The sequence below is a fragment of the Talpa europaea genome, assembly GCF_964194135.1.
Source record: "Talpa europaea genome assembly, chromosome: 12".
In the NCBI taxonomy this organism is placed as follows: Eukaryota; Metazoa; Chordata; class Mammalia; order Eulipotyphla; family Talpidae; genus Talpa; species Talpa europaea.
Window position 1 is genome coordinate 38,912,397 of NC_140079.1, and position 69,109 is coordinate 38,981,505.

At 51.6% G+C, this 69,109-nt stretch overlaps 6 protein-coding genes across 18 annotated transcripts in view; 1 reads left to right on the top strand and 5 right to left on the bottom strand.

Moving 5' to 3' along the window:
* The window catches only part of ICAM5 (intercellular adhesion molecule 5), a gene marked incomplete at both ends in the record, with an annotated part of 6,374 nt that extends 1,146 nt beyond the window's left edge, over nt 1-5,228 (top strand). Inside the window, 10 exons of the mRNA XM_084250453.1 lie at nt 1-142; nt 341-661; nt 874-1,161; nt 1,524-1,778; nt 1,904-2,152; nt 2,648-2,884; nt 2,975-3,253; nt 3,336-3,575; nt 3,981-4,247; nt 4,954-5,228. The exon at nt 1-142 is cut by the window's left edge and continues 128 nt beyond it. Of these exons, the coding sequence (XP_084106579.1) occupies nt 1-142; nt 341-661; nt 874-1,161; nt 1,524-1,778; nt 1,904-2,152; nt 2,648-2,884; nt 2,975-3,253; nt 3,336-3,575; nt 3,981-4,247; nt 4,954-5,228 (2,553 nt within the window). The remainder of the gene's footprint in view (nt 143-340; nt 662-873; nt 1,162-1,523; nt 1,779-1,903; nt 2,153-2,647; nt 2,885-2,974; nt 3,254-3,335; nt 3,576-3,980; nt 4,248-4,953) is intronic.
* Nucleotides 5,229-8,211: 2,983 nt separating this feature from the next.
* On the bottom strand, nt 8,212-10,731 carry ZGLP1 (zinc finger GATA like protein 1; the record flags this gene model as incomplete). Its single annotated transcript, XM_084249960.1, has 5 exons — nt 10,477-10,731; nt 9,869-10,234; nt 8,910-8,995; nt 8,512-8,605; nt 8,212-8,341 (listed from the first exon to the last, which is right to left on the bottom strand). Exons 1-5 carry the CDS (start codon nt 10,608-10,610, stop codon nt 8,212-8,214), a joined length of 810 nt encoding a protein of 269 aa, XP_084106086.1. The 5' UTR covers nt 10,611-10,731.
* Nucleotides 10,732-11,247: 516 nt separating this feature from the next.
* FDX2 (ferredoxin 2) lies at nt 11,248-15,473 on the bottom strand (the record flags this gene model as incomplete). Its single annotated transcript, XM_084251281.1, has 5 exons — nt 11,248-11,531; nt 11,707-11,794; nt 14,893-14,999; nt 15,192-15,246; nt 15,332-15,473. 5 exons carry the CDS (start codon nt 15,471-15,473, stop codon nt 11,375-11,377), a joined length of 549 nt encoding a protein of 182 aa, XP_084107407.1. The 3' UTR covers nt 11,248-11,374.
* Nucleotides 15,474-16,915: 1,442 nt separating this feature from the next.
* RAVER1 (ribonucleoprotein, PTB binding 1) lies at nt 16,916-29,180 on the bottom strand (the record flags this gene model as incomplete). 3 transcript variants are annotated; one of them, XM_084250327.1, is made up of 14 exons in its annotated part: nt 16,916-17,062; nt 17,165-17,248; nt 17,581-17,721; nt 18,155-18,229; nt 18,924-19,048; nt 19,124-19,217; nt 19,314-19,525; nt 19,825-19,912; nt 20,381-20,475; nt 20,804-20,933; nt 21,119-21,310; nt 25,829-26,298; nt 27,082-27,148; nt 28,947-29,165. In XM_084250327.1, the coding sequence occupies 14 exons, from the start codon at nt 29,163-29,165 to the stop codon at nt 16,916-16,918; spliced, it is 2,139 nt and encodes a 712-aa protein (XP_084106453.1). The 3 variants fall into 3 exon arrangements, with proteins under 3 accessions (XP_084106453.1, XP_084106451.1, XP_084106452.1); XM_084250325.1 differs by having other exon boundaries at nt 18,924-19,217; nt 28,947-29,180; XM_084250326.1 differs by having other exon boundaries at nt 18,924-19,217; nt 20,360-20,475.
* Nucleotides 29,181-29,308: 128 nt separating this feature from the next.
* On the bottom strand, nt 29,309-30,443 carry ICAM3 (intercellular adhesion molecule 3; the record flags this gene model as incomplete). The annotated part of the gene is given in 5 exon segments (XM_084249961.1): nt 29,309-29,703; nt 29,790-29,834; nt 29,837-29,878; nt 29,881-30,030; nt 30,152-30,443. Coding segments are annotated over 5 exon segments (723 nt in total). The 3' UTR covers nt 29,309-29,509.
* A 12,007-nt stretch (nt 30,444-42,450) lies between these two features.
* On the bottom strand, nt 42,451-60,420 carry TYK2 (tyrosine kinase 2; the record flags this gene model as incomplete). 11 transcript variants are annotated; one of them, XM_084248708.1, is made up of 23 exons in its annotated part: nt 42,451-42,585; nt 42,668-42,778; nt 43,602-43,719; nt 43,946-44,118; nt 44,480-44,598; nt 44,949-45,141; nt 45,414-45,508; nt 45,922-46,072; nt 46,742-46,896; nt 46,979-47,114; nt 47,966-48,093; nt 49,147-49,234; nt 49,317-49,478; nt 49,575-49,678; nt 49,765-49,954; nt 50,045-50,153; nt 52,109-52,266; nt 52,345-52,554; nt 52,967-53,330; nt 56,083-56,246; nt 56,594-56,741; nt 56,875-56,998; nt 60,222-60,420. In XM_084248708.1, the coding sequence occupies 23 exons, from the start codon at nt 60,418-60,420 to the stop codon at nt 42,451-42,453; spliced, it is 3,534 nt and encodes a 1,177-aa protein (XP_084104834.1). The 11 variants fall into 11 exon arrangements, with proteins under 11 accessions (XP_084104834.1, XP_084104836.1, XP_084104838.1 ...); XM_084248710.1 differs by having other exon boundaries at nt 52,345-52,536; nt 52,964-53,330; XM_084248712.1 differs by having other exon boundaries at nt 49,765-49,831; nt 52,345-52,536; nt 52,940-53,330.
* Between the last annotated feature and the right edge of the window lie 8,689 nt (nt 60,421-69,109).

Sequence of the window (69,109 nt, forward strand, 5' to 3'; positions counted from 1 at the left end):
CTGCGCCGGAATGGAACACAGAGGGGTTTGCGCTGGCTGGCACGGCAGCTGGTGGACATCCGCGAGCCAGAGACCCAGCCCGTCTGCTTCTTCCGCTGCGCGCGGCGAACACTGCAGGCGCGTGGGCTCATCCGCACTTTTCGTGAGTTCTCTGAGGCCACGCTCATAGTCCACTATTTTCCCTCCCTTCCAGACACCGCCCCCTGGGTGACAGTCCACCTCTTCAAAGCCCACCCTCTGAATCCCCACATCCTTTCCCCTTGACCCCTGGAGTCCACACCACATCCCCCTGAATCCGGTAGTTTCCAAGAGCCATGGTACCTCCCTCACTCCCTTGCAGAGCGTCCGGATCGCGTAGAGCTGATGCCGCTGCCTACCTGGCAGCCTGTGGGCGAGAACTTCACCCTCAGTTGTAGGGTACCTGGCGCTGGGCCTCGTGGGAGCCTCACACTGACCTTACTTCGGGGGGGCCAGGAGCTGATCCGCCGCAGCTTTGCAGGAGAGCCACCCCGAGCGCGGGGCGCAGTGCTCACAGCCACGGTATTGGCGCGGAGGGAGGATCATAAGGCCAATTTCTCATGCCGCGCGGAGCTGGACCTGCGGCCTCATGGTCTGGGACTGTTTGAAAATAGCTCGGCTCCCAGAGAGCTCCGAACCTTCGGTAAGTGGGTGCGGGGGAAGAGGATCAAGAAAGGTCGGGTTGGTGTTTAAGAAGTTTGGAGGCAGAGAAATCCGAATTCGAATCCTTCCTCCAATGGTCACCAGCTGAAATTTGTTTTCCTCTCTGCCTTTCGGAGATAAGATGTTGCATGTAAAGTGCGCAGTACACATTGAGTGTTCAATAAATCAACTCAAGCTCTGTGCAACTCCCAGCCCTGTCTCCGGATCCTCCGCGCCTCTCGGTCCCCCGGCTCTTGGAAGTGGACCTCGAGAGACCCGTGAGCTGCACTCTGGATGGGCTGTTTCCAGCCTCGGAGGCTCAGGTCTACCTGGCGCTGGGGGGCCAGAGGTTGCGTCCCGATGTCACCGTCGATGGGGATGTCTTGACGGCCACGGCCACAGCGAGGGCGAGCGCAGCGCAAGAGGGCCCCAGGGACCTGGTCTGCAGCGTGACCCTGGGGGGCAAGAGCCGCGAGGCCCGAGAGAACCTGACTGTCTATAGTAAGAAGGAGCGAAGCGGGACCGCCGCGGCTCGGGGCCCGGGGCGGCGGCGCGCGGGGGCGGGGCAGGTGGCGGGCGGGGCCTCGGAAGGAACAGGCGTGGCCCGCGAGGCCTGAAGGACTGGGACGGAGCACCTGGAGGGGCAGAGTCTGAGACTCCCTAAGGGAAAGAGTCACAGACCCAGAGGACCCCTAGAGACGACCGCCGTGGAGGGCGGGACTAGCAGGGCGGGGCTGAGGGACTGGAGGAGCGGCGTGCAGAGCCCCGTTGGGCGGCGGCCTGAGGGTTCGAGCCGTAGAGGGCAGGCTTGACTCGCAGGAGGGGCGCGGTCAGTGGACTCCTGGCCAATGCCCCACCCCCAGGCTTTCCAGCCCCGTACTTGACCCTGAGCGACCCCAGCGTCCCCGAGGGGAAAACGGTGACAGTAACGTGCGCAGCAGGGGCTGAAGCCCTGGTCACACTGGACGGAGTTCCAGCCGCGGCCCTCGGGCAGCCCGTCCAGCTCCAGCTAAACGCCACAGAGCACGACGACAGGCGCAGCTTCTTCTGTGATGCCACCCTCGAGGTGGACGGGGAGACCCTGAGCAAGAATAAGAGTGCCGAGCTGCACGTGCTGTGTGAGTTGACCTTTAACCTTTCTCGTGAATTCCAGGACTTATTCTGTTGCTGGCATGTCGTGGAGGTAGGGCCTTTCCTTCCAGTTCACGTTTACCCTCTCTTTATCCTATACCTCTATCCGTAGACGCCCCTCGGCTGGACGATTCGGATTGTCCCAGGAGCTGGACATGGCCAGAGGGCCCAGAGCAGACGCTGCACTGTGAGGCCCGCGGAAACCCAGCGCCGTCGGTGCACTGCGCTCGGCCTGACGGCGGGGCTGTGCTGGCGCTGGGCCTGCTGGGCCCGGTTACTCGCGCGCTTGCTGGCACTTACCAGTGCACAGCCGCCAACATCCAGGGCGAAACTGTAAAGGAGGTGACGCTTACGGTGGAATGTGAGTGGATTGCGCCCGGCGCATCTGTTTGGGTCTTAGGGTCTAGGAGTGGTTAGCTTCGTGGGGAGAGTAGGAACTGGGTCTGAGGTGTCTCTTTTGGAGGGATTTTGGGAAAGGGAAGAGCCCCGGTGAGCGGGATTCCGAGAGCTTGGAGAAGGCGGGGAAGAGGTAGGCGTTTCCATATGGGTCGGGGGCGTGGCTTTGGGCGGGGAATTCTAAGTCATCTAATAATTTTCAGGTCAGACTGGGAAGGGACCTGTGGACGCTTAGTAGGAATCAAGAAAAAAAAAAGCGTCCTTCGGGGCTTATAAAGCCCCAAACAATGCCCACGGCTTGACTGCATGAAACATCTTTGGTTTCACGTCCCACTGCTGGGCAGAGCCTGTCCCCTTCCCGGGGAAACTTTTTTTTTTTTTTCCCCTGGGACTGAAAAACGGATTTAGGGACATTAGACCAGCCCCCAAGTCCTGAACCCAACAACACTCTCCCCTCCAGACGCGCCAGCGCTGGACAGCGTGGGCTGCCCAGAACGCATTACGTGGCTGGAAGGAACAGAGGCCTCGCTGAGCTGTGTAGCGCAGGGCTTCCCGCCGCCCAATGTGAGCTGTACGCGCTCTGGGGAGGTCATCGAGGGTCTGCTGCGTGTGGCCCGACAGCACGCGGGCATTTACCGCTGCGAAGCGACCAATGCTCAAGGCTCTGCAGTCAAAAATGTAGCTGTCACAGTGGAATGTGAGTGGGGAAAATACGGGGCAAGATGCAATATATCAGAACCCTAGACTGACTTCCAATCCCTGTGTGACCCCCCCCCCTGCTTCCCAGATGGACCCAGTTTTGAGGAACCGAGTTGCCCCAGCAATTGGACATGGGTAGAAGGGTCTGGACAGCTGTTTTCCTGTGAGGTGGATGGGAAACCGGAACCAATTGTGGAGTGCATCGGCTCTGGGGGCATCAGTGAGGGGGTGCTCCTGCCACTTGCATCCCCAGACCCTAGTTCCAGAGCCCCCAGCATCTCTAGTGATCTGGCACCTGGTATCTACATCTGCAACGCCACCAATCTGCATGGCTCCATGGTCAAGATGGTAGCCGTGAGCTCGGAGTGTGAGCGGGGCCCAGGCGGGTGCGGAGTAGGGGGTTCGGGTTCCAGGTCTCTCCCTGACCTCTTCCCATGGCTGCTTTGCAGCGCCACCGCAAATGGATGAGTCCACTTGCCCAAGTCACCAGACGTGGCTAGAAGGAACCGAGTCTGCAAGGCTGACCTGCACAGCCCGGGGTCGCCCCTCCCCACAAGTGCTCTGCTCCCGAGAGGGAGCATCCGGGCCTCAGCAACTGCGAGTGTCCCGAGAGGATGCGGGCACCTACCGCTGCTTGGCCACCAATGCCCATGGCACAGACGCCCGGACCGTCACCGTGGGCGTGGAATGTGAGTGGGAGCAGTACCAGATTGAGGGCACTTAGTCCCCAAAACAGTGACTTCAGCGGTGGGATTGTCCGCGGGAGTTCGAGGGCACCTCCCTCAGTCCAATTCTGGGGCTAGGGAATTCCAGCCTAAACCTGAGGACGATGGAAACTCTAGGAAACAGAATTCACGCCCCCCTCAAATGCGGGGTCAGAAGGGCATTGCTACAGATGCCTACATCCCATTCAGGGAGCAGAGCTCAGGGTTTAGTCCCTAGACACAGGTTGCAGGGGGTACTGGTCCTGATGGGGAGCGGGGAGAATCCTCACCTACCCTTCTGAGAGGAGGGACAGCCTCAGCTTGTTGTGGGCAGAAGGAGGACACTTGGTCAGCGGTTGGGCGCACTCCTCCAATTTCCTATCCCTGCAGACCGGCCTGTGGTGGCTGAGCTGGCCGCCTCTCCCCCGGGAGGAGTGCGGCCAGGAGGGAACTTCACGTTAACCTGCCGTGCAGAGGCATGGCCCCCAGCCCAGATCAGCTGGCGCGCCCCCCCGGGGGCACCCAACATCGGCCTGTCCAGCAACAATAGCACGCTGAGCGTGGCGGGAGCCCTGGGCAGCCATGGCGGCGAGTATGAGTGCGCAGCCACCAACGCACACGGGCGCCATGCGCGGCGCATAACCGTACGCGTGGCTGGTAAGTGGCAGCCAGAGGAGGGCGGGGCGAGGGATCTGTAGAGGGGCGTGACCTTGACGCTTGGGGGCTTGACCCGCCCCCTACCTCCTTCTCAGCCCCCACCCAAGAGACTGAGGTAGGTCAGGGTAGAATCCAGGGAGCCTTGACTTGGGGGCAGGGGTGTATGGCTGTTGCTGGGAGGTTGGGGGTAGGAGGTGCAGGGAGATGTCTGGAACTCAAGGGGCGGGGCCCTTCAGGGCTGTGACTGCTGCGGGGAGGACATACTTGGAGTGGGCGCTGCATGATGGAGACTTGAACCAGTTCACCTTCTGTGTCGCCATAGGAAAGGGGGGTTGGCGAGGGACCAGGGAAGAGCATGCGGGTCTACTTCGCGTAGAAGGTTGGAGTATTTCCGGGGTAGAGGAATGATCCATTCCTCCAACACTCTTCCTTTTGGGGTTGCCTTGTTTGACTTGTGGGCTTATATCCGCATGTGCTGAGGTGACATGTAAAGCATGTCTGGAGTCGCATCAGCATGGGCAGGCTTTACTGGGATTTCTCCTGTCCCCTAAAGTGGGGCTGTGAGTTCCCTTGGGGCTTCCAGCCAGGCAGGGCAGACGGACCTCATGCTTATGGGAGGGGTACGGAAATGGCTCAGGTGTGGCATCATCAATCGGGATTAGGGGAACCCTGAGCTCCAACTTTTTTGAGGGTCTCCACCCCGCAGGTCCGTGGCTGTGGGTCGCAGTGGGCGGCGCGGCAGGGGGCGCTGTGCTGCTGGCCGCGGGGGCCGGCCTGGCCTTCTACGTGCAGTCTACAGCCTGCAAGAAGGGCGAGTATAACGTGCAGGAGGCCGAGAGCTCCGGCGAAGCCGTGTGTCTCAATGGCGCGGGGGGTGGCGCCGGCGGGGGCACAGGAACCGAAAGTGTAACCGAGGCAGCCGGCAACACAGAGGCGCCTTCAGGGGGCGAGGTCTTCACCATCCAGCTGACATCCGCGTGAGCCCAATCCCCTCTCCCCGCAGGCCGGGGCATGCCCCCAAGACGCACATGGGGGCTTATTGTTTATTTATTCATTTATTTATTCAACTCCAGGGGCTCACCCCAATTTTCTACCCACCCCAATAAAATTTTTATAAAGGACTCAGGGTCTGTCTGCTTCAGCCTGTGCTATGTGGAAGAAGTCCAGGAATCAAATCCCATTGCCACCGGTCATTCATTTAAAATTTGTTTTATTTTTGAGGGCCTACTGTGTGTCAGCCAGTCTGTCTGAACTATCTTTTCACTGGAGCATGTCTCTGTGCCAGGCTAGGTTTCCTGCTCTCACCGGGCCTTGAGCTGGGTGTGGGGACAATTGGATTCTTCCTCCCTCTCCCTGCCCTTTATCTCTTCCGCCCAGCACTGCACTCAGGCTAACATTGTGGGTGGGAGCTCTGTGTTTTCCTCAGTTCCTGATTCCTGGAAGAGCTGAAGCTGTTTTCCCAGGAAGGGAGGAACTCTGGGTCTTGGGCTCCTCCCCTAAAGCCTCCCCTAAGATGGATACACCAAGGCAGTGGCTGCAGCTTTGGGTATCAGCCTCCAGCATATTCCTATTAAAGGTTGCACCCCTGTCCCACTCTCAATGTCTCCTCCAACCTGTGTCCATCATTGTGTCTGTTTACCCACAACCTGCCATTCGACTTAGTGTGTCATGATTCAGAACAGCCACAACCCCTTGCACACCCCCGTCCCCCTCATCCCCTTCTCACAGCATATAGAGCATAAGGAGAGAACAGCTGGGCCTCCTATCTCCATCCCCACCCCCTCAAAATCAGGAACACAGAGCCCAGGAAAGAGGAAGCCACCTGGACAGCTCAAGCACCATCAGCCACCTACGCAAACATCAGGAGGAAAGGGCAAGCCAGTGAGGGCCTCCAGGTACTCAAGACAAGTCACAAGCTTGGGGCAACCCCTGCTGTCCCACCTCTAATCACCTCCCTCCACTCCCCCCAGCCTCCTCCAGGTTTTCTGAACTCCACAAAGTCCTGCCTGCCACATGGTCTTTACTCTTCCCACTGTGTCTACCTGGAGTGTCCTCACCTCAAATAGTCCGTGTTAGTCCCTTATCCTCAGGTCTATGCAAACATTACCTCCTCAGAGAAGCATCCCTGAGAACCGTGGCCAAGGTTGCTTCCCAGTTTTTCCTTATAATAATACTTTTCCTTATAGTAGTTATATTATAACATATTATATATTACATGTATATATTATACTACATTATATATAAATATATAGTTATTTGTTATATATTACCACATATATATGTATGTGGTTGGTACATATATATGTAGGTGTATATATATTATAATACAGTTTCCTTATTAATACTTTATTTTCTCTGTAGTACCAATCACCACTTGACATTCTATTGGAAATTTAATTGAATATTTCTTTACTGTCACTCTGGAATACTATCTCTGAAAGAATGGGTGTCTTTGTTCTGTTTTCCACCCAGTGGCCCCACTGGAGTGTGGTGTATAGTTCTTGCTTAATAGATGCTGACTTGGTGGATAAAAGCAGCTATGCATTTGCAGACACACTGTCTCAACCTTTGTGTATCCCTAAGGAGCTTCTGGTTAGGCCTGTCATGACACTGTGGTGACCTTGGACCTCCAAAGTCATCATTTAGTGGGGGAGAAGCATGTGAATTAAATTAACCCTGGACCAGTAAATCACTGAAAATTCTGATAGGTTCTAAGAGAGAGACCTAATTCTCAGCAAGGAACTGAACTAGTGCCTCACGTGGGGTGAAAGCAGTGCGTGTGGGGGAATGTCTATTTTAGACTGGGTGGTCAAGGAAGGCTTCTCTGAAGACTGGAAATTGGGCTAAGCTTCTCTCCCCAGCAAGTGATGAGGAAGCAGCAGCTATGGGGAGATGCGGGGGAAAGGTGTTCTGAGCTGAGGAAGGGTGAGACCCAATGAGTCAGGAATCTGAGGGCTGAGGAATCTGGGTGAAAGCTCACCCAGGAAGGATAAAGAGGGGCTCCCAAGACTTGCATTCTCTGGACCTGTGGTCAGGCGATCTCCATCACCCCTATAGGAGGGACCACCCCCACCCTCACTGCATCCTGTCCATCCTCAAATGCCCCCCTAGTGAGCACTGGTAGCCTGTGTGTCCCAGTGACAGTGGCAGGGCTGAGCTCTGCTCAGAGCCTGCTGCTCACATGTGGCTTTTGGCTTAGGCTCAGGACACACTTTTCCAGGGTTAGGAAGAGCCTGGAAAGGCAAGGAGGGAGGGAGGAGACACAGCAGGGCCTGGTGTGTGTGTATGAGAATGCAGGAAGGTGACATTCTGCACACAGGGGTGGAGCTGACAGGTCAATGGCCCACTTGTCTATGTATCACTGTGTGCCAGTGTGTGACATCTGAGTTTCACATGTGTCTCCACTGACAATAGTGTCTGTCAACATGTGTTATCTCTCTGTGTGTGGTGACTGTTTCCCTGTAGGAGACATTGTGGTGAATGTGGCTAGTTCCCTGTGGGGTGCTGGTACCTGTACATGACTATGTCTACTGTCTGTGTATGTGTGTGTCCCCTTCAGAACCCCAATGAGAAAGCACCTGCTTCCACATTCCCAGGTTCAGGGAGAGGCGGGTGAGAGTGCATGAGGTAGGATCCCCAAGTCACACTGCTCTTTCTGAGTAGTTCTGCTCTTTATTGTGATTGCTATTAACACTGGATATCACTGCGGAGAGCATTTCGTGAGGGGGGTGCTCATCCAAGCCTACAGGAGAAGGGGCCAAGTTGAGGAGCAGTGACCACCTGAGGCATGGGCTCTGGAGCCTGAGGCCTTGGTCTTCACCTGGGATCCCTGAATAGGGGAGAGAGGCAGAGAAGAGGTAGACTAGATCCCTTAAGACCCAAGTTCTTTTCCCTTTCCTCCTAGAAGAAAGTTTCTCCTCTGGAGAAACTGAGGCAGGAAAGGTTTGGCTGGGTGAGGAAAGACTTACCCTTCCTGAGTTGAGCCTTGGTGAGGGCCCAGGGACATCCCGCATCTGCCACATAGCCTCTTGGACTGGACATTTTTCCGGGGCACCAGCCAGCAGCTGGAACATCGGGTGCCATATTTCTTGTACCTGGGGTGGGGGTATAAGAAACCAACATTCAGGATGTAGCAAGAACCCAGAAACCACCAGGAGGGATCCACTTTCCCCAAGAGATGGGCAATTTCTCTTCCCACTACCCCACACTGGCTAAGCAGACTGATTTGGAAACCCACCCCAACTCCCTCCTCCATTCTGAGGACCTGATACCACAGGCATTGCAGAGAGGAGTCCCATCTTCTGCATCTCTCCAGAGAGGGGTCCTCTGGGTCCTACAGGAAGCACAGCGCCGGGGCCCTGAAGAAGCAGAGGCCAAAAGATAGGATCTTGTGGAGGGTCTCTGCAAAGGCCCACCCTCTGAGTCTGGGCCAGCACTGGATATTGCCAGATTTAAGATAGAGGGAAAGCCAGGAGGGGAGACAGATGGCAAAGCTCAGCAGAGAAGGAAGCTGGGGGTGGGGGTGACTCAGCCTGAGTGGAGGGGGGCACCCCCATTCCTCCTGGATAGGTCTAAATGGGGAAACAGGATGGGGAAGAAGAGAAGAAAGAAAAAAAATTTCCCCCACCCCACTATTTATAGCTCTACAGTCTCCAGACTCACCCAGGGCTTCACTGCCTCCTGGGCTGGCCTCAGGGCTCCCAGGGGCCACTGCAGGTGGACCCTGAGAGCGGGTGCTGCAGGCCAGGCTAGGGAATAGACAAGGCGTTAGCATTGAGGGATCTGCATCCAGTCCAGACAGCGCCCTTAAAGTGAACATTAACTATGAAGGTAACAGGCATCCCCCAAGGAAGCATCTGACGTCTGAAAGGTCTAGCGTGGTCGCTCATTACAGTCAGCATCATTGCCACTTTCCATACAATGAAACACTACTCCGAATGGAAAGCAAGGAGCTACCGATACATGCTACCACCTGGGTCAATCTCAAAACAATTCAACTGCGTGAAAGAAGCCAGACACAAAAAGTACATACTTTATGATTTGATTTATATAAAACTCAAAAAATTCAATTCTAAACTATAATGACATAACAAGTATAGAGATACATAATTAAAATATACATTTGACTATACGTGGCTTGTCTTCAACTATACCTCAATTTAAAAAAATGATTACTATTAAAGAGATGGTAAGCCTGCGGCCAGCTTGCCAGGATGAAGTCCAAGTTCATCCACATCCTCACCATGCGACCCTGAACAAGTGATTGCACCCTCTGTACCTCAGTTTCCACATCTGTAAAATGGGTTTCAATGAGCCCATGTATATCAAGTGCTAACTGTTACCTCATATTTTTGTTTTTTTCATGGGACAGTAACTATTATCATTATCAGAGACAACATCTCATGAAAAGGAGATCCTGGCTCAAACCTGGGTGTGACTGGTCATGGCAATGGGGCTGGGTCTGAAATCAGCCCGAGGTCTTGTTGGCACTGTGCCATCTGTAATGCAGGGCTGGCGCTAGGGGAGTCCATGACAGATGCCTGGGGGTGCCTGCCCCCAGGCCTCAGCCCTCACCATTACCATTTGCATAAACGACACCACTTGCCCCAACCAGCCCATACCTGTAGCTGGGTATGATCTGTAGGCTGGAATCCGGCTTTATCTGAAACCTCAGGGTCACCCCCTCGAACTGGGGGTCCACTTTCTCAGTTCCCCTTTGGGGGCTGGACTGCTTCCGGGGCTTCCTCTGGGGTGGAGCTGAAGAGATGATGGGAGATCCTGGGGGCCCCAGGCTGCAGCACTGCTGGTTGATGGGGGTCCACATATTCTTGGCATCCCTGGCCAGGGGCAGTGGTCCCAGTGTTCCCAGGGTCTTCGGCTCCCAGCAGGACTCCAGAGCCTGCTTGTCCCGCGCCAGGGACAACTCTGGCGTCTCTTGGAGGAAGCACAGGGTGGTGACCGAGTCCTGGCGTGCAGGCCAGAAGGACCTGGAAATGGGGCAGTGTGGTCACCTCCCTCACTGGGTAGCACCTGCACTAGCCTGAGAGACACTGGCAGGAGAAACTGTGTGGCCTTTGACCTTCTTATAACCCCAAGTATCCCCCGGGACCAGAACTTCATCTTTGTAAGTACCGGTAACTAACATCGTGACCTCTAGATAACCCCGGGAACCAGAGGTCACGACCGCCTGACCACTGGGCCAGGTTGGGGGAGGGGCTCCTCAACGCACCTGCCATTGGGTCTGCGGAATCCCGAGGTTCTTGATGTCTGCTGGGCCCGGGGCTCCGGGGATGACTTAGGGTCCAGGCAGGGCGGCGCCTGTAGCTCTCGCAGCATGAAGTCTGGGGCTGGTTCGGCCTCCATGGTGCCCCAGCCTAGCTCCCCCTTCCCTAATTTCGCCTGGCCCCACCCCCACCAGGCCCACCCGATGGGTCCCACCTGGGTGGGGCAGGGCCTGCGGTGGGGGGCGCTTCTGGTGGAGGGTGCAATGAACTCCACCTGCGTGGGGCGGGGCGGGCGCCTTAGCAGGAGGGGCTGGAATCCACCTCCAAGCCCCCACCCACAGGTCAGCCTTGGTCCCGGTCCCCTTCCCCTTCCCCTTCCGGCTTGCACACCTCTCCTGGATAAGGACCGCTAGAGCCCCTCCAAATCCCTCCGCGGCTGTGGGGGCGGGGCCTTGCCACGCTGACCCACGTGGGTCCTCCCCTCCCGGAAGGGGGGGATCCCAAGCGGAGGCCTTGGCTTCACCATAGGGTCCCATCACTGCCATGGGAGCAAAGAGTTGAGGGCCTAGAAGATGCAATTGTAGGCCAGGAGATCAAGGCGGGAGTGGAGTTGCCCCCAACAAAAACTCAAAATACTGGAGGCCTGTAAGACAGTTTTATTGTAGTTTCAATTAGATTCCACCACTCTCCACACCCCGATTCTCTGGGGGTCTAGGAGCGCCCGCTCCACCTGGCGTCCACCAGAGCCTGGACATGGGATCTCTGACGTAGGGGCTTTCGCCTTCTGGGTCCTTCCGACATTACTCTCGGGCTTGTCTATGCTCTGGGCGGGGCTGGCAGCTTGGCGATTCCTCCAATCCTGGCTCCGAAGCCACGGATTTCGGGATGGTCTGGTTGCCGGTGTCAGTGGGGCTTGGGAACATGGCCATCCACGTAGAAGTTCCTGGTGATCTTGGGCAGGGTGAATTCAGCCCCTTCCAGCTCAGGGGTCAGCACGATCTGGCAGCCCAGCCTGGAGTTCTCCTGGAGGAGGGGGGCCATATCTAGCATGTCGTCTTCTCTGGAGTAAGGAGGACAGCGGTTAGCGGTCAGATGGGCAGTGCCCTGCTAGCAACAGAGGTTGGAGGGGGAGAAAAGCTGGAGCTGCCCCCCACTGCTTCTCAGGTGGCCCACTGGACATAGTGGTTTGGTGGCAAGTCTTGCAGCTGGGAGCTGGGAGGGGCTGCTCTGCTCACCTCTCATCAGGAGGCGGCAGAAGGTCCAGGTGCTTCTCACTCACATACACATGGCAGGTGGAGCAGGCCAGGGAGGCTTCACAGGCCCCTGAGGGCATTAAGTGAGGAGGGTGTCAGTGAGGGACAGGGTCAGACAGGTGCCATTCCGTGACCAGTATAAGGGAGAAGCCCCTTGTTTCACCACATGCCCTCATTTGTCCCTCCCCGGCTTGCACACCCACTTGTGTGCCCCCTCCACCCTGTCATTTACTCAACTAGCTGTTTATTCAGCAAGCTGCATATAAGTTTGATAAAGGGATGTCTGGGGTGTTTCATTTCCCAAGGGCTCCCCAGCAGGCTAAGAACCAAATTGCCTATATACAGAACCGTTAATGAGCATGGACTTGACTTCAGTATAACAAAGGGTAAAGGCCATACAGGTTCCCTGTAGTCTGTGAGCCCTTGCTGCAATCCTGTCACTGCTGGGCAAATGTATTCCTGTCTCCCGAAGGAGGGGCAGGCTTACCGAGCATCCAATGCAGCAGAAGAAGGGGTCATGAAATAGGATTGAAAGATGCAGAACCTGGGTTTTTCTGTTTGCCCTTGGACATGCTCCCAACCTTCTGTGTGATCATCGACAACTATGCATGGGGATAATGTCCTTCCTGGCCTAAAACCTCCCAAAGGGTTTTCATACTAGAACAAAATCCAAATCAGTCCTTGAGATCCACCAACCCCCTCACTCACTTCACTTCAGCCACACTGGCCCCCTTGCTCAACTCCAACAAACCAAGCTCATCCTCACCACAGGACCTTTGCGCTTTCAGTACTCTCAGCCTGGAATGATCTCTCCACTCTTTCCATGGCTAGATTCTTCTTGTCTTTGGGAATTCAACTCGCTTGTCCTCCAATGGGCTATCTCCTGCTTCTTGTTCTGCCCCTCTCTCGTTAGTTCTCTTTAATTTCTGTAAAGCCATTGCTTTCTTAATCTCCAGGTTTACCTGTGCCAGACCAATTTTCCTTCTCCTCTCTACACTTGGCATTGAACGAGGCATGTTTTAAGATTTACTTACTTATGCATTCAAGAGCTGGGGTATAGGCAGGAGATGGCGGGGGAGGGAGAGGATTCACCAGAGATGGAGTGGGGAGCAGAACAGGCAGATTGACTGAAAGAAGCAGCAGGTGAGGCAGAGAGGTCTGCTGTGCCATGTGGATCAGCTCCCTGGAAGGGATTGAACTCGTGCTGCCCATAGCTTCATGGCGTTGAGACTTAACCCCTTGCGCCACCAGGGAGGCCCTGAATCTGGCATGTTTTATTTTTTATTTTTTTAATGGATTTTTTTTAAGAGATTTATTTACTTATACAAGCACTGGGTACAGTCAGAAGCATAGGAGGGTGAGAGAATTCACCACAGCCAGAGTGGGGAACAGAACAGGCGGACCGATGAAATACACTTCTAAGGGGAGCAGGGGGCAAGACAGGAGAGGTCTGTTGCGCCATGTGGGACCCTTGCACTGGCGGCCGGGGATCGAATTGGCACTGCAGAGGCTGCGGGCAGCTTCCCAGCCCAGCGCTCAACCACTGCGCCACCAGGGGAGGCCCTGAATCTGGCATGTTTTAGATGCTCAAAAACATTTGTTATAAGTGAGCTGGAAAAACTTCTTTCTCTTGTCGACAGGTCTGTTAGTGAGGATGGAGCTGCAAAGCAGTCTCCTGACCCAGGAGACCCTCCCTGAGGGATTCGGTGCACCCGTCCTATCTCCTGTGGAGAAACTTGTAGTATTCCCTGAACATCTCTTTCTCAGCCCTGTTTTCCACTTTGTTAGCATCCTAATCACAGGAGATGGAGATTGTACAATATAATTGTCCTAATTATTCACTGCACATTAAACATGTACAGGTATTAAGCTCTATACATAAGACAAATTTAACCCTCCATAGCAAATCATGAGAGAGGAATTAAATTATTCCATTCTATAGATGAGAAAACAGAGGCCCAGAGAAACTAAGCACCTTGCTCAGGGTCACACAGATGGGAAGAGGCAACATTTGAACACGGTATTTATTTGCCTTTAAAATGTATGCTTTTATCTCTTTTCTGGATGGCTGGCGACTGGATTCCATAACAGAACTTGCGGTAGGCCTACCCTAATTCTCCCCTCCCTCTACCAACACACAACTCACCCATGTTAAGAGTAAATCAGGGTCTTTATTACACCCACCCACAAATGAACTCATTATTTTTCAGAACACACTTTCCAGTTGCTCACAATATCATTACATGTTTACTCATGGAATTACTATAACTATTAGGATGAAAGTTTTGTGACGTGACAGGAGTCTTATCTGTTTTTGTACACTGCTGCCTGGCACAATTTTCGTAGGTGAGTAGCAGATAAAACAGATAAAACAGTAGCAGATAAAACAGAATCTAGCGTTGCCACTGATAGGACCTTGCACCAGGTCTACTTAACCTGGGGCCCAGCTTCACAAGGCATAAAATGAGATACAGTAATCTCCCCTATTGCATAAAGTTGTCATGAATATTCAGTCAGCTAATACATATTAACACGATTAATGTCTGTTATTCTCTTTTCTTCAAATACAGGTTTAATAACTCTTACATCTAAATACCATGATAGGCAACAAGGGTGAAAAAGTAAACATTCTCGGGAGATGACACAGAAGGGAACAAAACACAGAGGGCTAAGAGGACAATAAAACACTGATATGATGGTGTGGCTGGGGCATGGGCAATTTAGCTGGGCTGAGAGGGGATGAGATCATTAGGAAGAGGACATTTACACTGAGACCTGAAGGATGAGAAGGAAACAGAAGATCTGGTGGGAGAATACTTCAGATGGAAAGAGCAGCAGATGCGAAGGCCCTGAGGCAGAAATAAACCTGGCTGTTTGGGGACCAGCAAGAAAACCAGTGTGGCTAGAAAAGAGGGAAGGAGGAAGAGAATAAGAGCTCCCCAGAGGGTAGTGGTTTTAGTAATTTCTAATGTAAACTCAATAAACAAGTGTTGACTGAACAAAGGTTAAGAGGTGAGTAGGGGCTGAGAAGTCTGGATTTGGTGGCAAACCATGGAAGTGTTCTGTTCTCCACTGCGTGGTGAAATCATATCTAACTTGTGAAATTTTTTTTTTTTTTTTTGAACGCATGAACGAAGGCCTCCCCAATTCCCCGAGCCGGGTTCCCACCTTCCAGGTCCACCCCATGGCGCTGGGCCAGGTGGAGAACATTGTCCCCGACTCTGCCGCTCACCGGAATCCGCTGGCCTGATCGGTCTACGAATACCACGTTCACCCTAAGGACAGATGGGAGTGAGGATGCCCAACTGGAAGATGGGCCCAAGGGACAGATGGAACCTAGGGTTAGGTTAGGGTTTGAAGGGCAGGGAAATGGGGCGAAGTAAAGAGGGGCACAGGAATGCGGTTGTAGGGCAAGAGCTGTAGAGGAACTTAGTGGGATGAGAAACAAATTTGGCCCCCACACTCACACGTCCCCGGGGCGCTCCAGGGCGCCGGCTTCCTCCTTCCCCGCCTGGCGCGAGCCTGGAAAACACGGTTGGGTGAGTGGCCGCGCCACACCCTGCGGTGCTCAACGGGTTAACGCTGCCTGCCCGAGATAACCAGGTACCTGTCGCCCGTAATCTCCTGGTTGTCGCCGCCGCTGCCTCCCCGGACCCCCAAAAGCCCCCGGGTCTGTTACACCAGGTGCCTCTAGCAGCCCGCAGCAGGAAACCAGCATTCACACCTCCGCGGGCCACGGAGGCGGCCATGACAGGCGTCACGTGACAGAACGCTGAGCATGCGCCGTGATAGTTACGCGGGCAAAGCGCCCATAATCACCACAATATAAGCGCCTATCTTTGGATCCAGCCCGGGAGGAGTCCAAGCAGCGATCACCATAGGCGAGTAGGGTCGGGTCGCGAAGATCTGCAGGGCCCTCTCAGACCACCCACCCAGGCCCACTGTGTGTTCCAAGAACCAGCCAGCAGTTTTAAAACCATTTACTTACAAACTTTAATTCAGCAAAGGTCTGTGTGAGAGGATTGGGGGTGGACACCCTCCCACCTCCTGGAGTGGACAAGGACCCCCATTATCAGGGGAGGGAAGCTGGTGACCCAGCTGGCTTGGCACAGGACCCAGGGTCACCACAGGTGTATAGGTCCTGCTGGTGGGCAGGGACAGAGCTGATCTGCCTGGAGTTGTTGGTTGCCGGCACTGGACCAAAGGGAGGCCAGCTCCAGATGATATGGCCTAGGAATGATGAGGTGGAGATAATCTTCAACATGGGGGAAAGAGCAGAGGCTCAGTGAGATGCATGACTACCAGACAGACAGCAGAGGACTAGTTTAAGCTGGTAGAGAAAAGCACCCAAACCTGCAGGGGGGGCGGGGTGAGGAAGGGAGGAGGAGGGTAAGGAGTGGTAGGGTTGCTGGGCCAAGACCAAGGCTTTGGCCTTCTGTCCCTAGGGTGGGGACCCTTGGTAGAAAGGTCCTAGGCCAGAGCTATTTGGTCCTGAGTCAAGCTTCCAGAGCTTGGCATCTGAGAGGCTCTGGCCAGCAGGGCCTGGGGCCCAGCTTTAAGGCATCAGAAGGCCAGGGGACTGTGGCAGGGAGCCAGGAACCCGGAGGTGAAGCACAAGTTAGAGTAGGCCGGCAGGAGCTGGAGAGACCCATGCCTGCAGCAGACATGGGAGAAAGAGAAAAGGGCTGAGCTGTCTCAAACTGAAAAGTATGGAATGGAGACCCAGCCACACTGGATCTTGAAGGATTCAGAGCTGGGGAACATCCTGGATTGTTAAAAAAATAAAAATTAGAAAAGGAAACAAAAAAAAGTCAATTGTCAAAGTTAAAAAAGGGGGTCAGTCTCTGATCCTCACGGGAGGTCAGGGAAACCTCCAAGGCACTCGAAAGGCCAAGATACAGGAGTGATGAGGCAGGAGAGGACTCCCAAAAAGGTGGACACAGGCAGACACAGGGAGGGGAGAGCAGGCCAGGGCCTCTCTCTTAAGGCTGCAGGGTTTCCAGGCCAGGAGCAGGCCAGAGGTGCAGAGTGGCCCCAGACTCCCCCACATGCCTCGGGCTCCGGCTGGTTGGTCAGCGAAGTCTTTCAGAGATTTTCCTATTATCAAAGAGGGGGGGACCCACAAAACAAAACACCAGAAAACCCAAAAGCGATTTGGTGCAGGCCCTTGAGAATCTCTGGCACTGGCCCCTTAGAAAATCCTCTTGCGCTTCAGGTAGGAATCCGCATAGTGGCCGCCCAGGCCCTGTGAGTGCTGGCCCACGTAGCTGCCTTCTGGGCTGGGCTCAGGTGAAGGCAGTAGGTGAGCGAAGTTGCGCTTCTGGCCACTCAGTGGGGTCTGGAGACAAAGGGGAGAGGATGGTGCTGTGTAAAGGATAGTGCCTTACCACCCAGGGTCCACCACTCCCCAGCCCTGTGTGTCCCCAGCCCTCGCTTGTACCTTCAGCAGATGGCTGTGGCCGTTGGGCCCAGGGCTGAGGCCCAGGAGGCCTTCTCCAGAGCCCAGTGGGGAGGAGCCAACCACCTGGGAGAATTGAGAAAGGTGGGTAGAGGGGAAGCAGCCTCAAGCCAAGGAGAAGGGTTTCAGATATAAATCCTGCCCCTGCCACTTAAGGCCAGCTTCTTCATTTGTCAACTGGGGTGAATATCACCTACACCCTGGGCTCTTGTGGGAGGAAGTGAGGGCACCTGGAAGGCTGGGCAGTAATGAGTGTTGCACACACAGAGACAGGGAAGATGATCCACTTCAGCTTGATCCAAATAAGCCTTATCCCTGCCACCACCCAACCTTGGTTTAGGCACAAAGGGTCACAAGGGCCCCCTGCGGACCTGTCCTTGGCCAGGGAGCCACCTCACCTTGTTCAGGTGACTCTGCTTGAGGCCAGCTTGTAGGCCACTGGTGAAGTAGGAAGTGGGTGAGCCCGAATAGAAGTGGGAGAGGTGACCTCCACTGCCCCCGCCACTCCGCTCACTGAAGCCACTGGGTGGGGGGGACATCTGCAGAGAGGGGAACAGCTGAGTGAGGCAGATTACTGAAGTATTCACCTGCCTTTGCAGACCCACCCTCCATGTCTGGGCTTTGCCACATCACTAAGATTTGGCCAATGAGAACAGCAAGATGACAGAAGCAGAGCTTCCTGCCCCCTCCTCTTCCTCTGAGCTCTGGGACTAGCACCACAAGCATGGGTACATGCTGTCTGCTAGGAGATGAGCTCCATGTGGAGCAGAGACCACCATGGCAATGCAAGTACCTCTACCAGTCTGCTGACTGTAGAGAACCAGCATCCACAACCCCGCACTTGCACACACACACGATAAGGAGAAATAAGTGACATTTGCTAGTCTAAGCTATGAAACATTAGGCCTGTTTGCAGTGCAGCAAGAGCTAACTGATGCACCCAGAAGGGAGAGCAAAACAGGCATCTCTTACTCTGTGTCGGCTAGGTCCGTGAGGCCCGAGCGCTGGCTCTCGAGGGTGGGACAAGAGCCGCCGAGGTCCCACATCCTGAAGTAGAAGAAAAGCAATTTGGGTTGGGGTCTATATGGATATCACTCCTGGCTGAATTCATAGCACCATTTTATCAAGGAAGATGACAGTTTCATTAAAGAAAAGCAAAAGAGCCTACAGGGTGGGCTGAGACAGAATGTGTGCCTGACCCAGAGGGTGGCTGCACCAGGGCTTGGGAGACAGTTGTGATGAAGGTGGGTGGCCTAATGGGACAGGTGTTCAGAGTTTTCAAGGCAAGCTGGGCATCCAGGTTGTGTGAACTCTCATCAATTCTCAGATGTTAGTGTTGGCATTTCAGTTTTGGTTGTTTTTTTTTAAACCCAGCATGCACCAAACACAACACAGATGGCCTGGGCAGCCCCTTTGCAACATCTGACCCAGAGGAGCTTAGAACCGTATTAGGAATAGCTCCTCAGGGACAGAAACAGGCATCAAAAGGGAGAGAAGGACAGACAGGATGCTGGGTCCTATTTCTAAGAAGTAGAAGCATGGCCAAGGCCTGCAGGAGAGACACAAATAGACACACAGACACGATGCTGCGTCTAATATGCAGACAGACAGACAGACTTGAAGGCAGGGCCCATGTCTTACATATTCCCCACTGTCTCCCCAACACCTGGCCTGGCATGGTCAGAACTAGAGAATGATTTGTGCTCAGGAGACAAATGCCACAGGACAGCCAGATACTCACCGAGGGGTAATCGAAACCATAGCTGTCAGGCAGCCCTGGGTCAGAGGGCAAGCGAGCACTGGTGAGGGGGCTGAGTAGGCGGGACTTGAGCTGGAAGGCTTTGTTGCTGCTACCACCTCCGGGGGCTGGAGGGTTAGGCAGGGGGCCCTCAGCTGGGCGGCGGCTTCTCCCAGCGCCTCCCCAGGCCCGGGCCTCCTTACCCGCCAGGTTGCTGGCTGGAAGCAGGCTGTGTAGGTTCAGGTAAGGATTAAGGGGGATCCGGAAGTCCTTGGGGGGCTCCCCCAGCAGTGAGACCTATGGTAGAAGGGCCTGATTCATGAGGGCCCCTGGCAAGGGGATCCTCACGGGGCAGGAGGTGGGGATGGTGCTGTGTAAAGGATAGTGCCTTACCCCAGGGGGTGTAGGTAGAGGCCCACTGTCTTTCTGGAGGCCTCTGAGGCCGGTGCCTCGGAGCCCCATAGGGGCAGGGGGTGGAGTGAGCTGGGCAGCTGGGGGACCCAGACCCATGGCTTCCCGGTCACCCCCAGAAGGGCCAAGCAGTGGTGGCAGCAGGGGTGGTGGTTTCCCTCGCCGGGGCGGCAACTCCGGGGGCAGTCCTCCTGCTATAGAGAGAAGGAGGGTGTCAACAGCCCAGCCACATAAAGACCCCCTCCTCCTGGGGCTTTACAACCTCCAGTTGGATCAGGGCTAACAGCTTAGGGGCAACTATGTGCTGGGTACTGAGAACCCAGCATCAACCCCAGGCGGTTCATCTCACCATGGGAACTAACAAGGACCTGAGACCCAGAGAGATTAGGTCACTTGCCCAAGGCCACACAGCTGGGAATTTACATTCCCAGTGAGGAAAAGGGCTTGGTAAGAGGAAGCAGGGAAGGGGGGATGTAGAGAGATGGGAAGTTACCTGCAGAAAGCTCCCCAAGGAGTGGGTTGGCTGGCTGGGCCCCAGGCTGGTGGGTGCCCAGGGGAGAGTCTCCCAGGATCCCAGGTTTCTAGGGACAGATCAGTCAGCTGGAGATGGGGTGGGATGGCCTGGGCAGGTGTTGCCCAAGGTCTAGGCTATCACCACACCTAGTCTACCCAAACCCAAGCCTGCAGCCAGTCACAGGCAGACATGCAGTGTCCCCTCAATGGGCTATTACCCATCCAACTAGTCAGTGATGACCAAGGGCATCCTGTTTGCCAAGGCCCATTGGAGGCCCCGGGGAACCCAGACCATACACTCACCATGTCAGGCCTGTCACCCCACAGTCACACATACCCACACCCAGCCCCCTTGCTGATTATCATGAAAGCAGTGTCTACCACACAGTGCTGGGTCAGTCACAGGGAGGCTCCAGAGACCGTCAAATGGCTCAAGAGCCCACTGACAGCAATTCGTTGGCAGGCACAAGTCGTGTTTGAAACCGAAAGGGCTGAGGCTGTGGGACAGCATGCACTGGGGTCCCAAGCACAGTTACCTTTTGGCTCTGGGTCTGCAGGGCAAGCTGCAGCAGTGCCGTGGACAGGGCAGGTCCATTGAGCAGTGGCATGGTGGGGGGTGCGCCCAGGAGGCCTGGGGAGAGAATCATGAAATGGGTGGCAGCCTTGAGTAGCAGACCCACTTCCCAATTAAACATAACCCTGGGAAACTGAAGCTTTGAGAAGCCAATGAACGTGCTCAAGGAACGCTCCAGAAGGAGAGAATCCACCCCAGGGGAGGACAGTTCCTCTTTCCACCACCCGGCTTAGTTTCAGGCTGCAAAGCTTCTCCGCAAGAGGCCCCAGCTAGCTTCACCAGCCACAAGTCTCATTCCAGTCCCTGCTCATGGATATGGATTATTCAAAGCTCAAATGAGCAAGTCTCAGGAAGGTGCCCAGTTCTCAGGGGAGACCCGCCTTACCCTGCTTGCCTCCCGCATTGCCATGGAGCAGGGGGTTAAGCAGCAGCTGGAGGGAGGCAGAGGACCCAAGGTTGTTGAGCAGCTGCAAGATGTTGGGCTCAGGCAGAAGCCCTTTGCCCCGATTGAGGGCCTGCAGAAAAGAGCAGAAGGGAGACTCAGCCTATCTGCCACAGTCCCTGGGGCCTCAGTGCTCCCTGACATCCGCAGAACTGAGCAGGTGTCCCCTCAAGGGCCCTGATTTCTTGAGAGGAAGGCCTGGTCCCCTTGATCTCTATCCACACCCCACTCCAGCAGCCTCCTCCAGCATGCACTCACTGTGGCCTGGGCAGCAATGAGTGCAGCCAACATGCTACGACCAGGAGGCCCTGGGGCGCAGAAGGAGACACGCAGATGGCTGCCCGCCAGAGCCAAGCCATCTGCCCGCTGTTGCGCCTCTTCAGCCATTTCTGCCGTCTCATATTCCAACACTGCAAAGCCTTTCAGCTGTCCATCCTGACCATACGCCAGCTGCAGAGGAAAAGACAGATGTGAAAGCGCAGGAGACGAGGAGGGAAAAGCAGTGACAACAGTGACCAGATAAGAATCCCAGTAATGACAATATACCCCCTTCCCCCAGAGGATGGATTCTGGAAGAGCTCTGTCCCAAGTCCAGTTCTCTGTGTTAGCGCATCAGATATTCTCAATGGCCTTAAGACTGTATCCTACCCACCTTTTAGAGAGGACAACTGAGGCTCAGAGAGTCAGTGCCCAAGGTGGTGGGAGGGCGCAGCAGGGATGCTACTCACACAAGTAAACCTCCCTGTTTTCACGCCAATGCCACTTTGCGACTCTGATAAAGCATCAAGGCACAGATCGAGAACAGTATCCTCATGTGGCGTGGCTCAGACCAGGAGGGGCAGGCAGAAAAGTGGCTCCAGACCACCACAGACCACTAGCCTCAGACTGAGGCTGCAGCTGGGGCCAGCAAGGGCATACAGCCTGGGGGTCAGGCAGGTGGCCTGAGCTTGGGTTCAGGGCTAGAGATAGACGGTCTTAAATTTAAAAAAAAAAAAAGCAAGCAAAGGCCACTGTCAGTGAGAGGTGGGAACAGGCAGGCCACAGAAGCCCCTCTATCCCCCTCTGACTGCAGCAATTTGGTATTTCAGGCCTATGGCCCCTCATCTAGACCCAGGGGCCAGATGTGTCCCAGGACTGAGAATTTTTCAAAGATGAGAAAGAGAAGGAGTCGCACATCCTTTATACTGTCTATGAGTCACCCCCAGGGGCCTATAATCAAACCCATAAATAGCTCTGCAGTAAGAAGCAAAGGCCGGGAGCAATCCCTCTGCCCACCTGTGCCTATGCAGGTGCTTCTTTTCAACAACTCTCTCCTCTGCAGGGCAGCAGCTTTCCTGGCTGCCTGTGACCTGTACCATGCCCAGGCTTCTCTTCACTGACTTCCCTTAGCGAAGGCCACTCTCAAGGCCACCCACCTGCAACCATGCAGACCTCTCTTAGCAAACCTGTTCCTTTGGGGAGCTCTTCCTGCCCGCTTGTGTCTATGCAAGTGTCTTTTATTCTTCTGTTCCTTTCCCTAATAAACCTGTTCTTTAAATTTAAAAAAAAAAAAAAAAAAAGCAGCAGCAGCAAAGGCTACAGACAGCCCCACAGCAGTTCAGGTCTGACTCTGGTAACAGGTGAGTCTGCCACAAACTCATGGAGTAAGCTTCTTGGTTTTCAGGGCACCCACGGTACTGGAACTGTGGACAGGGCTGTCCCAGGGCAGCAGACATGGTGGAAACACACAGCTGGGCCCTGTACTCTCTGGGTTTGCAGGCACTGTTTCACTGGTCACAGAGGCAGGTGCTGTTACCATGCTTGTTTTGCATGAGGAAACTGAGGCCTGGAGAGACTCCACCCTGGCTGCAGAGATGCAGCTGGGTGCCCAAAGCCAGGTAGATGTCTTAAAGCAACTGGCCACCTTGGTGTCAGAGAGGTGAAAGAGGGAGCAATGACTGTCCTCATGTGAAGTGACAACAGTGATCAAGAATTCTGATTATGGGGCCTCCCCGGTGGCACAGCGGTTGAGCGCTGGGTTGCGAAGCTGCCCGCGGCCTCTGCGGCGCCGGTTCAATCCCCAGCTGCTCCCCGGCCACCTCTCCTGCCACCCGCTGCTCCCCTCAGCAGTGTACCTCGGTCCTTCTGCCTGCTCTGCTCCCCGCTCTGGCTCTGGTGAATTCTCTCACCCTCCCGCGCTTCTGACTGTACCCAGTGCATGTATAAACAAAACAAACAAACAAACAAAGAAAACATGCCCCTAAAAAAAAAAAATAATAATTCTGATTATGGGGCCTCCTTGGTGGCTCAAGGGGTTAAGACACAACCTATGAAGCTATCCGCAGCCACTGCTGTAAGAGTTCGATCCCCGGCCAGGGAGCTACCCACATGGCGCAGCAGACCTCTTCTGCCTCACCCGCTGCTCCCCTCAGCAGTGCTTCAGTCAATCTGCCTGTTCTGTTCCCTACTCTGTCTCTGGTGAATCCTCTCACCCCCCCACAACTCTGGTCTGTACCCCACTTCTTGTATGAAAATAAATAAATCTTAAAAAAAGAATCCTGGGCCTCCCCTGGTGGCGCAGGCGGTTGAGTGTCACGCTGTGAAGCTGTCCGCAGCCTCTACAGTGCCAGTTCGATCCCGGCCAGCTGGCGAGAATCCCACATGGTGCAGCAGACCTCTCCTGTTGCGCCTGCTGCTCCCCTCAGCAGTGTATTTCGTCAGTCTGCCTGTTCTGTTCCCCGCTCTGTCTCTGGTGAATCCTCTCACCCTCCCGCACATCTGGCCTGTACCCCAATTCTTGTATAAATAAATAAATCTTAAAAAAAAAAAAAAAGAATCCTCATTATGATAACCTCCCTCCCCCAGTCGCTGAGAAGGTGGACCCTGGGCACTGTCTCAAGCCCAGTTCACACTCCTCCTGGCCCTGAGTGATGCTCACACAGCTACGGTGTGGTGTGCAATGTGCTCCATCAGGGATGACATGGAGTTCATAAAGTGGAATACAGCAGTCACAAAAGGAAGGCAAAAGCTCTTTTGTCTGAATGTGGAAAGCTGCCCAAGACAAAATGGAAAAACCAAACAAATGCAGGCATGGCAACAGTTAGGTCAAAAAAAAAAAAAAAAAAGGTGAGTGCATAAGCACATGTGCATTGTTTGAAATGCTAATAAAACGTTGGTGGAGAAGACAAAATATTTGTGCAGGGACTGCAGGCAAAGGTGCTGGGGTGCTGGAAGGATCCTTCATGCTGACCCTTCTGAACATGCTGAAGTTTTAAATAAAACTTTTTGACTTTTTTACAACACCCGTGGTCTTATGATAGCTGCTTTTATACATGGCTATAGCACTAAAATATTTTAAAGCAACTTTGTGATGAAGCAATGAGGATCCGTAAATTGGCCTGTAAGTGGCAATCGAATGGGTTGCTATGGGATTCCTCTGGTGTTCTCATCTAGGTTATGTTGAAAATAAACACCTCCCACCAAGGACAGCAAACTCCCAGCTTGGCATCAGGCCTTCCTGGGAGGTGAGGGCTCCCAGTTAGGACCACCAGCCCCAGGGTGAGCTGCCTGACCATGACTCCCAGACTCTGACAGGTCATGCATATGCCTATGTTCTGACCTCAGTTTCTTCATCTGTAAGATGACTTGGCTAATGGGACGCACAGGGTGGCTATGAGGATTCTCAGCAGGGGTGGGGAAGAGTCACACTCCAGGAGCAGCGGAGGGAGGCTGGTGGCCTGGGCTCAGTGTGCCCTGACTGCCCCCAGGCAGAATAAGCTCTGGCCAGCAGCCCCCTTAGTAAGAACTTCACCTCTAGCCAAGGTCCCATGTCAAGGCCCAACACACATCTTCTCACAAACACATCCATCTTACAGATGAATAGAGATCTCACAGGGGTCAAAGTGCAGTCAAAACCACAGGGCTCCTAAATCCCCTGCTCCAAACCTCGACCTGCCTGACTCCTGAGTCTGGCTTCCTTTCAACTGGGATGTCTGGTATCAGTAGGCGATCAACAAATGTTTGATGAATTAAGTGGAGGAACAAAAGGGGCAGTTATCCCTAATCAATCACAAAACACTTCCAATCAGTATGAAGAACTGCTGAGAGGGCAAGGATGGACACCTGACTTCCCAGGCAGTAACATTCATTTACATGATGGGGGCAGGCCATACCCAAGGCCACTGAGCTAGTGAGTCCTGCATCAGCCTCATCTACGCTGTTCTCAGTCTCCAGAACCAGGTTGTCAGCTCTACTTTGCCCTAGCTGTATGACCCAGGGAACATTGCTTGACCTCTCCAAGTTTACTGTCCTAAAAATGGAAATAAGACCTACCTTCTGGGTTGTTACAGGATGAAATGACTGCAGGTACCATGATCAGAACCCAGTTGAATACGGAAGGAATGGTCCCCTTGGGGATCTGTGAACAAGGCCATCTGGGGGCTCTACAAGTGCTGGGTCTGGATTTTTTTCATTCCTCAGTACCTGTCTCAAGGCTAGGTGTGTACACACAGAAGTATTCAACAACAGGGATCTCTTTGCAACCCAATGCTGGGTGCTGAATCCCTTTTTATGGAGGAGGAAACCAACATTCAGGGAACCAGTGCCTTGCTGGAGGCACAAAGCAGGATTGGGATTCGGCCAAGTTTGACTTTCTGACCTTGAGGCTTAAATGGATGGTGGGCTCTTTTGAGCCGTCTCTCAACACCAGGCCTGGGGCCCGGAAGCCAGTGGGTACTCAAAATACATGTGATGAGTGAAGGGGTGAACAAGGCAGTGGGCAAGATTCACAACCAATTTCTATAAAACCAGCCTCACCTACACTTGTAGGGAGTCATCCACTGACCATGTGGCCTCTCGAACAAGAAACCCCTTTACTGAAAAGGAGCCCAGGAGATTAGACAGGGCAGGTGATCCTGGCCCCTCTGAGGTCCTCTGGGCTTGGGATTTACTCTCTTAAACCCCATATAGGGCACAGGGCACAGGGCTCACCTGGCAGAAGGTGGGAGTGTGGACAGCCGACAACGCCCGGCGCAGGGCATCCACATCACTGAAGCCAGGAGGCAGGCGATCAACACAGAGGCAGCGGGAATGGAGCAGGGCAGGCGTCAGCTGCCCAGCATCCGTCCAGTGCACATAGAGGGTGCGCAGACCCAGCAGCTTGCCCAGCAGGTCTGACTTGGCGCGGGCAGCTGAGTCCTTCTTCATGTACTCTGCAAAGCCATAGCCCTTAGAGTGGCCAGTGTGCTCGCTATAGACCAGGAAGCAGCGTTCCAGGCTGCCGAAAGGCCGCACCAGCTCCTCAAATTGCTGCTGTGTGAGGCTGGGGGGCAGGTTGGCCACACACAACAGGGCATCTGTGGGTTGCAGCTGCACTGACAGCTCGCGCTCCCGTAAGCAGCTCTGGTGGAAGGCGCTGATGGCGGCTTCGGCCTGCTCCCCATTCAGCAGAGTCACAAAAGCTGCAATAGGAGGGGGAAAAGGGTCAGAGGGGCCCAAGGCCTGCTACCCCCACCCACAGCTGATTGTCCCTACCTCCTTCTATACAAGTGGTGCCCTCAGAATATGACTAATTCCTTAGGGACCAAGGCTGATGAGACCTGTTCCTATCCCTGACCACCCAATGGAGGAGGCAGGTAGGTTAGCCATAACCCCCAGAATGCTCAGCACTATGATTTAGGGGTGGAGGTGGGACATCCAGGGCTCTATGAGGAGTTACTTGACCCACCCTGGGTGGGATCTGGATGGAAGAGGAGACTGCCCAAAGGGTACCTGAGGAAATGGCAAGGCTGAGCCTTAGACAAGATTTAAGGAAAAGACAGGCCAGGGTTAGGACCAGGTTCACAATCAGATTGGAGCTGGATGCCAGGAACCAAGCAGAAGCACGAAATCATGGAGGTGAGAGGAAGGTAAAGATGGAAGCATGTACCTGGTGGAAGCAAACGGAAAGAGGGGCACCACCACTCCTTAGAGGAGGCCTTACAGGAGAAGACCAGACAGGCCTGGGTGACTGGCTGGCTGTGGGGGGGCACAGGAAGGGGGAAGACCAATGCCAAGGGATCTGGGTAGGTAGTCAGAGGAGAAACGCCCAGGATGAGGGACAGATTGGGACAAAAGCATGTCCTGTGCTGGCCTAGGAGATGATTCTGGGCCCAAAGGTCAGGAGAGGAGTCACTGTACCAGGACCTTACCAACTTCAGGGGTGGTCACTCCCTGCTGCCAGCCCACCCCACAATTCCACAAACCTGTCCCTTTGTATTTGTCCACAAAACAGTACTTGAGCTCATAGTCGCTGAGCAGGTCATGCACTTCCTGCAAAGATAGAAACCAAAGGACAGGGAGTTATCAGAGGCTAAATGCAGCAACCCACTGCCACCTTCATGTGAACCAGCTACAAAGGCAGGTCAATTATCACCCCTGTTTTATAAATAAGGACACTGGGGTTCCAAGCGGTTGCGTTCCCGAGGCCACTGGGTTATAACTGCAGACACCAAGCTGTTAGCCAACTCACTCTTGGAAAGGCAGGTGGGTCTGAATTCAAGTCTATAGCATAGTCCCTTAGAAAAGTCCCTTAATCCATCTGAACCTTGGTTTACAAGAAAGACTGTTTCACAACCCTACAAGTGAGGTAGTAAACCCATTTTAGAGACGAGAAAACTAAGACTCAGGGAGGTGAAAGCACCTGTTAAAAGACCCTGTTGGTCGAGACAGCAGCAGGAATGCCATCCAGGGGGACCTGACTGGGGATCCTATTTACTTAATAAGGCCACATCATGTGGCTTGACATGCCTCCCTATTCCATCCTATTGACAGGATTGCATTCTTGCAAGCCAGTGGTAGGGGTGAGGCCTGGGGCCTCACACTGTGCCAGACACACTGTGTACTCTAAGGAGAGAATGCATGTTCCAGGTAGGAGATGGTGGGCATTGGGAGGACTGGCTCTAGAAACAAATCATATGCTTAGTGGCACCTGCCACAGGTCTGTCTCAAAGTCACACCCCTTCCATTTCAGGCCTCCACTGCTGGGGCCCCACTAGTCATGTACCCTCCCATGGGCTAGGAGAGCCAGTGGAGGGCAAGAGTGCTGGTGGGACAGAGAACAGGAAATTCAATCCACCAAAGTAGGGCAGGGCAGGCTAGAAGCAATCTCGCTGGGTCCAAAGAGCACTGGGAAGCCAGGTGCAATGTAGGCACCAACAGACGGACAGCCCTGGCCAGAAGATCAATCAAGGGAGGCCCTACAGAACACTGACCCCCTTTTCCCGTAGGTGTATGGGCTGGAAGCAGCAGACAGCATTTTTCCAAATTAATCCTGGCGCTGTGGGGAGAAGAATGACCCCAGGGGCAGCTACAACTTCCGGAGGGCTCTCTGGGAGGAGTTAAACCCGTACAATGGAAAGGCATACTTTAGCCAACCCTGAAACCTCTGCATATAAGGTTCTGTCATCCGACAGTACAGGGGGTGGGGAAGACCCTAAAAAGAGAAGGGAGCAACTAGCTATTTTTTTTAAGATTTATTTCTTTATGCATATAAGCGCTGGGATACAGGCCAGAGGTGTGGGGGGGGTGAAAGGATTCACCAGAGACAGAGTGGGCAACAGAACAGGCAGACTGACTGAAATACACTGCTGAGGGGAGCAGCGGGCGAGTCAGGAGAGGTCTGCTGCGCCATGTGGGTCACCTCCCTGGCCGGGGATCGAACTCCTGCTACAGTGGCTGCGGACAGCCTCATAGGTTGCGCCTTAACCCTTTGCGCCACCAGGGAGGCCCCGCAACTAGCTATTTCTGCAGTCCCACTTAAAATGCCCATTCACAATCGCCAAACGTGGTCAAAGTTGCACGTCCCCTTCCATTCCCCGCCCCATTCAATCTCTCGACCGGGTCCAAGCCTGTGGTCGCCCCTAGCAACGTCCCCCTTCCGTACAAAGTTGGTTCTTCCCTGCACCGTCCCCCCCCAATCTCGCTCTTGGTCTCTCCCGACCCCGCTAGGGCCCAGCACTCGGACCCTCCCGACGACGCCCCCGTCGCACGCTAGGGTTGGTGTCCTCCGGTCCCCCCGCGCACGCGCACGGTGGTAGTTCCCGCCACGCTCCCACCCCCCCCCCCATACCTGGTTGGTCACGTCCCCCGGGAGGCCCCGGATCAGTATCTTGCGGCGGTTACGAAATTGGCGCTCCGTGTGTTCCAGGCGTTTCCGGATCTCTTCTGGATCTAGAGGCGGCAGTTCCTCTTCGGGAGCCCGGCGCTCGGTGGCATCATCCGCTTCAACCTCGGCTCCAGCCTCCGGGCTCAGCCGGGGCCGGTGAGTAACGGACACGTCGGCCGCCATCTTGGGAAACCCGGCGCCTACTGGGACTAGCGAGCCGGGGCGGAGCGGCATAGAGCGGCAACTAGGACGCGTCAGTCGATTGGTCGGGGGAAGCCCCGCCTTCTTCTGAGCCCTCTCAGCCCATTGGCTCGCGCCTCAGTTCTAGCCGAGTCTGCAAGCCATAGGCTCCGCCCCTTTCCACCCCCCGCGCTGTCTTACATTGGATGCCCAACGCAGTGGAAGAATCCCTCAGCGCAGGTAGAATCAAGTCACAGACTCCGGATTTTTAAGGCTTTAATGGTGCGGAACCCGGAGATACAGCCAAACCCCGTCGTCGTCGGCCCAGTATCCCGGTGGCCAGAAGTTCAGGATTGCACCTTCCTCAAAGATTCGTTGAGCTGTTCAGACGTGAGGGGCAGCCAAGTGTTCTCCTGTTTCACATGATAACTCTCACTCCGCTTCTGCAACCTGAAGACATAAACAATAGCTGCTGCAGTAATCACCAGGCCCAAGATCACTAACACCGCTAGGACGATGGTGATAGTAAGGGGGTTCCGATCTGTACAAGGAAGCGAAAAGTAAATAAGCACACACTAACCCCTTCTGAATTTTCCCATCTTGACCCAAGGCCTTGCGTTGGCTCACCTTGAACGTTAATCACCACAGTCAGGTTGTGTGTATTCGGAGAGTAGTCGCCTGGAGGTAATAGGTACCTCTATGGTTTAACTTGAGAGGAATGGGGTCCCGACGGGTACCTGTTGGCTGGAGCCTTCCTGCAAACACTGGGGGTCCGGGTTGCCCCGGGCCTGGCACTGCAGGACATAGATAGGCCTCTCTTTCCATATCAAGCTCTGAGGACGTTTGGCTGTGTCAATCTTGGGACCATCTGTGGGACCATCAGATGATCAGACACATCCAGCACATTCAAGGCACAATGAGGGCAAAGGAGAATCAAGTCTTACAAGATCAGGAGGATAAGGGATTAAATATCAGAGTGATCTACTCACACAGGACATGCAGCTGGACGCTGGTATTCTTGTGCAAGAACTCCCCATCCACTTCCAGGATGGCACTGCAGAAGAAACTGTGCCTGTCATCATTCTCGGTGGCATTTAGCTGAAGCTGGACTGGCTGTCCTGGTGCTGTGGCCGGAACACCATCCAGCATGACCTGGACTCGGGCCCCGGCTGCACAAGTCACATTCACGGTAGTCCCTTCAGGGACGCTGAACTGGCTCAGAGACAGGTTGAGCCCCGGGAAGCCTAAAGATGGACCACTGTCCAGTAGTTTGCTGACCATGCCCCCCTATTGATCAAGGCTCGTCCTCCACCCACCTCTTTGCCTATAGAGTATCCTAGCTTCTCTAACCTGACACCCTGGCCACTCACGCTCTGCTTTATCTGCTATTCACTCTTCCCACCCACACCGCATCTCCTCCTACTGGGCCTGTAAGGCTTCACCCCTTTGCCTTAATCCCCCTGTGTCATGGCCACTAACCACTCCTGTAACATCGACCCCGCCCCCCTTACTGTAAAAGGTAAAATTCTCCCATTGCTCCCGACTCTCATCACCCAGGGCCACATTGCAGATAACCTCCTGGACGCCCTCCTCAGATCTCACAATGGCTGTGCCCTTGAGCATGTCCTGAGGCATTCAGCATCTGGTCCCCCAGGGTCAGCTGGACCTAGGCCTTGGAGACTGGGAACAGCTCATCCAGGGATCAGCCCATAGGCCACCACTTTCCCACTTCCAGGAACCGAGGAACAACAAGGTATGGGGAGGTCACGGGCAGGACCGGGAAGAAGGGTGAACATCATAGTTGTGGATGCAGCTCTTCCCTTAGCATGCTCTTCTCCAACCCCCAACTCCCACCAATCTGGGGCCCTCTTTTCCAGGATACTTTGCTGCCTGGGGCTCCCCTTTCCCCAGGACACACCCGCACAGCCATCTCAAAAGTTCGCCTCGCCCCTGGCCTCCCATATGAGGTCACTGCCCAATGGCCAGGGCATGTTTTCCTAAAACTTTGAGTTCCAGATATCCCATTCTCAGGAGTCCCACAGTCAGGGTACCCCTACATACAACCACTGGATGAGTCCCTTCCCTCACCAAACTTTCAGAGCTTTCTGGGGGCTGAGCTGTTCTCCAATAGTCCCAAGTTGTGGGAACGCAGGTCCAGTTCCGTGCGGCAAGAGAAACTGGCGCCATGGTCCTCTCTGCTCGCCAGCATGGTGAAGGGGACCTCAGTGGTTTCCCCCACTGCTGGCTGCTGCCTTAGCTCCTTCTCCCCTCACAGCAGCACCACAGTGAGGAGGGCCTGGGCGCCCCTCCTACCACCTTGCAGTGCAGGGTGAGGTTCTTGCCCACAGGCTGCCAGGAAGACAGAGGTGCCAGGTTCACATGCTCTGGCAAACCTGGGATGGAGGGGAGAGAGGGGATAATAACACTTATTAGCCAGTCCTGCAAAACCCATCTCAGGGTGTGGAGAAGAGGCAGAGGGGACTGGGTGCAGAAGTGTGAACTTTGAGTTAATAAATCTAGGGAACTTAGAAGTGTGTCATTGTGTTTGCTATTGTCATTAGCTTCATGATTATTATTTCCTGCTTTGTTAGACACCTTGCCAGGCATGAAAATGAAACTCAGATTATCTCTTCCCAAGTACGCCAGGGGAAAAAAAAGCAGGAAGGGGAGTAATGCTTGATGTTAATAATAAAAATTAGAGTTCCGGTTTATTTAGAGCTTTCCTTGGACTTTCCAGATGTCATTTATCTTCATTCACACTCCAGCTGAGTGAAATAGCCTCTACTTATGCTTTCTTTTTATGGATAGAGAAATCAAGGTCCAGAGAGTGTAGAGGTGAGGTGATTTGCTCAAGGAAGCACAGCCAGGAAGGGACAGAGCCAGAGTTAATATCTGTTCCCAAATGTCACATCCATGTGCCCACCTGCCAAGCGACTCCCTTGGCCCCTTCTCTCAGCCCTGGCCTGGACTCTGATCTTGGCATCTCCCAGATCTTGGCCCAGCCCTCCCCAGTCAGTCCCAGACACTCAATGTTCTCATGATCCACCTACCTGGGGCAACTTCTTGTGTCACTCTGACACAGTCTTAGGGTACCTGAAGCTGCTGCAGCTGCCCCTCAGTGGCTCACAAACCTCTGGTACCCTGTACCTCCTATGGAAACACCTCACTGACCTCTCAAGAGCTAAAGCCTAAATCTCAAGCTATCATACAGGACCACAGACTGTGCTACAAAAAAATATTTAGCATCTCAAGAATTAGAATTTTGGAATATTTAACAAGGAGGCCTCCATCCTAATCTTGGGTACCACCAGTCAGGGAGAGTAGTAACCTGGCAAGTGCTGGTGATGCTTGAGTTCTGGGAGCTGGGGTGAGGGAGCCTGATGGAGCCTCTGTCAATATTTGCTGTGTGAATATTTGAGACAATTTCAAGCTGTCCAACATGACACAGAACTGTAAAGATATGAGCCACAACCAACAGGCTCCCTCACAACACTGCATAAAGGCATCTCACAGAAAGAGGGACATGCAGAAACCACACTCAGATATACATGTTACACAGAAATACACATGGACACACAGACACAGTCACACATCATCACACATACACCAGCCAGGACACAGACATCCACACACATTCCCAAGGAGCTATACCCAAATAGAGACATATACACACAGACGGACATATACACAGACAAACACACATATAGAGCACATGTACAATTTAGCACACAGAAATAATGACATATATACTTATGGGCATATACATAGGTACATAAACAGACACCAGCACACACAGGAGCATACACACCCTTACCCACCTGCACTATATTTATGTCTTCACTAAACAGTAGTCTCCATGAATGATGCACTTTATGATCTTCTTTCTTTTTAAGCTTTATTTATTTAGCATACAAGAACTGGGGTACAGGCCAGAAGTGCAAGGGGTGAGAGGATTCACCAAAGACAGAGTGGGGACATAACAGGCAGATCTGGAATACACTGCTGAAAGAAGCAGCAGGAGAGACAGGAGAGGTCTGCTGTGCCTTGTGGGTAGCTCCCTGGCCAGGGATCGAACTTGTGCTACAGGGCTGCCAATAGCTTAATAGTGCTGAGACTTAACCCCTTGTGCCAACTGGGAGGCCCCACTTTGCTGTCTTCTGTCCTTTTAAATGCAGAGGCTCTGGAAAGATTTGTGAGAAACCCATAAAGGACACAGAGGTGCAGGGACATGGGAGCCAGGGAGCTGACTCCTCTGAGCAGGGGCTCTGAGCCCTGGCAATTAACTTTTCCAAACTGTGACTCAGTTTCCTTATCTGTGAGGTGAGGCCCAGAAGTACCCCAGCTTCTGTAAGGATGAATGAGCACCTAGTTTTGACACTTAATAGCAGGGCCAATGGTAGCCAGACTAGGCAAATGGAGATTTGACATTTACACCTTTTTATACTTTTTGTTTTTGAGACTGCATGAATTTACTGCCATAAAAACAAAAGTAATAAATAAGAGACATGAAATAGCATTTTTTAAATGCTTGTTGGGACCCAAATAAATTGATTTCACAACTGTTGCCCTGACATAGAGTTGAGATACCTGCCCTGCCCCATCCACCCCCCTACACACACACAAACGAATCTGAGCAATGGCCCATTTTTATAAACTCAAGTCCTGTTGCCCAGTGCCATTGGCTATCTATCCCCACCACTGTCTAAACCAGTCCCACCTCCAGGTTGGGTACATCCACTCACGATACACTGTGATGATGGAGGAGCATGTCATCTGGAAGCCACTGCAGAAGCCGGAGCAATGGATCTGGCTGTCACCAGTCACATTGCTGAGCTGGAAGGCTACCCAGCCTTGGCCTTCACCCACCTGCTCCTTGGAGAAGAAGGTCTCTAGGTTGATGAATGTAGGCTGGAGGCAATTCGTAGTGCAGTTTACCAAGAGGGACCATCCAGCAGGCACCACCTGGTCCTTCAGCTCCACCTCCAGCAGGACCTCCCACCTCTGGGCACCTGTGAGGAAAGAGGTTGTTCCAACATCCTTCAATCCATCCCTCTGTAGGCTCTACTGTTAAACATCTCTTCCTGTAGAGCTATAATAGTCTCTGCATTGCTGGTGCTTCCTGTCTAGTGGAGAGGCAAATGATCAATCAGGGACTGGGGAGAGCTAAGAAAGAGGCCAGGACAGGCCCAAGGAGCCTGTAGAAGGAAGCAAGTCAGGGAAGACTTCCTGGAGGAGGGTGAAATTATGGTCAGTTTTGAAGGATAAGTAGGAGGAGTTAGAAGGAGATGTGTGACCCTGGCAGAGAGAAGAGCATAGGCAGAGGTCTCATATCCAGATGGAGTAGGGAGAGAGAGAGCATGTTGGAGAGACATCTGGGAGCCCTAGAGACTATATTAAAGAGTCCACTATTTTCTTTCAAGGACAGTAGTGAGCCCTCTGCCAGAATTGAGTATAAGAAGTGTTGGCAGCTTCCAGGGCAGCAGAATGTGGGGAGTTTTGCTTTTTCCAGTCCCCTATCCCTACCAATCCTTCAGCTCCAGCCCATCCCAGTTTGCCATGCCTCACCTGAGGGCAGCCCATAGCAGACCAGAAGCAGAGAGACCAGCAGAGTCCAGCAGACCCCAGACAGTGGTGCTGAAGGTACCATGGGGCCAGCTTGCAGGAAGAAGTTTGTGGCCAGAGCAGAGGGAAGCAGGGACGGTGACTCAGGGGAAGTTGCCGCCGTTAAGATTGCAGAAGTCAGGACTGCACCTTGCCCAGGCCTGGGGAGAGGGGGGCGGGTTGTCACTCTGTTTCTCTGAGGTCCTACATGGGAAGCCCAGGTAGGGCTCGGTAAGGCAAAGTGTGCTGGTGAGTCTCCCACAGGGCAGACTTCAATTGTAGTGCTGCCCCTCCTTCCTCCCAGCTGTAATACTGCTGGCTGATGCAACTGTCTTCCTTTCTGCTCAACACTGGGTAGATTTGGGGGTGGAGGAAGATGAGCCACTTCTTTCCTGTAGAATTTATTTTTTTTTTAAGATTTATTTATGCACACAAGAACTGGGGTGTAGGCCAGAGGTGTGGGGGGTGAGAGGACTCACCAGAGACAGAGTGGGGAACAGAACAGGCAGACTAACTGAAATACACTGCTGAGGGGAGCAGCGGCGAGCCTGCAGAGGTCTGCTGCGCCATGTGGGTAGCTCCCTGGCCGGGGATCGAACCCGTGCTGCAGTGGCTGTGAACAGCTTCATAGGTTGCGTCTTAACCCCTTCTGCCACAAGGGAGGCTGCCTGTAGAATTTAGATGAAGGGAAGTGTCCAGTTCCCAGAAAGGAAGTTGATGAGGGACCCATAGGCACTGACCTAAAAGTGATAAGGTAAGATTTTTCAAAGGGATAGAAAGGTGGGGGGACTTCTAGGTAGGGCCTCAAGGGGTAAACATGAGATCTTAAACAGTCCTTGGGGGCAAATAAGAGATTTAGGTGTGATAATGAGGGGCCCCTAAGATTAGTGAAGCCATGAAAATGAGAAGTCCACATATATTGGGCACTTGTGCCAAGCTTTGTGTTGGCCACCGCAGTGGCTCCTATGGGACTTTTAAGGTCTTGGGAGTGTCACTGCTGGGGGGGGGGGCAGTCCCTCCATTCCCCATATATGGCGCTGGGTCAGGGGAGTTGGGGAACAGCTAAGTCCTGAGCCACTATCTGTCAAGGACACTGTAGCTGGATCCTCTCCAATTTGCAACAAAAAGTGTCGTACACTGAAAATTAGGACTAAGTGGAATTAAACTGTACTTGCTCTTTGTTCTCTCCCCCCACTCCCCACCTCCTGGTGATTAAACAACTGGCCGTGCTGCAGTCCTAAGAACTTGGATTGTGTTACGTCCCTAGTAAAATTCTGTCTCTCTGAGTTTCTAGTGGTATCAGTAACAAAAATCTCCTAGTTGCTGAGAAAACACCCTGCTGGGAAGGTCACACACCGTGACTCATGTCACCTAGACACTCCCCTCACATTCCTTCCCCTTAGATAATCACTACACTCCCACCAACTGGGGAGCTGGGTTGTTTTTTTTTTTTTTTTTAAGATTTATTTATTTATACAAGAACTGGGGTACAGACCAGAGGCACAGAAGGGTGAGATGATTCACCAGAGACAGAATGGGGAGCAGAACAGGCAGATGGACTGAAAACACTGCTGAGGGGAGCAGCGGGCGAGATAGGAGAGGTCTGCCACACCATGTGGGTATCTCCCTGGTCAGCCGGGAATCGAACCTGCACTGTAGAAGCTGCAGACAGCTTCACAGTGCTGCGCTCAAACCACTGCGCCACTGGGGAGGTCCTGGGTTTTATTTTTTGGGGTGATGTCTGTCCCCCAACTCCCTTGCTGGCCATCTCAAACTCCAAGTAAAGACATTCCTGCAGTTCAGAGTTTGACTTTCTGGGTGTGAGCTAAAGACCCAAATTGATAGTTTATAACACTACTTGAAATTGATCCTTACTCCTTTTCTCTTTACTCCTTGCCTGCTCCAGGCATCAGGTCTTTTTGTTCCAAGAGAAGGGCCCATGGCCATGTAGGCAATCCCACTATCACTATTCAATCTCCCGGGACTCCCCTGCCACCTATACCTCTGACCTGAGCTCTAGAGAGAGACCTTGTTAAGGACTTTGAGGGCACCCAACGCTGCTGCACTGTCCCCATCTCTGAGGCCACACCCCTTCTCTCCCTCCCACAAAGGCCTCTCCTCTGCTGCCCTGCCCACCTAGCAAAGAATCTATTTTCCACATGGAGTTGAGAGAGCAACTAAAACCCAAATCAAAAGTATTTGTAAGTATACCTCATAAGGGGTTATATCCAGATAATAAAGAATTCCTATAGCTTACAACAAAAACGCCCAATTCAAAAATGGGCAAAGCACTTAGAAAGACATTCTGCCAAAGAAGCTATACAAATGGTCAATAAATACAAAAATTGTTCAACACCACTAGCCATCAGGGTATTGTGAAAAACCACAGTGAGATCCCACTTCACACCTATTGGGATGGCTACTATCAAAGAAACCAAATGAAACAGAAAACAGCAAGTATTGGTGAGGATGTGGAGAATCTGGAACCCTCATGCTCTGTTGGTGGGAATATAAAATGGTATGGTTACCATGGAAAGGTTTAGCAGCCTCTCAAAAAAGATTATAAATTATCCAGCAATTTGACTCCTAGGTATCTGAAAGCAGGACTCAGATGCTTGCATACCAATTCTAAGAGCATTATTCACAGTAGTCAAAATGATACAGGGCAGCAAGAGGCGCTAAAACTGGCCAAGGACACTGCGCAAATAGTTTACCGGTCACTGTCTGAGTGCTTCACCTGTGTGCACAATTGCAAGACTACTCAGGCTCAGGGAACAACAACAATGGAATTTATTTAACAAACCAGGGGGAAAAAAAGTTACTGAAGCCAAAAATAGCCTTTACCTCACCCAAAGCAGTAGCCAGTGTTTTTCAGTCCAAAACAAAAGCAGCTAAGATGGCGTCATTAAGGATGCAGAGTTCCTCTCCCAAACCATAGGCCACATGTCCAAGATGGCGTCTTCCGGCCTCTGCCGACCTGGAGCACGTGGCAGCCAGACTTCAGGCCAGGTTCCAACTTACCAAGACAACAGAAGACACAACAGGAGATGCTCCTGGAGCTTCTGGAATGCCCCAGTGCAGCACCAGACAAGCGACACTCAAGGCAGCAGCTGCAGCAGCTGAATGACCTGACAAACGGACACACATGCAGTAAAGCTAGGTGCCCTGCTCCAGGTCTTTACCTTCCCTGCCAGGCCGTAACAGCAGCAAAACCGAGAACAGTTTCAGTTGCTCGGCTAATTTCAAAGCCTCGGAACTTTTCCTCTCTGAGGTTGGCTGCCGGAGGCCTCCACCTCCAGAGGCCCACAACAGCCTTCTGGAAGATCAGCACAATGGGAGCTGAAATTCACTGACCTTAAACACTGAAGATCCAAAAACACTGAATTCCAAAGACTGAATGAATCCACGCCCCCTTCTTCAGTCCCTAATATTTCATATCAGACACCCACCCAAATGTGATACTTTTTAGCATTTTCCCTGGGGCTCTCTATCCTTACCAGCAACCCCCTCCAGGGGGCACCACCCATAACAGTCTTTTGACTTCAGCCAGGGATTACAAAAAGATGGAAGCAAGCCAAGGGTCCTTCAACAAATTAATGAATAAACAAACTGGCTTATTTCTTTCTTAAAAATAAAATTCTGACATGTTACATCATGGATGAACCTTGAAAACATTATGCTAGGTGAAATCAGCCAGACACAAAATGACAAATCTACCACTTATATAAAACACTTAGAACAGATACATCACAGAGAACGTAGGGGTAGGGCATGGAAGGGAATGGGGAGTTAGTTTATGTTTGGGAAGATGTTAGAATTCTATAAAGGGATAATGGTATTGATGACATGACATATATTTAAGGTCACGAAATCAAATACGTAAAAAGTGGTATAAATGGGGTCTCCCTGGAGTCACAGGGCTATCAAGTTATCAGCAGCCACTGTGGCATGAGCATAAGTTCAATCCCCAGCTAGGGCGCTAACCCACATGGCACTGCAGACGTCTCCTGTCTCCCCCAATGCTCCCCTCAGCAGTGTATTTCAGTGGATCCGCCTGGTCTGCTCCCCACTCTGTCTCTGGTGAATCCTCTTACCCTCCCACCTCAGGCCTACACCCCAGTTCTTGTATGCATAATAAAAGCAATTCTTTTAAAAAGGTGGTTAAAATGTTAAAAATTGTATTTTGTGTAATATAATGATAATTTAAAAAATGACATCCACCTATTTTAATTTGTATCTAAAATGAGATGGCTCGGCTTGATGAATGAGCAAAGGAATGGATAGATGGATACAGTACGATGTACCCAATGAATTTAGCAAATTCATTGTAGAAACTAGGGGTTTTCACTGTACTCTTCTTCCAGCTTTTCAGTGTATTTGCAATTTTCTAGAATGAAAAGTCCTCCTGATGGATCTGGGTGGCTATTTGGCTATTTGGGTCACAAAAGAAGGACCAGCAGAGCTCTAGCTGAGAGGGTGCCACGCCCTCTGTGAAATTCTTGCCAAAAAACGGAAGCTGAATTTGACCATTGGTCTGTCAAAGGACAGAAAGATGCACTAAACCACACTGCAAGGATGATATCAGACTGGTAAAATCTACAGAACAAATAACCTAATTTCTTCAGTAAGTGTCATAAGAAGAAAAAAAAAAAAAAAAGGAAAAAGAACCTCAAACCAAAGGATCCTGTCCTCAAAAAAAATGCAGGGACCTCATTTGGATTTTTATTTGAACAAGCTGCAAACACACACCGAATGTTTGAGATGGTTGGGAAAATCTAAACAGAGTATACAATGATACTGAGGTTTTATTGTTAAACTTTTTAGTTGTGATAATGATATTGTAGTTATGTTCAGTTCTATCTTTCCAAGTTTTTAGGGTGAAACAAATGATTGGGATTTGCTTCAAAATCATCCAGTGGTAGAAGTAGAGTTGAAACAAGACTTGCCATGGGGGTTGAGAACTGTTGATGCTGGCCTGCTTAAGTGCAAGGTAATTACATCATTCTCCATTTTTCCATATGCTTTAAAATGTCCATAATAAAAGTTGTGTTTTTTTTTAAATGTTTACTTATTTATGCACGCAAGAGCTGGGGTGTTAGCCAGAGGGGTGGGAGGGGTGTGGGGGGTGTGAAGATTCACCAGAGACAGAGTGGGGAGTAGAACAGGCAGACTGACTGAAATACACTGCTGAGGGGAGCAGTGGGCGAGACAGGAGAGATCTGCTGTGCCATGTAGGTCACCTCCCTGACCAGGGATTGGACTCATGCTGCAGTGGCTGCTGATAGCTTCATAGTGCTGAGACTAACCCCTTGCACCACCAGGTAGACTCCCATAATAAAAGTTTAAACAAGAGTAAGTCTTGGGCCTCCCTGGTGGCACAGGTGGTTGAGTGCTGCACTGTGAAGATGTCCACAGCCTCTGCAGCGCGGGTTCAATCCCAGCTGGCAGGCGAGAATCCCACATTGTGCGGCAGACCTCTCCTGTCTCGCCCACTGCTCCCCTCAGCAGTGTATTTCAGTCAGTCTGCCTGTTCTGTTTCCCGCTCTGTCTCTGGTGAACCCTCTCACCCTCTGGCGCATCTGGCCTGTACCGTAGCTCTGGTATAAATAAAATAAATCTTTAAAAAAAAAAAACAAGAGTAAGTCTTGATAATTTGTAAAAAAATAAGGCTAGCCTGTCAATACTCTAGTGGCAAGGTCTTTCCCAATTGCCAGGCTCTGTTCCCTTTGGGTGTTTGTCCTACACATACCCTTGAACATGGTTGGCACCATGTGCACACATGGTTACTCACTGCAGTAGCAACACAGGGATGGCAGGGGGTTAGAGAGGACAACATGAACTCCAACAGAGAACAAATGCTGCTAACTTTTAAGTGATGGGTTTCAACAAAACCACAATATTGGAACAGAGACAGTGTATGCTGCTATGGGGAACCATCTCCAAGACCTATCATGTCGGAGGGAACAGCAAGGACACAGGCTACAGCTCTATAGAGTACCAGATGCTACTATTTTTGTGGAAGATGGGAACATAATATGTGCACAGATTTCCTTGTACCGGAATAAAATGTTTTTGGAAGCAACAACAGGAAACCAGATGACATTAGCTGCCTCCAGCAAGGTGATACTGGTGCTGATGGACAGAAAATATTTCACTGCCTATGTCAGTATTACCTATCTGAAAAAAGGATTCATAATTATAATGAATATTTTACTTTGAAAACTTATAAACAGCAAATATCATTAGGAGAGTGTGGGATTATTTGGTTGGGAGAGTTGTAATGCACAAAATCTTTTTTTTTAAAGATTTATTTTTTAATTTATACAAGAACCGGGGTACAGGCCAGATGTGCAGGAGGGTGAGAGGATTCACCAGAGACAGAGTGGGGAACAGAAGAGGCAGAATGACCGAAATACACTGCTGAGGGGAGCAGCAGGTAAGACAGGAGAGGTCTGCTCGCCATGTGGGTTGCTCCGCGGCCAGCAGGGATTGAACCAGCACTGCAGAGGCTGCAGACAGCTTCACTGCACTGTGCTAGGCCCAATGCACAAAGTCTTAAGAAATCCTATGGGAAGGAAAATATTTAACTGCCTTTCACAAAATGTGTGACTAGTATCTCTAGTATGGCTGGTAAGTACAATAGGTAGAAACACTTTGGCATCTACCACCACCATCACTGAATGTTTATTAAGCCTTTGTTTACATGTCTCTGCTGAGAATCTGACATACATGATCTCATTAGGTCTTTGCATTATTCCTATGAGGTGGCAAGTATGAACATTCCCAGTTCATTGCTGAGAAGGGAGGCCCAGGAAACCACTTGCCTATGGTCACACAGGGAAGAGAGGGTGAAATTGGCAGTATTATCTGTGCAGTGCTTTGAGTGCTTTCTGTAATCCCTGAAACCAGTCTGCTAGTTGGCTGTTCAGAGGTGAGCAAAGGTTTAACAGTTTATTCTGGCTCTAAGTGCAGTCCCCCAGGACAGCAGACCCTGGCTGTGGATCAGTCAAAGTAACATTCTCCAACTGCGGGAATAATGAGTTTATTACTGGCTAGTGGAGAAAGTGAGAGCTGGAAGAAGGCAAAAGATCAGATTCAAGAGCCTGGTTGGCTTCTTGCTTGTCCTGAGTCCCTCAAAGGTCTGGGTCAAGCTCACCCATGGACGGCGTTACAGTCTGAATGTTTATGCCCCTTGCAATTCATGTTGAAATTCCTCAATGTTACATTAGAAGGTGGGGTCTTTGAGAGGTGCTTAGGTTATGAGGGAGGAATCCACACAAACAGGGTTAATGTCTTATACAAAAGTAACTCCAGAAAGAATCCTATCCTCTTCTACCCGCTGAGAGCACAGGCAGGCATGAATAGCTATGAACCAGCAGGAACCAGGAAGAGCACCTTCGCTAGAATGTGACTATGTTGGCACTGATTTTGGATCCCCAGACTTCAGAACTGGCAGAAATGAATGTCTGTTGTTTGTAAGCCATCCTGTCCATGGTCTCACAGCACCCAGAGGGATTAAGACAGAAGCAAAGTCATCTCACAGAAGTGAGGTCTCCAACAGGAGCCACACACAGCAGGTGGATGAGGCCATGTTCCCATGTTGCATTTCTCCTGGATGGGGCAGTGGGAGTCTCTCTCTGTGGGCACCATCTGTTCCAATCTCTCCAAGCAGAGCTGCCAGTGGGCTTCAGCATACACTGAACACCGAAGGGGCCTGACCTTGGTATTTCTCGTGGACTGTCTTGAGGATGGGGATGAGATTTTGGAAGGTCGGGCGAAATGAGGCCTCTGCCTCCCAGCAGTTCTTCATGAGGAGATAGATCTAGGGAAGGAAAACTTGGATCTGTGGTTGATGTTCTCCCTACTCCCCAGGTGGGGGCAAGAGGTCTGGGGGTGGTTCTCACCTCACAGGGACATTTGTCTGGCTGAGGCAGCCGTTCCCCTTGTTCCAACAGTTCAGTAAGCCTCAGCACTGTCCTCTGGCCCTGGTTGAGGCCTATGAGTTCAATGAATTTCTATAAAAGAAACAAAACAAATCCTTTTCAAGAGAGAGGGAGGTCTAGTAGAGGTCAGAGACTTGAAGCAGGACTAAGGGTGCAAGACTCATTTCTACCACTCTTGGTTGTATGGCTTTAGAATCCTGACTTCACCTCTATGGGCCTCAGTTTTCTCATCTATCAAATGCCACCACTTGGGGTTATTGTGGGGTTATTAGTTACAAACACTAACATGGAGAAAGTCTGTATCAGGGGGTTGCAGCTATTATTATATTATAAAACAACCTCCCAGCAGGTTGTTTTTGCCTCTGTAGAATCATTCCCTCCCTCCCTTTGGGAATATCCCCTCCCACCAGCCCGGGCCTGGCCAAGCACTGTGGCCTGTGGCTACAGAGTTGATTACAGCCACATGTGACACAAGTTGGGCCAATCAGAGTCCTGAGAATTACATTGGAAAGAGGATCCCTGGTCCTCTGTGGAGGGGAGTGAGGGACACAGTTGCCACAACAGAGGGAGCCCTTCCCTGAGAGATACTACCACAAAGAACAGAAAACAAGAGATGAAGAAGGGTTTCCTGATATCTGAGGGTCTAGAGCAAGCCATGTCCCCAGGCGCCTCTGGAGTTTGCAAATGGCAGAATGATCTGTTACTGTCTTGTTTGAGTCCAATTGAGTGGGGCTTCTGTTTAATCAAAGCCCCTCATGCTATAAGTTGTCCATTTTATAGATTGGGACTGTAAGGCTCAGTTGGATTAAGTGCTTGCTTAAGTAGGGAGCTGAGAATTGAAGGCATGACTTTTGAACTCCTATAGCATGGGGTGGAGTGGTAGATGGATTCTCACCGATGGAGGGCTCTGGCTGGAGTCACAGTGGGTCAGCAGCTCATACATGGTGACCCCAAAGGACCAGACATCAGATGCATAGTAGAATTTACATTCCTTCAGACACTCTGGGGCATACCTGTAAGAGGGGGCACTCAGGTCTTGGGGCCACACCAGGCTGAAGTTCTTACCTGGAATGTAAGGACTCCTCTGGCCCCAGTTAGGGTCCCACCCTTAAGGGGGAGGGCAGTTACACCGAGACTAGGTCTTGTCATCTGGGACCCCAGCATTATCTCCTCCACCCTATCTGTTCCAGGTGACCAAGGCATCCCCCCCCCCGCCCCCACTGAATCCCGCCTGGTCACCAGAACACGGGGCTATCCCCATCCTCGTGGACGCGGTAGTATTCGTGGCCTTCAGGTACGGCCTTGGCTAGGCCAAAGTCCCCAATCTTGACCAGCTTGTCATTGTCCAACAGCACATTGCGGGCAGCCAGGTCTCGGTGGATGTAGTGCTGCGAGTGCAGGTAGGCCATGCCCTGGAGTCCAGGAAGGCTAAGTCAGTGGGGCAGGACAGAGCCTGAGGAGTGACTAGGATGTCTGGGGGAGTTAGGTCAGGCTTTGGAGGATCATACTGGGATAGAACTGGCAGGATGATAAGTGGAGCCAGGCCAAAGGGAGCAGAGCCTGGAAATCAAGGGTGGGATTACAAGGTGACCCCATAGGGGGAGGGGTGACAAGTAAGTAGAGAGTGTCAGGGTGGGTTGGGGGCCAGACTGATAAGGTTGAGGCCAGGTGACCAGCCCAGGGTTAGGGCCAGGTGAGCAGCTGGGATGGGACCCTAAGAACAGGTCAAAGAGGAGGGGGCAGATTCCAGGAATAGGGATGGGAATGGCCTACCTCACAGATCTGCAGAGCGAAGAGCAACAGCTGGGCCAGCCCAACACTGTGCCGGGGTAGGTAATCTCGGAGGCTGCCCAGAGGCACATACTCCATGACAAGCTGCACTGACTTCTCCCCTGATGAAGGAGAAGGAGGGCCACATGCTGGCCACAGAGGCAGGGACAGCCCGCCCAGTACTCTGTACCTCCTTGCCAGTCCTGCCCCAAGGTGGGAGAGGGAAGACAAAAGCCCGCCTACACTAGGCATCAGGTGAGATGGGCCCATTCAGAATCCCTTAGTCAGGTAGGAGAGCAGACTCTGAGTCGCGCCCACTCTGGCCCAGAAGAGAAGGAGGCAGCTAGTGGATATACCGACTATGGTGCCTATAGACTGCGCCGTCCAGTCTGGATTCAGAGATTCTAATTGGCCAGGCTCTGCTGGTCCCGCCCACAAAGCCACACCCAAGTTCCAATCCTACCCCACCCACCTTGGTCCCCGCAGCAGCCCTTGTACTTGACTATGTGCTTGTGGTACAACGTGCGCAATATGTCAATCTCTCGTGTCCAGCCGGGGAGGAGCTGGGGGCTGAAACCTGCTTTGAGGGCCTTCACGGCCACCATCTCGCCAGTCCCATCGTTGTTCGGGTCGTAGCAATACAGGCTGACCTTGCCGAAGTGACCCTGGCCAGAGTGCACAAGGGTGAGCCCCATCCCGGGTTCCCTTGGTGCCGCCTCCAGGGGCGCCTGTTAGGAAAGCCCTTGGCCATACCTAATCGGTATTAGAGGATCTCTTAGGGGGCCTAGCCCCCACTTCTCCCTTGAGAGGGAGGGATTTTAGGCCAGGCCCCACCCACATATCAGGAGAACAGCTGGCAGGTAGTACTTCCTGTAAGTCCCACTCTTTCCCACTAGGAAGTGCGTCTAACAACCCGGGCCCGCCCCGCAGTTCTCACCTCGCCCAGGTCCCTGATTTTTTTCAAATAGCGCTTGTGGAAAACGGTGGAATCTGAAGTTGGTGAGTCCGGATTCACCGCAGAAACATCGAGATCTAAAAGAGCCACAGTGGGTTAGGCTGTGCAGCCCCTTCCTCTCCCAACAGGACTATACTTGTGAGCACAGAAAAAGTGGCCATTGCTTCTCCCAGAACCGATTCATAGATAAGGAAAAAAAATTATTTTTGCAACAGCTAGAAAATTCCACTTCTTGTTCAAAATGCACAGTTGGCCATTTCAAAATTGATACCTGGATGCAAACTTTTCTTCCATAGGAACACAAACAAAAAAATTTATTCAAAGAAGTTGTGGTTCTCCCAAGCAAAAAGGGTATGGCATCCCCATACTCTTAAGTGAGTTATAAACTGGCACATGCCCTGAGCCACTATGTAGAGACCTTGTGTGCACTGCGCAGGAATCCCAGCCCTGCTCCCTTCTCCCAGGGTCCCAGCATTGGGGTGGGGCTCACTTTGGGGCTGCAGTCGAGTGAGGTCCCGCAGGATGGTGCGGAAGGATGGCCGCTGGCCTGGCTCATAGTTCAGGCATTGGCTGGTAAGCACCGCCAGTTCTGGGGAGGAAGGCTGGGGCAGCTGGTGCTGCTTCTGGTAGAAGTGCTCTTTCTGTGAGGAAGGAAGCCCACCGAAGTCAAGTGTCCCGAGTCCCTGGCCCTTTTACAAGAGGCAGAGTCAAGCTCCCAGAGCAGCAGGGCTGCACCAGCAAGGTCCTTGGTCTTACTGTTCCTATTTTACACATAAGGCAAGTGAGGCTTGGCAAAGGAAGAGGTCTTGCCCATGATTCTGCTGTACTGGAGCATCCCACACTCGGCCCTTCTGCCCTGACTTCCACCAGCCTCTGCTCTCCATCCTTTCTTACACCACCTATAGGAAGCACTTGCAGACTGCAGCTGCCTGAATATACCAAAGCCACCAGGCCTTTGCACATGCCATGCCCTAGGCCTAGGCTACCCGTCCTAGCCCAGGTTACTGCAGTATTTCTTCACTTAGATTAAAACCTCTCCTGGAAAACTTTTGACCCCTTAGCTAGGTCAGAAGCTTGCCCCATCACTGCCCTGGTCTCTCCCCAAAATTGAAGCATATTACTTATTTGCATTCTGCTGCAATGACCTTTTACGTTCAGGACTATAATTAACCCCAACCAATAGATGACCTGACAGAACCTCAAAGACAAGTGATAATATGTGAGGCTGTACAGCCAGAGGAAAGGGAAGCAACTTTGAAGCTTGTATGTGTGCCTTTTGTAGGAAGGGCGCAGGGGTCCCTTGTTCATACCTCAGAGGGGCCACGGCCCTGCAGGAGGATCTCCCCATCGAAGCAGATCTCCAGGAGGGTGGCACCAAAGCCCCACTTGTCAGCTGCAGTACTGAGGCTGCTGTCCACACCAGACAAACACTCGGGAGCTATCCAGGGGATCCTCTCTACCCGCTCTGAGGGCGAGGGTCAGAGGTCACTGAGGAAAAAGGAAGGGGGAAAGCCCATCCCTGTGCCCAACCCTGCCTGGGTCCTCACCCTCCCTGGAGAGGGCCCCCAGGCCCACACCGGGGTCGCTCAGCTTGATGAAAGGGCTGGTGCCCTCTACCAGCCCCAAACGCGCCAGAAGAATGTTCCGGCCACACACATTTCCATGAACTAGGCTCTTGTCTTCCTGTGGGGGTCGGGGGGCGGGAGAGGAGCAGAAATGGGGTATGGTTACTGGGGGTTGGTGGACCCTGCCTGCACTCTAGTCCATGCAGGCCCACAGGGAAAGCCCATGTGAAAAATAAAACTGTGGTCATTTTGGGGCACCCAATATACTGTCATGACCGGGCAGCTCAGGTGCTAACTAGGTCCTTCCTACTCTCCCAGGGCTGATGTTCACGGCTCTTGCTTAGGGACAGAGGCCAGAGGACCCCAGAGCTACCCTCAAACCCTCGCCAGGCAGCTACTCCCCTAGGGCCCTTGGACTAGCTGTTGCATGTCTGGAATGCATTTCCCCCAGAGGCCCTTTGGTTCCCTCCTTCACCTCCAGGTAACTTAAAGAGTCCTTCTCAACCTGCCTATTTCAACTTCACCTCTTCCCCAAAATTCAGTAACCCCTATCTCCATCCCCACTTTTTTCCATAGTTCTTACTATTTTTTAACATATTATTATAGAAATATAATTTCTTGTTTGTCCCTCCTAACTAAAAGGCCAGCACCTTGAGGACAGCATTTTGTCTGTTTTGTGTTCTCTCTGTCCCCAGGCCTAAGACACAGCCTAGTACATAGAGGGTGCCCAGTAATTCCTGAATGAAGGGGGAGTTCTGGAAAGTAGGGTGATTGGACCACATGGGACTGGCGATGAAAGGCAAAAAATGACATAGGTGGCTGAGGCCAGGCCCCACATTTCCCAGGCAGACGAGTTGGGTGTTCTCTTGGGGGGAGATGGGAGCCACAGGGTTATGTGAGCAGAGCAGGTTCATGGACAGAGCTTCTGGGGCCTGAGGGATGTGAGCACCCTCCCCCCAGGCTACGCACCAGGTAGCTGAGGGCACTGGCCAGCTGCTGGGCTACCACCACCTTCCAGGCCACAGGCACATGGCCCCTTTCCCGCCGCAGGCAGACATCCAAGGGCCCGTGTTCCACATACTCAGTCACCATGATGTCTGTAAAGGGCCAGACACTACAGGGGTCACCCACCTGCCTCTACCCTCCAGGGTGGGAAGGGTAGAGGAGTTGGGATTGTGGGAAGGAAGGTTTGTAGAGGGGGAGCTTGGAGTGGTTCTGGGGAAATAAATGCTGGCTGAGGTGGGTACAGAGTAAGGCAGAGGTCGAGGATGGACTGGGGCACAGAGGAGGCTGACATGTAAGGGACAAAGGTGCAGATGGAACTGGGGAAATGGGGGAGGAAGCACACAACAGCTCCAGGTTGAGGCATCAGGATCCCACAGGGTTGGGGTACTTGTAGGAGGAAGATATGCAGGGTTCAGGGTTTAGACCATTTTGGGGGGAGAGACGGAAAGGTGGGTCTGAGGTCAGCAGGTCTGGGGGCTGGCTAGGGTTGCCCTATACCAGAGTTTTGAGGTACATATGGAGTAGGCGTTGAGGTCTGGGACGGTTAGGGTACCCAGCAGGGCACAGGGGTCCTAGTACTGATGAGGTCAGAGGGTAGATAGGGGCTGTGCTGTAGAGGTGTTTGAGTAGTAGGTAGACCTTAGGATGCAGTTGGGAGTCAGAGTGTAGGTTGAGGTTTAGGTTGTAACAAGGGATATTGGGGTACAGGTAAGAGTCAAAGGCAGGGTGAGAATGCAAAGTGAGGGCTGGCATATAGTTAGGAGTCAGGGTATGCGTTGAAGGTCAAGGTACAGCCAGGGGTTGGGATATAGGTGAGAGTTGAGTACTCACAGATTGGAATATAGTCAGGGATCAAGGTCAGTATGCAGGACTTAGGTTGAGGGTGTAGAGGGGGAGCTTGGAGTGGTTCTGGGGAAGTAAATGCCAACTCTTGGCACTGGACGCCTGGGATATGTGGCAGAGGTGGGGAGGTGAGCAGGGGTCCAGGCAGGGAGTATAGCCAGCCCCAACCCGGGACCCCCACCCCGAGCCCACCTGGTCACGCTGGGCCACCGTGAGGTCAGGACTTAGGTTGAGGGTCAGGGTAGGGGCCAAAGAGTAGATATATAAGTGGTTCATGGGTAGGTGTGACAGCGCCTACTCACTCTCTGAGCCATGCACACAGACACCATGTACAAAGGCCAGGTGTACATGGGAGACCTGGCTCATGAGGCTGGCAGTCTCATAGAAGGCCTGTGGGGATGGGACAAGTCAGAGGAGGGCATAGACGCTGACCCCCTCACCCCACCCTCTGCTCCTGGCTGTGCTCACTCACCAGGGCAATGTTGTGGTGGCTGGGGTCCAGCACCTTGAGTACCACTCGCAGGTCCTGCCCAGGGCCCCCATCATCTGCCTTGTCCTCCTCGGGGCCTCTGTCTGTGACTAGTAAGAGGCCCTCATACACATTGGTCCTGGTTCCCTGGCCCAAGTGGGATAGCTGGTAGAATGTGGCACAGAACATCTCCATTGACAACAGCTCTTGGCTGCCCCTCCCAGTGTCCCCAGACCCTTGGAGGTCCCCATTTGCACACACCCGGGTGATCTTGTCCCAGCTGACTCGGTGGAAGCTGAGATGGCTGAGGTTGGGTGGTCTGGTGCTGGCGCAAGACCCCCGCAGGATAACGAGATTGGAGAACTCTGGGGGTAGGAACAAGGTCATCGAGGGTTGGTGGGGGTGGGGAGATGTTATCCCCACGCTCCCTGTGACCCCCCCATCATCATACCTCCTGGCTGTGGCAGACAGCAGCGGTGCAGGGAGAAGCAGTCTTGGCCAGACCGCAGTGAACAGCCCTGCAGGGCAGCCCGCAGATCCCGCACACTGGGGAAGGACCGGTCCCAGCCCTCCAGTGTAAAGGCCCCAGCCTGCAGCTCAATGGGGAACTTGCGTAGGCGCCAACTCTTGGCACTGGACGCCTGGGGTATGTGGCAGAGGTGGGGAGGTGAGCAGGGGTCCAGGCAGGGAGTATAGCCAGCCCCAACCCAGGACCCCCACCCCGAGCCCACCTGGTCATGCTGGGCCACCGTGAGGATAAGGCGGTTGAAGTGGGTGGTGCTCCAGTGGATGAGGTAGAGGCCATCCTCCGGGCGCAGCTTGGCTAGCACAAATGGCTCCCTGAGGGGGACAAGGTCAGCACCATCAGAGCACTGGGGCGTTGCTGGGCCCATGCTGGGCAATTGGGACACATAAACCTGCCCGAAGGGGCGCACTCCCAGCTGGGACAGATGTCCACACAGTAATGACTCTGAGTCTGGACAGAGACACACAGAAATATAAGACTGTCACATACCCAAAAAACACAGAGACGCAGGGACAAGAACAGGTACATGCTCATGTGTGACAACTGCTAGACACAGCCGCCAGCATGACGACACATGGACAGGAGCCAGCCATGAGATGCTGGATGGCTGCACTCCCAGTCACATGCACGGCTGCTCCCAGGCACGGTGCACAGTGGGCAGTCTACCACACACCCAGCGAGCAGTGACCATGGACACAGCCGCTTACCCACTGCCATGAGGCAGCACAGGGGCTGATCACAGACTGGAGGTGACAACCATCAGCACAGACATGCTGCAAGGTGACAAAGTCACAGGCCCAGACAGCTACATACATGGTGGCTCATATGCTGCTACAGACTGAATGTCTGTTGCCCTAAAAGTCACATGCTGAAACCTAACCCTTTTGTGATGGTCTCAGGAGGGGGTTAGCAGTAATCAGGTCAAGACAGTGGAACCCATACAAGTGGGATTAGCACCCTTATAAAGAGACCCCTCAGAGCTCTTTTGCTGCTTTTGCCATGTGAGGTCACAGGGAGATGCCATCTGTGAAACAGGAAGCAGGCCCTCAACTGACACCAAATGCTGGTCTATTGCCAGCATCTTGAACTTGGGACTTCCCATCTCCAGAAGTGTGAGCCCGACTGTTGTTCCTAACCCTCAAGTCTACAGTATTCTGTGATAGCAGCTGGGACCCCATACAGGTGGCACACATTACAGGTGACCCCATACAGGTGACACAGCACAGCCACAGCCCTTGCAAGGGGAATGGCCACATTGCCCCACTCTGGGGGAGAGACTAGGCTCAGAGCTCAGACACCTCAGGGATACCCATGGTCCATCCCAATGTCACAGGTATGGCAAGGGCCACCAGGGCACAGGACCAATGATCAGATAAACTGACAGTCACAAACCCTGGCCTGCTGGCTGGAGGATGGCCACGTGCACATCCGACAGCCACAGAAGCGCTGACGCCTAACACTCTTGGCCTCAGAAGTGGAAACAGAATTGCTCAGTGACCTAAAATTACCAGGACACACATACCCCTGCAGGGATGTAAGCACCAACAAAGACAACTGAATGGCCACCAGTGTGTATGTAACACATAGCCCCACAAAAAAACACCTGAGGGTCACATAGGAAAACATGTCATGACAATCTAGAATGGTCACCAGAGCACAGACACAGCTACACGTCACACAGACTGCTAAACATCCAGGCATGCGCAGTGATGATCCCAAGCCCACGCAGGCTCACCATGACTCACCATCCATCCCACCGCAGATCCCTCCCCTCTCCTTAGTCTGTGGTAAGCACACTTGCTCACATGAACATATACAGGCAGTGGAGCTTCAACACATGCACACACATAAACACACATGAATTCACACACACACACACACACGACAGATGCCTGCACAATGTGGTATGAGTGAACACCCCACACACACATGCACATACACATAAGCAAAGAGGCTCACACTCACGCATTCACACCACACTGTGTACATACATGAGCTCACACATGCACACACACACCTGCCCATGCTTTACACAGGCACATTACGACTTGGGTGCCTGCACACACCTGTGTATTCACACACAGAGGTGAACACCAAGATATAATATGTACACACGGGTGAACATGCATGCACACACATGTATTTCACGTGTACTAAGACAGAATGCATACACCTTGTTCAAGCCCCACTATCCCTCAAGAATTCAAAGTCTAGTTGGCAGCTGCTGCCCCCACCACCCTAACCACCTGCCTGCCCCCCAGGCACTCACAGCAGGGGTCCGTGGATACCCTCCTGGATGCTCATCACAAGCCGCGGGGGAGCCACTTCATGGCACAGATAATGGCTTGAGTCAGATGTCAGGCGGAAATAGCCATCTAGCAGCGACACTAAGGACAGGGCAGCAGCCCGGGAAGGCAGGGCCAACTCCTGAGGGTCAGAGGGATGTCAGGCAGGCATCACTGGCAAAGGCACCCCTCAGTCAGGTCCCGAGCCCTGGGGTCCCACCAAGAACTTGTCCTGGCAGCGGATGCTGACGTGGCACTCTTTCAGCACCATGTGGGTGATGTCTCGGAAGTCACAGAAGTAGGTCCACTGTGCCTCCCGTGGCTTGTCTGCTGGCTGGTTGCTCCCCTCATGGGCCTTAGCTTTCTTTCCAGCTGGGCCAGCAGGGCGATTCCTGACACTGCTGCTGGGACCCTGGAAACCCAGCACATGGAGCAGGTAGCTGGAGCAGGGCTATACCTGCTCCATATTCCCCTAGGGACAGGCAGCAACTGGAGGGGGCCAGATAGCTCCCTTGTGCATCCCCCTAAGTGCTGGTATTACAGACAGGACAGGGGACCCACCCCCAAGAGATACACAAGTCAGAACCTAGGTGAGGACAGAGAAGAGAATCCTAACTCTCTCATGCCCAGATGCTAGAAAATGGGTTCTCAGAGGTGCAGATCCCAGAAATCAGATTCCCAGGTGGAAGACCCCAACAAACAGATGCCAGAGGATGGACGGACATATCCCAGAGCCATGTAGATAAAGGGCTTACCATGGCCACCCTCAGAGGCCAAGGCCAACATTGAGCAGGAGCCCTCTATCCTCACCCTACCTGGACCCTTAGATGGAAGCTCACCACTGCTAGTAATGGCCGCCACTGGATGCCGCCAGTGCCGGTCACTAGCACCTCATGGGTGGGGGGTCTGGCAGCGGACGCTGGTGTGGGCTCTAGAAGGGCCTGCCCACTGTCCCGAATGTAGCAGGGTGCTCCTGCAGTCTGGGTCAGCAGCTCCAACTGGCACACTGGCATGCGCTCTGTGCCGAAGCGGGGTGCCAAGCACTCGAGAGTGGCCAGGTACTTGACCATGACGACCTGCTGGGAGAGGCGGCCTGGCTGGAAGTCCCGCAGGAACCGGTGGAAGATGGTCCGCAGGCGCAGCCTTGTCAACACATCGTGCTGCCGGATCTGCCGACGGAAGGAATGTGGGATGCAATCCTTGAAACTGTGGGGACCAGGAGGGATTGTCAGGGGACTGGTAGGTCTGGCTCAGTGGCAGTGGCTTGACCTCTCTGAACCTCTGCTACCTTATCTAAAAAACAGGCTCTTGTGGGGCCTCCCAGGTGGTACAAGGGGTTAAGCACAGCACTGTGAAGCAATCTGCAGGCAGGGAGCTACCCACATGGCGCAGCAGACATCTCCTGCCTCACCTGCTGCTCCCCTCAGCAGTGTATTTCAGTCAGTCTGCCTGTTCTGCTCCCCACTCTGTCTCTGGTGAATCCACTCACCACCACCCCCACATCTCTGGCTTATACCCCAGCTCTTATATACATAAATAAATAAATCTTTTAAAAAAAGGCTCTTGTGAAGGTGGAGAGAAGATGGTAAAGGGCCAGGAGAGGAAAGCCAGGTGGTATCGGGTCCCAGGCATGGACCTCTGGAGACTACTGGGCTAAAATTCTAGCTTTGGGCAACTTCTTTATAGTCTAAAGAGTTATCCTCTGTAAAATGAAATCAAACAGCAGCCACCCATGGGGTTTAGAAGAGAATCATGACTACTGACTGGCATGTAACAAGTACTACTAGTGTCAGGCATTATTATTATGGGAGAAGTCATTTTGCTTTTCTTTTTTTGCATAGAAGAACTGGGGTGTAGGCCAGAGGTGCTGGCGGTGGGAGGAGGAGTTTGAGAGGATTCACCAGAGACAGAGTGGGGAGTAGAATAGACGGATCTACCAAAATACACTGTTAAGGGGAGCAGTGGGCAAGACAGGAGAGGTCTGCTGCACTATATGTGGCTTAGTTCCATGGCTGGGGATTGAACTTAGGCCATAGGAGTGATAGCGCTGAGACTTTACCTCCAGGCCACCAGGGAGGCCAACTCATTTTGCTTTTATCATTAACATTATTATTAGCAATATAAGGCACAGATCTGGGAGGTCCCTCTGTTGATCACAAAGTCCCATCCGCTATCCAATTGCCCTCCATCACCTGCCTTGCACGTGACAACCTAGATTATAATTTTACAAGTCCAGGTCTCTGCATCCCACCCTGGACCAGACGGATCCTAAAGCTAGCAGCCCCCTGTGCCCACTCGCCCAGTCAATTCCTATACTTGGGCAATTACATTCCAAGTTCAGTTCCTCTTGAAACCAGTCTTTGCCACCTTCTCCCTCTGGACCTTTTTATAAGCTGTTTCCTAGGCCTAGAATGTTTTGCCACTGCAAAATCTGTATGTGGATAAAGTTGACTCAACCTTAAAGTCTTAGCAGAAATGCCTCTGATTTCTAGGCTAGATAGGATAACTCCTCTGGGCTTCCCAGTTTCCTGGGCTTCATTGTCACAGCCTCAGTTCTCTAGAGTGACAAAAACAGTTAGAAATATGTACTTTAGGGCCTCCCTGGTGGCGCTAGGGGTTAAGATGCAACCTATGAAGCTCACCACAGTCACTACAGTGCAAGTTCGATCCCCAGCCAAGGAGCAACCCACATGGCGCAGCAGACCTCTCCTGACTCGCCTGCTGCTCCCCTCAGCAGTGTATTTAAGTCAGTCTGCCTGTTCTGTTCCCTGCTCTGTCTCTGGTGAATCCTCTCACCCCCCAAAACTCTGGCCTGTACCCCAGTTCTTGTATGCATGAATAAATAAATCTTTAAAAAAAAAGAAATATGGGCTTTAGGGGGCTCCCTAGTGGTGTAAAGGGTTAAGACGCAGCACTATGAGGCTGTCCGCAGCCACTGCAGCAAGAGTTTGCTCCCCGGCCAGGGAGGTGACCCACATGGCACAGCAGGCCTCTCCTGACTAGCCAGCTGCTCCTCTCAGAAGTGTATTTAGATCAGTCTGCCTGTTCTGTTCCCTACTCTATCTCTAGTGAATCCTCTCACAACCCACCACCCCTGACACCTCTGGCCTGTGCCCCAGTTCTTGTATGCATAAATAAATAAATCTTTAATTAAAAAAAGAAGAAAAAAGAAAAATGTGCTTTAAGAACAAACTCTATCCTGAAAAATACAGCCCTTTTGCTACCTCCTCCAGGCAGTAAGGGCTACTCCAGCAGGAGCAGGCACCCATGGGGCTTAAAAGAGAATCATGACTACTGACTGGAGGAGCAGCCCTCACTGCAGTAGAGGTGAGCATAACTGGCTGCCAACAACCTGACTCCTGAATTCTTCCTTCTTTTGAATTTGAAGGAGTTCTCCAAACCAATGGGCTTTGAGGAGCTGCTTAGTCTCCACCACTCTGTTTTAACCTTTTCCCCTATCACCTCTGGCTCACTCTGCTCCAGCCATACTTTCCCAGAATTCAGGAAAGATCCCAGCCTCAGATCTTTTGCACCAACTGTTTCCTCTTTATAAAATGCTCTTCTCCCAGATATCCACATGGCTCCCTCCTTCACATCTTTGAATTTGAATGTCACCTTCTCAATCAGCAGCTAACTCCTCAACTACCAGTTTTAAATTGTACAGCCCTAAATCCCTGATGCTTCCTTTTTTGCTGCTTAACTTACCCCCACTCGTCATCACTTAAAATTTCCTTTTGTATTTTGTTTATTGCCTGTCTCCACTAGACATGAGTTTCAAGAGGGTGGGCGTTTTCGTGTGACTTGTTCACTGTTGGGTCTTCAACATCCAGAACTAATGCCAGGATACAGTAAGTGCTCAATAAATGTTTGGTGAAGGCAAAGGAGCGTGCAAGGTCTACCTTGGTCCCCAGGGGATTTCTACTTATCTATGGAGTAGCCCTGCTTCATTCCCAGACACCTGATCTTCTTCGCCACTTCCTCCAGGGGGACACCGCGGCAGAGAGCAAGGTGGCAGAGATGCAGAAAAGCCATGCCCAAACTCTCATTCTTAAAGTGGTGGATCTCCTCCTCATCCCACAGCTCCTCCAACGATGCCACGTCATTCACAAACTCATACTTGCCCTGGGAAGGAGGAATTGGATAAAAAGAGAGGTACAAGAATCTGCTCACTTCCCAGATTCTGGCCACTTTGGGCAGGTGAGGATCCCTACATTCTGGAAAGGCCAAGTAGACAGCATGCATGCCTCCTCTGCCAAACCTATGACTATGGCAGACATGATTAATCAATCATGGCACTCTTTCCCATGTAACCCTAAGAATATTAGAACTTTTGGTTCAGGTACCCAAAGGAGACCACATGACACAAGTTGAAACCTATTGGCTATACTGAATTGAGGAGAGAAGTTGGGGCTCCTGAAATGCCACTAAGCCCTCTAAAAATAATCCTTCCTTCTCAGCCCTGTTTATACCTGCTCAAAGAGATACTCAAAGGAGGCTGGGTCCAGGAGCTGCACCCCCTGCTCTGGCCGTCCTGAGGAAACCTCAGTCCCTGGGGGCCCACAACGGTATACAGTCGGCTCCTGAGGATTCATGCCATGCCAGTTCCGGAAATAAAACCTGCAGGAAGGGGACCAGGCACAGCTGGGGCTTGGCATGGACTCAGACCAACTCCAGAACAACAGGGAAGGAAAGGTGGCAGAGAGGGGACCAGCACTAAAGGGGACAAACCTTCCAAGGGTCCTTCACCTACCTCATACGGAAGTACAACATTAGGCTCCTGTCTCTACAGGCCTGCAGTATGTGGTTTGGGGGTAACCAGACTTGGGCCTGGGCATCAAAGAGGGCGAAGAGATTAAAGCAGGGTGGAGTGATGCCTGGACAGAGGAGAAACTGAGTCAGTAGTTTGTATCTGCTGCCATTCACCCTGTGGACCCCCAAAGCCCTCTGGTGCTCCTCCCCTGCTAACAGAAGACAATACAATATATGTAGTCTTTATAGGAAGACTACATTTCCCAGCCTGGGGCCACTGGACTGGTTTCTGGCCAACAGAATATTGGCAAAATGGATGTGCATTTTTCCTGGCCTAGAAATAAATCCTCTTGCCATCTTTCTTGTCTGAGAATTATTGGAGGCCCCTTGTGGCAGTAGCAAAGCTACAAGATAGTAGTGAACCACTAGACCTGCATTAAAGTTCAGGTAAACCTTGATTGTTAACGTAAGAAAATTTTAGGAGGTGCTTGTTACAACAGCAAAACCTACTCTAGACTAACACAATTCTACAAAGTGCTGGCCTTTTGTCTAGTTTCTCCTTGAGTTCCAGATCTAAAGAAATATTCAACAGACCCCTTCATATGCCTCATTCCAAGCAGATCCCTGGACCTGTCTCTCTTCTACTCTATTCTTTAGGCCAGAAACTTGGCCTTTGTCATTAACTCCTCCCACCCTCTCCACATCAGATTGGTCAGCATGTTTTTCTGCATCTTCTGCATCTCTGGGATCTATCCACTTTTTTCAAACCTAAAACCCAGCCCTAGTCCAGCCTCAAGATTGACTGCCATTCCCCACAATGGCCACCAAAGGAATTCTTTTTATATACATCATTTTAAAATGTTATCTAAAATAGTCAATTCAGAATAATTTATAATCATCAAAATATCAGCCACCAAATAAAGAAATGAAACTGGGTATGTACAATTGAATCCACTGCCTACAATGGCCTACTTTCACCTCCCACAAAAAAGTAACAGCACACTCCTGAACTGGTGTTTATCATTTTCATATCCTCTATGACCTAATCTTGAATATTTTAACTCTAAATGCAGTGTTATATTATAGGTGTCCTTCCACAACTTGCTTTTTTCAGACTACAGTAGGTTTTAAAGCTTCTCACTCTGATGATGTGTAATTTCAATTTCTTTTTTTCAGCTATATAGTATTCCAATGCTAAACCACACTGCAACTTATTTGCACACTGTTTTGTAGAGGGACTTTGAGATAGTCTCCTACTTCTCTTTAAGAAAAGTGAGGCTGCGGGCCTCCCCGGTGGCGCAGCGGTTGAGCGCTGGGTTGCGAAGCTGCCCGCAGCCTCTGCAGCGCCGGTTTGATCCCCGGCTGCTCCCCGGCCACCAGAGGAGGGTCCCACATGGCGCGCAGACCTCTCCTGCCGCCCGCTGCTCCCCTCAGCAGTGTACTTCAGTCCTTCTGCCTGCTCTGCTCCCCGCTCTGGCTCTGGTGAATTCTCTCACCCTCCCGCGCTTCTGACTGTACCCAGTGCATGTATAAACAAAACAAACAAACAAACAAACAAATAAATATATGAAATAAAAAAAAAAGTGAGGCTGCTTTGAATATTTTCATACATACATCTTCTGGAACACCTGAGTTATATACAGATGGTCTCCAACTTAAAATGGTTCCACGTATAAGTTTTCCACTTTATAATCTTTTCGTGTGATGCTGGGCAGTGACTGAGAGTCACAGCTCCTAATCAGTCATATGGTCATGAGGGGAGATACCTATATAGTGCACCTATATAGTACCTATATAGTACCTATAGGAGGTATTTTATTTTGTATTTTACAAATGCCTGCCTGTATCTGAGATATTCAACACTTTATTGTATAACAGGCTTTCTGGTAAGATGGTTCTACTCAACTGCAGGCTAAAATAAGTATTCTGAGCAGATTTAAGGTAGACTAGGTTAACTAAGCCATAGTGTTCAGTTAGTTACTCGCATTTTTTACTTAAAATATTTTCAATTTACAATGGATTTATTCCTCAACCATAAATTGAGGAAAATCTCTATCTGTAGGATGGATATCTAGGGGTGGAATTGTAGGGCTTCCAGGAATGTAAGTTTCAGCTGTGTTAGATGATGACAAATTTTTCTCCAAACTCAACACTGTCTCCCACAGAAGGAGAAAGCCTCCCTGTAAGACAACTTCCTAAACAACCAATCTGACTGTTTCCTTCTCTGGCTTAAACCTTCCATGGCTTCCCATTGACCCCCTGAGAAAGTCCAACACCCTTAACACAGCCAATTATGCTGATTTTTGGGGTTTGTTTTTTTTTTTTTTTCATTTCTATTTCTTCTTCCATACTCTTGTAGTCACTATTAAGAACTTTTGCTTCCTCAAATAGATCCAGTTCTTTGTTCCCTCTGCGGGACATGTGTCACATCATCCAGCATACCCCTATGAGTTTTTTTTAAGAATCCATCACTGATTTTACAGAAGAGGTTGTAGAATGCACCCAAAGGCCCCCATGCAATTGTGAGGAAGGAGACTGGAGAGGACTTCTGGAAGAAGGGGCATGTAAGTGAAGTCGCCTTGAGGAGCCCTCCTCCTCCGGCAGAAGAAATTTACTTCACAGCACATTAACTTTGGGCTCTCGCAGCCATTCCACAGTTCTCTACTTTGCTCAGGAGAAGTCTAAATTCTGAACTCTTCCTTCTGGCATTTAAGGTATTCTAAGATCTGGCCCTGAGTGATCTCTTCCCCACTGTGCCCCAACTGAAGGGTACCTCTACCCTGTTCGCACCTTATTCACCACAGTCTGTTGTCCCACAGCAGCCAGAGATACCTGACTCTAGTCATGTCCTTCCTCTGCTCACAGTCTTCTGTGGCTCCCACCCACTTGGAGTAAAATCCAAAGACCTCCCTGAGGTGCACAGGTCCTGCATGACTCATACCGTTACCTCCTGCTCCATCTCTGCCCTGTGTCTCCTCTCCCCTTCATTCCTTCTGCTCCAGTCACTGGCCTCCTCAATATTACTGGATAATTCCCAGCTTAGGGCCTTTGCACTTGCCGTTCCCTCTTACTGGTACCATCTTCCCCCATATATCCCTATGGCTCCCCCTTCTCTCAAGTTTTTCATTTTTCTCCATCATTTATCTCCATCCTCCTACAGAGTTTTCTTATTTATTATGTTTCTGGCTGATTTCCCAATGAGAATATTAGCTCAACAAAGGGAGCAATTTGAGGACAGCACACAGTAGGTGTTCAGTCAGTGTTTGCTAAGTGAATGGCAGAGGGTGGATGAATGGATGGATGGGGCTCAGTGGCTGACAGCACCTCCAACCCCACCAATGGACTCACCAACTTTGTGTGCGATGTGGATGCAAATCTCCTCTGCTGTCAGGGTGTCCTCGGTGAAGATGACCCAGGGGTCACCACCTCCAGGGCCGGCCCAGTGCAGAAGCACTTTCAGGCCTCCTCTGGTGGTGGCCAGGGGCTGAGCTCCATCCCTGTCCAGTTTGCTGGCCTTGCTGATGGCACCCCACTGGCACAGAGGCATGCTCTTGTCAGCTGGCTTGGCTGGGAAGGGACAGCCCATGCATGAGTCCCCAGGTTGCCACCTGGAGGCCCCATTCAGCACCGTAACCCTCCACCTGTCCAGAGGCCTGAGAAGATTCTGGATGCCTCTCGATTTGCAATGTTAGACATCCAATACCCCTTGCGGAGCCTCAATTTCCACATCTGTTTGATGGAGTTAGGGTATGCATCTTCATTATTAGATCTGTTATATTTACAACACTGAACCCCTTTATTGGACAAATTGGCACCAAAGTAAGTCTGCTCTGAATGCACCTTCCCAAAATAATCAGGCAGAAAGGTACCTGGGGACAGATCCTGTCACCGGTGTCAACCCAGGCAAGTCACTTAGCCATGCTGAGCCTGTTTCCCCACTTGGAAAAAGGGGATGCTGAGGGTATTGCTGTTGAAAGATGGTCGGAATGTTTCAAGGAAGCTCTGCATGTCGTGGTTTAGGCACAGATCTTGATACAGGCATGAAAAAAAATTATAAAAACAAGAATAAAATCATTATAATTGGTTTCATAATCCTGATCATCTTTCTCCTTTAGACTAAAATACCCACCTCCCACATCCCTAACTCTGCTGAACCCCCAGTCTAGGAAGGATTGTGTTCAGCTCTTTCTCCCCAGTCTAGCTCCAGGACTTTTCAAAAGCCAAGTCCCCAGCTCAGACCTTCAGAGGTCTCCAATGTCTCCCGGGAGGGCTGCCAGAGACTTCCAGAGGTTACTAATTTAAAACAGAGAGAAGAAAAGGGGAGTGTTGTAATCGCACACTGGAGATTCCTCAGGAATCAGTTCCTCTAAGTCTGCTCCTCATCTGGAAAATGGGGATTTAACAATCTCTCCCTTAAAACGTACGTTGGGAGGATTCAATGATATGAGAGAGGAAAAGGACCCGGGCAAGGCCTGGCACACAAGCGTTTGGAAAGTATTCGCTATTATTATCTATTAATGTTTGAGATAACAGTATCGCAGTGCGTCTTTGGGTGCCCATCTCTTCCTTCCTCGTCCCCACTGGGGCCAGACCCAGCTCTGAAAATGGGGTCTGGGTAAGTCTGCACACAAGGAAACACACACACACATCACCCACACCACACCACACACAAACCCCCGCACCCATCCAACATGCCAAAGCCGCCGGGCAGCTGCAGGAGCCGCGGTGTGCACCTACGGGGTACAGACCCGTCCCGAGGCAGCGGGTGATTCCATCCACCTTCTGCGAAGCGCTGCTACTCTGGGCGCCTCCAGCCGGCCCCACCTTTCCGGGGGACCTCCCGGCCGTGCCCCTTCCGCTCCGGACTCACGCTTTCCGCGGGACTACCACCCCAAGTTCGGACCCAAGTCCCGGCCCGCGGAGCAGCGGCCGAGCAGTCGCGCGGGGACACGGCTCTGCCCAGGAGGCCGCCTGAAACGCGGCCCGTGGTCGCCTCCCCGCGGGTCGAACGTGGCTATTGGTCCTTCCTCAGCAAGGTGCCTCCCCTGTTGGCCCCGGGTGGCGCTCGCTGCGCAGCCGCGGTTGGCTGAGTCGGCTCCCGGATGCGCCCCAGGAGCAGCGATTGGCTGCTGGGAGCCGGGCGGAGACGCGGGGAGACGCGGTTCCCCCGCCGGCGCGAGAAGGGGGTCTCCTGGCGCTGCGCCGCTTAAAGTCGCCGACGCTCGCTGGCCGTGGGCCGAGTCAGGCTTCGGGAGCTGACTCAGGAGCACAGCCCCAGGTTCTCACCCCTACCGTGCGACCCCCCTATTCCATCCTGCCACTCTTGTCTCGCTTCTCCCTGGCCAACTCCACTTGTCTGGCTGAGCCCCACCTCCCCACCCCCCAACTTCTCTGCTGCGGGCGGCATTGAGCCTGCTCAAGTCTGTTTCCTGATCTCTGCAGCTCTGTCCTCAGAGGCCCCCTTACTGTCAGTGTCGCAGCTTGGACGTTCCACCTGATCTGAGTTTTAATCCCCACACACTAAGTTGCTGCCTTTTACATAGAGGGCTATGTACTGAAAGTTTTACATGCATTATCTCATTTGACACTCTTATACCCATGTCTCAAAGAAAGTTTCCCAGTGAAAGAGAGAGACACAGAGAGGTGACAAATCCTCTCCTTCACGAAACTGGAGTCCTTAAGCCCTCTTCTCTATTAGGCCTCAGCTTTGACCAGGGAGGGTCCTGTCTTTGCCCAGTCACATCACCGTGAGGGGAGATAACGATACAGTATATTGAGAGTGGTTTGTGGGCATTTTATTTTGTGTTGCACAAGTGCCTGTGTCTGAGATATTCAACCCTTGATTATAAATCAGGCTTTGTGTTAGATGGTTTTGCTCAACTGTAGGCTAATGTAAGTGTTCTGAGCACATTTAAGGTAGACTAGTAATTTCTCATCATGGACCCCTCCTCTCTGCTCTTTTATTTTCCGTCTGTCTTTGCTGTATTCAGAGTTGAAACAGTTTTCTCTCCCCTGTTGGAGTCCCCTTGTTGCAATAATTCTAAATAAAGTTTTCCTTACCATTTTAACAAGTGTCAGAAAAATTTTTTCTTTAACAAAGTTTGGGTAATTTTCTCAGATGACAAACACAAAGTACCTAAAAGAGCTAGGTTTATTTGTGGGGTTGGAGCTGTTAGCCAAAGACCTAGCCGTGTCGTAGGGCCCCCAAACTTGCATACTTTAAAGGGTTTCTGCAATCTGCTGCAAAAAGACAAAGCATACTCCCAGAGTGAAATGTCTTTAATACAATAGAATTGGTGGACATAAAGAGCGAAGAGAAGAAAGGTAATAGTTTCCCAACAAAACACTCAAAGTCGGGCCTCCCCGGTGGCACAGCGGTTGAGCGCTGGGTTGCGAAGCTGCCCGCGGCCTCTGCGGTGCCGGCTGCTGCTCCCCGGCTGCTCCCCGGCCACCGGAGGAGGGTCCCACATGGCGCGCAGACCTCTCCTGCCGCCCGCTGCTCCCCTCAGCAGTGTGCTTTGGTCCTTCTGCCTGCTCTGCTCCCAGCTCTGGCTCTGGTGAATTCTCTCACCCTCCCGCGCTTCTGACTGTACCCAGTGCTTGTATAAATAAATAAATAAATAAATAAATAAATAAATAAATAAATAAATAAATAAATAAATGAAACATGCCTCTATTTAAAAAAAAAAAAACAAAACAAAACCAAAACACTCAAAGTCCCCATCTCCATGATGGGGTCTGCAAGGAGTGAAGTGGGACCACTGAGCCCTGAAAGCTTGCCACAAGTCTAAGGCATCTTCTGGTGGGGAACTATAGGAAACAGGCAAAAGGGACCAGGCAAGCCTGGAATGAAAGGAATAAAATCAAAGTACAAATCAAGATAACAACTGCCATGATCATGACACAGGGCAAGCTAGGGTTATTAGGCAGTTTTAGGGACAGTGCAGGAGGGGACCTTTGAAGAATTTAGGGAGGCTTCAGAGATAAGGACAAGCAAGGAAATGAAACCAATTCCACTGGGAAAAACAAACATCCTAGCATCACAGATAATCTTGTTAAGGATGGTCCAGGTTTTCTTCAGATGATAAGGTAAAGTGTAAAGATGCTCACCGGGAGGGCTAGACCATAAAGATAAAGATGTAACAAATGGGGAAAGACAGACCTGTTAGATAAGGAATGTGAAGATCCCCTGCTCAGTAGCAAATTAAGTGAGACAGCCGAAAACTGACCAATCACAAAGAGACTGGTAGAGCTTTAGAATAATCAGGGGAAAAAAGTATATATTCCCTGAGACACAACTCCACTTGGGCTTCCTTGCCCCTCCCAGGCCTGGTTCCCTGGCCTGGGAGTCCCACTTTATTTCTGTTCTTTTTCTCCTCAATAAACTTTTTTCTTCTTCTAAACAAACCTGCCTTTGCTCGCTTGCTTGCCTGAGCGTCTGCGAAGTTCTTGCTGCGGCTTCGTGAGACACCAACCCGTGGGGGGTCTAGTGGCTGGGGCTCAGCGCTGCCCCTGCAGCCTGGGATCTGTTCCTGGCTGGGAGACTAGGCCTGACAATTCCGGTATCATTTAGCCTCCCCGTGTGTCTCTCAGCCACGTGTCTCATTTGAAGTATCTCTACAATAGCTTTGACTCCTCATATCTCCTCTGAGTTCCCCAAGTCCCTGGTGCAATTTCAAAGCTGAGAAGCAAGTGGACCCTTTCTCGTCAAACGTCTTTCTGTTCCAAGTGTCTCCTCTCGTGTCCCCTTTCTTGGGTGTTTTCTGTGTCTCAAGCATCCCCCTCACTGTTCAGTTCTGCCCTTTAGGTGGGAAGGGAGCTCTGAACCTCCGCACATCATGGAGAAGCCTCCGTGGCAAAGCCATAACTGCTACGGCCATATGCAAGCAGCTTCTCCTCACTGAGAAACTATGGGGAAACACTGACTATTCCTCAGCGCAGCTATGGAGATCGACTATGAAGTTGAAGATGGAGATTTAACCTGGCATCTGGTGGGTAATGACTGAGGAAACTGGGGATGGGAATCAACATGACTCGTCCTAACAAGGGAATAGTATGCGGCGGGGCGGGGTGGGGGGCATTTAAATATAAGGCTCTGTACCAGTATGGAAAAATCACCATGGTGTCAATATGTTTCATAATAAAGGAAAGGAATAAAAAGAATGTATTATATTTCCTTGAGCCTGCTCAACCCACTTATGGAAGAACTCAAGAGAATAAAGAAATATTGGTTAGCTCAGGGAGAGAAATCTTAGGGCTCCCTTGACTCCCAATTTCTCTCTCACACACCTCTCTTTTATCAGCAAAATCTGCCAGATTCTCACCCTTCCTATTGCAGTCCCCATCATCACCAGCCTGAGTGACACAGCTGCTTCTGTCCTGGTTCTAGGTTCTTGTTTTTGCCCCCCTACCCCAGTTTCTCATTCCTGCATGGCCCAGAGGGTACCCGTGAACACCTGATCAGGTCTTGTCCCTCCTCTGCTCAAACCCTCCTTAGATCCCATCTCACTCAGAAGAAAGTCCAATTCTTCTCTGTGGCCACAGGCCCTGTATGACCTGCCCTGTCATATCCTTCTTACCTCCTCCCAGTCCCCCCTCACTCACTGCTTCAGCCGTAAAGGCCTCCTTGATAGTCCTAACATACCAGACTATTCCCTCTGCCTGGAGTAAACTTCTTCAAATTTTTGTATTGTTCTTCCCACACTTTACTTAGCTCTGAATCACCTCAAACACAAGCAATTAATTATTTTGACAACAAATGGTATTTTTCAGAAATAAAAGAGGAGAGGACCGATTGCATTCATGGAGAGAGACATGTACACTTCCCCCCAATTCTTGTCTCACAACCCCCTATGTAACCTCTGAGGAACCACCCCCTGTTTCCACTGGAGGAGAAAACAGTAGGAGATGCAGGGTATGTTGGGCCCTGTAATTTGTTGATTGAGGCATGTGTAGGCACTCTGTTTCAAGCCTCCCAACATCATTTAAATAGGGTTCTGAATATTAATGTTCATAATCTTCAAATACTAAATTGCTGTTTTGTGTACATTTCAACTTTATAAAAATATATGACACTGGGCCGCCCCGGTGGCGCAGCGGTTGAGCGCTGGGTTGTGAAGCTGCCCACAGCCTCTGCAGCGCCGGTTCGATCCCTGGCTGCTCCCCGGCCACCGGAGGAGGGTCCCATGTGGCATGCAGACCTCTCCTGCCGCCCGCTGCTCCCCTCAGCAGTGTACTTCGGTCCTTCTGCCTGCTCTGCTCCCCGCTCTGGCTCTGGTGAATTCTCTCACCCTCCCGCACTTCTGACTGTACCCAGTGCTTGTATAAATAAATAAGTAAATAATGTTTAAAAAAATAAAACTTTTATATATATATATATATATATATATATATATATGACACTATACATGACCTGCCACTGCTTGATTGTTTGCTCATGACAAATTTTTTTTTTAAAGATTTGTTTACTTATTTATACTGGGTACAGTCAGAAGCGTGGGAGGGTGAGAGAATTCACCAGAGCCAGAGCGGGGAGCAGAGCAGGCAGAAGGACCGAAGTACACTGCTGAGGGGAGCAGCGGGCGGCAGGAGAGGTCATGCCAAATTTTTGAACTTCATCCAGTTTGATGAAAGTAGCTCTAGAACATGCTTTTTCTCTCTAGTATCATCTTCCAACTGTATAGATCGATAGCTCAAAACTTGACTGTCCATTCTCCTGTCTATGACCTTGAAGTGGTTTCCATTGTTGTTGCAAGTGTTAGAGGAATGGTGAGGAGCCACCTCCAAGCCAGTGGGTGACTCTCATAGCCAAGGTGGAGTTTCTCAGACTGAGATCCCTGCCTTTGAAAGGAGGCTGTTGGGAGCCAGGGGCAGAGCTGAGCAGCCACTTTGACCTAAAACAGAAACACAGGCGTGCTCTGTCTCTTTTCTGGCTGACTTCCAACTGCACCCTGGTCTTTGCTGGCTGATGCCATCTGTGGGTAGCACACATTGCATCTGGTGGCATGCCAGCCAATAAATTTCTTCTCCTTTTCTCTTAGCTCTCCCTTTTTCTCACTCCCTATGCAAACAAACTATTTATTTTAGTTTTCTCTGTGTGTTCTGCATTCTTAAGCACACCACCAACCAGGTCATCCCCAGTCCCCCGGGGTATGACCTGTTTCACAAGAAATGTTCTAGAGAACATTTGAGCTCAGGTTTTTTTGTTGTATGGTAGCCTGAACAGAAATCTTTATGAATCAAGGTGATCTAGCCTAAAGCCTGAGTGTATGGGTCAGAATTGTCAAGCATTTCAACACAAAGTCCTAAGGGTCTCTTATAGTAATGTGAAGGCGCTGACTAGATCCCTGAGGTTTGGAACAAGGCAGACTCAGATGAGCTTGAGAACTTTGAACCCATAAATACCTTTGTGTAATGTGTTAAAAAAAAAAAAAAGTTCAACTAAGTACACTTAAAAGATCTTATTGACTTTACACAAGGATTCACGTATCTGGTCATATACCCTGCCTAGCAGACAGAAAGGAGCTTGGAGTTGGAGAAGAAACCAGAAAGCAGGAAGTTAAATAGGCAAAAACTGGTTACGGCAAGGTGACTTTTCTTTAGGACCTATCAGGCAGATTATCTCACTAGCACTGACCAGCTGGTTCCTTATTGACTGGCTTTGAAGGAGGGCCCTTGAATCAGTGCCCCTCAGGGGTGCAGTTTGCTTCTGGCCCCACTGAGCTCCTCAGAGCCCTCCAGCCCAGGAACTTGGCCCTGACCTCAGTGCAGTTCTGGTCTGGGCAGGGGTTAGACTTTTACCTTTTATATCAGGCTCCAGGATATTGGAAATGGACTTGAGAATGGACGAATATGATTGGAGTTTAACCAGCACCAATCAAACAGCTGGGATTGGAGTCCTGCCCACCCCCCTTGGCAGTTATGTAAATATGGTACAGTTTCCCATCCACCCCGTTTTGGGCAGTTATGCAAATATAGGATTGAAAAAAACCTTCCAACCTGATTGGCACTCCCATGGGTGCCAATCAACTAAAAGGACCAATCAGGTTTGAAAGGCAGGCACCCAGGAGGTTATTTAAGCCACAGCCTAATGAGCTTGGTGTAGGGGTGTGTTTATGGAGCTTGAAGAAGCAGTTGGAGAGGTAGTCAGATTCACCCAGAAGACCATTGAGTGTAACACTGAACCCTGTTCTCTGGCACCACACCTTCACAGACCTGACCTCTGACTGCCTCTGACATCGCTTGCTGAATGACACTGTTGGCCCTGTGTTAGGTGTCCTTAAAAGATCTGGTTGCTATTGGCTTTATACCCAGCATCTCTGAGAACTATAACACTGGTCTCTGCCTCTGACACATCCGCCCCAGCTCCTGGTGCTGTTGCCTTTGGTGTTGTCTGGTCCAACTACTGACTGCTGTGGCCACACCTCTGTTGAGAACTTCAAGATCTTCCTGACCTTCAAACCATTGCTACTGCCTCTGGCCCTGCCTCTAACTCTTTCCTTTCTCTCAACTTCTCTCCCAACTCTTTCTCTTTCCTTTGTAAATAAACCCTGTTGTACTTGAACTCTGAGCCTGAGTGGTCTTGCAATTGAGTGCACAGGTGAGAACCTATGTATACCAACATACCTCAACATACCTCAATAAAAAATACTATTTTTTTAAAAAAGAGAAATACATTTTGTCTTCACCCCAGATTCTTGATATGGTTACTAGAACCCTTGGAACTTCCTGAGTGAAAGGGGTGGTGGGAGAATGTTTTGTTCTCTTTGGGTTTAATCACTGGTTCCTGACTCAGAGAACCTTTGTCCCTGGAATTTCCCCAGTGCCTGGTTGCCAGGGAAATCAACGCTGATTGGAGGGTTGGAACTTTCACCACAGCCCTTGACATCTGAAGAGGGGAGGGGAGAGGAATTGGAGATTGAGTCCAATTACCAACAGCCAATGATTTATTCAATTGTGCCAGCATGATGGAGCCTCCAGAACAACAGGATTCAGAGAATTTTCAAGTTGATGGACTCCAAACTCCACAGGTACTTCTCTCTACATATTTCTGTATCTGACTTTCTTCTGTTTCCCTTATCATATCCTTTACGATAAACTGGTAAAAGTAACTATTTCTCTAAGTTTTGTCTTTATAGCAGATTAGTGAACTGGAGAAGGGGGTTGTGAGAAACACTGATTTATAGCAGATCAGTCAGAAGTTCAGGGGACAGCCTGGGAATTGTGATTGGTGTCTG